This window comes from Cucumis melo, chromosome 1 (genome assembly GCF_025177605.1).
Source record: "Cucumis melo cultivar AY chromosome 1, USDA_Cmelo_AY_1.0, whole genome shotgun sequence".
In the NCBI taxonomy this organism is placed as follows: domain Eukaryota; kingdom Viridiplantae; phylum Streptophyta; class Magnoliopsida; order Cucurbitales; family Cucurbitaceae; genus Cucumis; species Cucumis melo.
In genome coordinates, this window is record NC_066857.1 from 16,231,614 (window position 1) to 16,303,702 (window position 72,089).

Below are 72,089 nucleotides of genomic sequence, written 5' to 3' on the forward strand. Positions count from 1 at the left end.
CAATACTCAGCTTCTAACCATGTACTAAAAAAAGTTTTAAAATGTTCAATGAAACAATTTATCTACACCTCATTACCTTCGTTACTTTCTCTAACTATTTCCTCTATTTTAATCTATCATATTTCTATTTTCTGTTTTCTTTTTCAGTACTTCATCTTCTTTCGTTCGACCATCTATGTAACTACCTCCTTCATTGTGTGTGTATATATATATATATATATATATATTATATATATATATATATATATATATATATATAAAAGAATAACCAACAAATCAAGAGACTCTACTTTTAACCTACATACATCTTTTAATAAAGTTATAATTAAATTAGTAGTAAAAAAAAGACTACCAAGCACAAGAAAAAGAAGGAAAACATGTTTACTCCTACGTTTGTAGATTCGTAGATTTTCCCTTTTCGAATTGAAATAAGAAAATTGTAATTCCAAGATATTTACGGAATATAACAAAAGTTTTAGATTTATCAATAATAAATATCGATAGACTACTTCTCTATCAATATATCGTAAAATCTAAAATTATTATTATATTTTATAAATAGTTTAATTCATTTTGTTAATATACGAAAATGTCCCTTCAAAATATACTAAAGTTTTTCTTCAATAATATAAAAGATGTAATTCTTATATAATTCATTCTAAACCCTTCAATTTATGGAACATATATTTTAATCATTACCTACTAATAAGGCAAATATGATTTAATAATTCAATCAAATATGTATGTACTCCTTCAAATTCAAATTTATTGTGTTTTTTAGTACAATTTGGAATCGGAAGATTCCAACCTGAAACTGTTTGTCCTCATATACAAGTATCAATTGATCTAAATTTTTCTTAGCTCATATATCATATTTCATATTTGTTGACCCATTCGTCATGGATAATTGCAAATATAAAAAATTAAATTCGAAGTATTAAAATCTACGGTAATATTTTAAAAAAATTATAAATATAACAAAATCTGTTAAAGTCGTTTGTTAATAATATAAAGGATACAAGTCTATCATATTGCAAATATTTTTTTTATTGATGGAATCCATAAATTTCGTTATACTTTACAATTTTTTTATAAAATTTGTTATATACTTTATTATTATTATTATTATTATTATTAGTATTATTATTACCCTTTCTACTTGTTAGCCCATAGTTTTAATGTAATTGTGGCGAAGTAATTGTTTATTTCTTGATCTTTTTAGCACTAATTTACGTATGTACTTATTTTTTAAACTATAATTTAGTCATTCTGATTTTCTAGAATCAGGAATTTTGAGTGTTGAACGAAAATATCCAGCTTTTCAGCCGCGTTCGTGTAATTTAAATATCCCTTAAACCTTCATGACCAGCTACTTCCCTTCTCTATTTAAACATTGCCGATTACCATTCTGATTCCCTCCAATTTCAATTGAAAAACCCTAACAAACATGATCGAAGGGAAGCAGGTCGTGTCCCCCAACGGAACTTTCCGTCGACTTTTCAGAGCTCGATGCCGGAAAAGTGCCAAAGCCAATTGTCTACTGGAAGCCATTGCCAAAGCAAGCAGAGAAGGAACTGGTTTTGTTTCTCATAGCGAAGAAAATGGAGTTGTACGGATAAAAATGGTGGTGAAGAAGACAGATTTAGCTCAAGTTCTCGAAGCTATGGGCGGCGGCGGCGGCGACGGAGGCGGAGGAGGAGGAGTTGCTGCGGCGTCGGTTTCCATTGAACAGCGGTTGGCGATTGTGAGGCGGAAGCAATTGCTCCGTGCGAAACTGGCGGCCGCGACTTGGAGTCCGGCGCTGCAAAGCATTCCTGAAGAGATCGATTCGTTCTGAAAAGTTGAAACTAATTTCGGTTTCTTTTATTTCTTTTCTTTTTTTTAATTTATTTAGTGTAAATTATTTTTCCCTTTCTCCTCTTAATTATTTTTTATCGATCCTTTTCTTTTGTGGAATTGGATTTGATTCCTTTTTTTAGAAGAAAATTTTTACTGTTTATTTCTTCGTGAAATAAATGTTTGAATGTATTGTGTGTAGCTAATTTGGGGAGAAAGGCATATCATGAAGCCTCTTGTTTTATAAGCTTTCACTCTTTTTATTAATTTGAATTTCAAATTTTCATAAGGCAAGAGTTTGTAATATCAATATTGAGATGCAATGTTCCATTTTTTACTTGTATTAATAATACAACTACAACAAAAAAAACAACCTTCTTATTTAATTCCTCGCATCTTCTACCTCTCTATCTATTTTATTTAATCCCTAGTCCCCTAAATTTAAGGCTCTCAAATTTAACGAATAATGAGTTTTGAAACTCAAAGCTAATAACTCGAGACAACTAAACAACTTTATTCATTCAATTTCTCACTTGGTACAATTACAAAGTGGTTGCGTGAAGAACTTAAAACATCTAAACTTAAACTTCAATGCCTTATACCAACTCTCATGGCCTGGTCCAAACACAATAACTTACCTTCACCACTCAACCTCCTTACTTGTTTACCTAAAAAAAGAGAAACTTAAAACATAACCCCAACGCTTAGCTAGTAAATGACATTTTTAAAGAAAACCTTTGAAGAATTCAAGTACATGCATAAATTTATTTTAAAAGAGCAATTTCGCAACGTCTCGTCATGCGCTAAATCATTAAACATCACATTAGTTTCTCTTTACTCCTTTCGTTAGGACATAAAATCATTCCTACACATAGACTATTGTGACGACTTGTATCGTCATCAACATCCCCTAGAAAATTACTGGTTCAATTCTAGTTGCTCAGGCAGTCAACTCAAATGCAAACATCTTTACGCATCCAACCACCTTCTCAAACGCCATGCGATCCTTTCAACGTATGGTTGCCTTGACTCTTACGTGTACATAATAGCTAGCTCATGACAGGAATGAAACTAATGGTTTACTCGCATACAACCATTTCATAAATGCATTATAAAATGAAATACTTTTAGCTTGGAAATATTTCAACTTATGAACTTTCTTTCAAGTTAATCATGCTTTTCTTGTAAACATAAACAAATGTATAATCATGCATTATACTCTACAGACATAACTTGACTTTGATAGAAAAACTTATGAAAACTTCATTCTTCTTTTTGAAAGGTCACTCACAAAGCCTAAGCTCTTCCTTCTCTTCTAATTCTCCTCTTATCACCACCTAAATTTTAAAAACTCATCCTCTCGCTTGATGTTCTTTTGACAGAGTTTCAACACTTAAGATTTTCTTATAACTTCCTTTGAACTCTTAAAGCCTATTTATACTAATCCTAATCGAATTAGTCATCTTAAAATTTTTCTTAGCTTGTCAACTCCTATCTAATACTAATTTCACGTGTAAGTTTAATATCTCCCTTAATCATTCTTAACTTTATTAACCCAACACGTAAAAAACTGACTAATCTTGATTAATGATTCACCACCCTTTCTTCGCCTGACTCTTCTTGCATAGCTCAATACTCTTACTAATAAATTCTTCTCTCGTCATCCTAACTTGACACAATGCCTAATTTTACTTTGCATACTTTCCTTCCTCACATCACCAAAACACATGTTTACCTCAAAACGCCAAACCCCTAAAATTCTTCAAAATGCTTGAGCTTCAAACTTAACATCTATAGCTCTACTACTCAACCTTTGTTCTCAAAACGCGAGTTTCACATTAACTTACAAAAATGTCTATGAATTTTGTAGTTTGTGTCAAAAATATCCCTAAAGTTTCAAAAGTTTCAAGAAAGCCCTTAAGCTTAAAAAAAATGGCTAAAAAAATATAGTTTTGTTTAAAAAAGGGTAATTAGAATGGATAGCAATTGTTAGAATAATTATTAACTATCTAGCAACATTTTAAAAAAATTGCAAATATAGCAAAATCTATCGGTGATAGATTTCTATCGTTGATAGACTCCTATGGTTTATCAGTGATAGACCAACATTTGCTATATGGTCTATCGGTGATAGACTCTTATCATTGATAGATTTTGACAAATTTTGCTATATTTGCAATTTTTTTAAAATGTTGCTATATACTTAATTATTTTGAATCTAACTGCTACATTTGCAACTATCCCTTTAAAAAATACCCCTAAACTATTGAAAAGTTTCATAAATACACTTTAGCTTAAAAAAAAGTTATTGATTCAAATTGTACACCAATTTTTTCACCCACCAAAAATTTATGTTAAGACTATAATTTTAAAATGGATTTGGCTATTAACACAAACTCATAGATTACATACAACCCATTTCAATAGTTATTGTTGTAATTAACATAAGTTAATTATCAAATAAAAATAATATTTGACTATTAACATACAATAATAATCCAATAGATCTATCCGTTTGAAATTTGCTTTTTATTTAACTAATTATTGTTTTAGTATATTTTAAGAAGAAATTTTTATTTTGAAATTTTGTGAGATATTATTGAATTTTATGTTTTAAACAAGGTTTGAAATATCGATGTTGATGAATATGTCAAAGTTTTAATTTTATAGAAATTCAATTTCGATGGATATTTATAGAAAAGTTATAAAAATGAATTGAAGTTAATAAATAAATATTTTATTATTTTCAAATAAGTAAACATGTCTATTATTTACGTTATATTTATAATAATATCATCTTGAGGTTTATTTCTTATGATTGATAGATTTTTCTTCCATGTACTGAAAATATAGTATGGTTTTCATAGCTTCCTTAATAATATAGTCTACTTTTTGTGGCTTGTCTTATATCTATGTTAATTGAGTTTTACCGTTTAACTTAATTCTTTTTTAGTGTTCAAATTTTGATGAGTTTTATTTCAATTTCTCATCCTTCTTAATTTAAATGCTAGTTTGTCTGCGAGTTCTTAAAAAAAATTCGGGGTTGAGTTGGATTGGGGGACATGTTTAATTCAATCCATACTTTTGGGTTGGTTGGATCGACAACCCGAATAAATTTTTCAACCCAACCCAACCCTATGTTAAATGGGTTGTCGACTTGTATTGTTTTCTTTTTCATTCCTAATGTTTGTAAAGTTTAAAATTGTTGTATATGTTCAACATTCATAAATTCAAAGTTTCAGACATACTTAAATTCAAACAATTACACAATCATGTGTATATGATCTAAACGATCACTTACCTATTTAAAAAGATGGTCAACGCAATCATTTAGTATGATCAACACGATCGTTTAAATTTGAATTCTTTTTTTCAATTATTTGAAAAGAACTATATGATCGTATCGATATGATCTAAAATTTAAATAATCATTTACTTAGTCAACACGATCGTTTAGCATGGTTAACACGATCATTTAGATTGAAGTATTTTCTTCATCGTTAAAAATAATTACACGATCATGTTGATACAATCTATATGATTATGTATTTTTTCTAATATATATATCAATTTGGGTTGAGTTAGGTTGAATCGAAATTTTCAACCTCAATCCGAAACCCAACCCAACCAAAGAAAATACTAAAATTTTCAATCAAACCTAACCTACATTTTAAACCAACTCAAACCAATCCATATAATATGGATTGAGTAGTTCGAATCATCGAGTTATTCTTACACCATACTCATTGTCAGTGGCGGATCTAGAAAATATATTGATGGGGCTATAAGAAAAATAAAGAGGGCGGACAATCAAAATAACCATTAAGCTAATAATAAATATTAATAATTAAGTAGTTTTTCTTATATATATTATATAAAGGCAATAAAGTTGAGAGGCAGCCCCCGAACCTATGCTAGATCGTCGGTGCTCATCGTTATTTATCCTATGCTATTCACTCATGTGGGAATGTTTTATGGTTATGGTCTATGAAGCACGGAGAGGGTTCATGTCTTACACCGACGCGCACTTGACACGTGTCAGACAATGAAAATATGTTATTTTTGACACGCTGAAGACACGTGGAAAGGGACACGCTGGCATTTTTAATATCATTAAAAAATAAAGACCTGCTTACCCCTTTCGATCAAACCCTAAGCACCCTTCACTCTCGTCTAGTCCTCTCCAATCTTCAACGTTCGGCCCCTCCCCGCCGATCGGACGACGCCGGCAACCGCCATCACCCTCTCCGATCAGACGACTTCGGCGACTGAAACTCCGATCAGACCAGCGGCGCTCGCCCTCCGTTTTGGTTACTTGCTGTCTTGGTTTAAAGGTTTCTCCCTTTCTTTTTTCTTTTTTGTGTTTCAATAATCAATGTTTGAGGAATGTTTCGACTGCTTTGACAGAATATATATATGTATATTTGCTTTTTTGTTTATAACTCCATATTAGTACGTAATCCCAACGGAGATGCTGAAATCTATATGAATTCTCTAACGTATCGCGGTGTCGTGTTGCGTGCCGGTGTTTGTGCTTCCTAGGTTATGGTTTATCTGAAATTTGTTGTTCTTAAAGTCTTTCAGATATGGACGTCGATCATTATGCTATTCTTGGGTTACCTTCGGGTGAGCAAGGTGCCAAGCTGACAGAGAAAGAGATATCTAAAGCGTACAGAGCAAAGGCTTTAGAATTGCACCCTGACAAGAGACCAGATGATCCAAATGCCCATGCCAATTTCCAAACGCTGAAGTCATCCTACGAGATTCTAAAGGATGAGAAGGCAAGGAAATTATTTGATGATCTTCTAAGAGTTAAGCGTGAGCAGCATCGCCGCCAATCTGAACGTGATTCTAAACGCCAGAAAATGATGACGGACCTTGAAGCAAGAGAACGATCTGCATTTGCCCCCGACCCTGCTGCAAAAGAGCTAGAAGAGGAAGAAAAAATTGCCAGAAAGCTAAAGGAAGAGATTGCAAGAATTCGAGCAATGCACGCAAAGAAAGGAGCACCTACAACATTTCCACCAAAGAAGGAGACTGGGGGAGTTGGAAAGAAGAGTGATGGTGATGCTGGACCTACAATGGACAAAGAGAGGATGCTTAAGGTTTCGTGGGAGAAGATTGGTGAGGATTACACTGCAGAGAAATTAAGAGAGATGTTTTCGAAGTTTGGTGAGGTTGAAGATGTTGTTATTAGGCATAACAAGAAGAAAAGTTCCGCAGTAATTGTAATGTCGAGTAAAGATGCTGCAGTTAGTGTTCCCATTAACTTCTTTTTCCTCATGTTTTCTCTGTTTAGCTTGCTTTTTCTAAAACTATAACGAGAACTATTATAGTAATCAGACTTGGGTTTTATGTTGTCTTTCAGGTTGCCTCTACTAGGGCTGTGCTTGGTGATCTATCTAACCCTTTGCTAGTTTTGCCTCTTCAACCGGTTTCTTCAGTTGAGATGCCCAGTGCTGAGAGATCACCGGAACATAATCGATTGGATAATTTGGTAGGAGCTGGTTACCAAGCATTTGAAGATTCCATTTTAAAGAAACTCCAAAAGGTATCTCTCCCTCTCTAAGTTCTTCTAACTTTTATTTTCTTGCTAGTAATGAGACTAAGGGTCATGATTGTTCCAACTGAAGATAAATAAAGAGGGGGAATGGTCATAACTGATCTAAGAATAAGTTCTTCAAAAGAAGGTATTAAAAGCGGTTAAGAAAAAAGTTTCGCCCAGCTCTCTGCTCTATTCTTCTTTTGAAGGATTTTCTTGCTCCTCTCTACCAAACAAACCATAAAAATAGTACTAATAGCATTCAAACACAGGGCAATACAGCTTTTCCTTGAAAATGAATTGCACAAAGTAGACTGTATGGGTGGAACTTGGAAGTAAGGAAAAAGGGAGAACGGTTGTGTAGAGACTTTAGAACAAGAACTCTAAAGACAAATTTCTCGTTACTTATCTACTCGCTTTTTGAAACTTATCTTATTTGTATCCAACCGAACAGACCATTGGTAGCCATAATAACATTCAGCAACAAGACAAATAACTTTCCTTTGAATCAAGAGCTACGAAGGAGACTAAATTGACTATTGGAGACATCACATGTTAATAACACCACAGAATACCTTTTTTTTTTTCAAAGGAAATGAGTCTCTTTATTCATATAATTGTAAATGAAAGAGACTAATGCTCTAAGGACATGAGGGTTATACAAAGAACGTCAAGCATAAAGCATAACTTGGATCAATAGACGCACTCGACATCTCAACTAGGTTGACACCCCCTTAGCGTCCTCATCATATCCTTCAAAACATAACATCGAAAATCGCTTGAGGCTTATATATTCAGACCTTTCAAATAGGGCGAAAAGACTAGATCACTAGCCTTACAAAGGAATCAACAACGAGCATACTGAGGGCCTAAGACAAAAGTGCAAAAGGGATTAAAATCAAAGCCAAAACAAAAATTAAGCTGGGAAGATAAAATCTCTCCAATTTGAGTAGTTTTATCTTAGAATACCTATAACTAACCAAACAAACCAAACGTAGACCTAATAGCATTCAACCATAAGACAAATATCTTTCCTTTTGAAATAAGAGCCAGGAAGGAGAGGCCATACTGACTATTAAAGACATCATATATTGATAACACCACTGAATACTTTCCACTAAGTATGAATGAAGGACACTCCAAAAATAGTCCTTCAGCATTCTCAATGTGTTCAAACAAAGGCTACCCAAGTTAGTCGGGGAGCACAGTATCATTACCTAGTTTAGGATCTCCTAACTCGTATTAATCAACTTGTAGAAAAAAGATAAAGGAGCTAATATTAAGCCACTCATCAAGTATATACGTAATCTTTTGACTTTTTTATTTAGTATACTTTCATTTTCAAAGAGCATAAAAATATTCTCCATTTATTGTAGTTTATTATCTCTATCATTTTTTACCCTTAAATTTCTTCTGTTAACTTAACAGGCTGGTGAGAAGCAAAAACAATAAGTTAGCGCTACAAGGATCAGTTGTACGTGTAGCACCATATGAATTGAGAACACCCTTGTCATGGATGTTGAGGTGAAAGAATAGTTTCTTGATGCTACTTTTCGGTTTGAATCAATTTCTATATAGTTTGAGGAATTATCTTCCCAACTTGTCACTGTTTTAACTGCAGACCTTTGAGAGGTACCTTCAGTTGTGGTTTATGCATGAGAATCATGGTCAAGATGAGAGCGATACCAAGTAAAGTTTTCTCATTAATAATCTGACTCTTGTTCATAATAGCAATTCAATTGAATAAATCTTGACAGAAAGAACTAACACTCAAGTTACGAGGATCGTTTATACTGCTGAAGTTTTGTTTGTAAGTGCTGTACTGTATCTTATTCCATTACTCTATTGAAGGTCGTTTATAGGCTGAATGATTCATACAAGTCAAAAGGTTTGAGTAGCTAGCTAGTTTTACTTCTTGTAGAAGTAATCCTTAGTAGCATTGTATAATTTCTCATCTGTACTTGTATCATCGAACATTTCTAACTCTTAACACTCTGTTCACTTGGTTTCCCCTCTATTTATTTTATGGCATTGTTGAGTTGATAGCTACATGATATTGTTTTCAATTGTTTTTTGCTTCTGGGAATGTAAAAAGTTACAGCAAGTCAAATAGCAAGCACTACGTTAGCATTCAGTGAAGCATTGCAGATCTTTACTGATACAAGTCATCGTTAATCTCGATCTGGTAACTAATAGTTATAGCACAATCTTATACTTTAGCATACATTACCTTGAGGTTCAAAATCGACATGCAGACACGAAGAGTTGGTGTTATAAGTTGCACTATAGTAGGGTCCAATTTCATATATTATGGCTAGCAAAGAGACATACCCTCAATTCCTCAGTGGCAGCTCTTACCATGATAGATTTTGGCATTGATCCCTCCACCAGCTAGAAGAGTGGATTTGGTTGTGATGTGTTTTGCTCCTGGTTTCAAGCTGGCAATTTATCCTCAAAGTGCTCGTTTTGCTGCTATTGGCATAATATTTGGCTGCTATTTCAGATATTAGTTTTTGAAGTCGTTGATTGTTACTGGCTGTTCTATAATTATTATGTTTTAGTTACTTCAGTTTTTATGTAATTCGGTTTCAATGGTAGGAAAAATCACAAGGTTTGAGTTTGAATTATGTATTTTTCTTCCAAATGAAGTCATTGAGTTCTTGAGACTGAGTCGCAGTGTTTCAAACTTCAGAACTGTTTAATTTTGGGTATGTTCAATTTCATTTGGATGATTGACATGGTGGAATTTGACTTGGGAGGATAATGTCATTATTAACACCACGAAGAATAGGTACAACATTCTCAGGAGCATAACTTAACTAGTATATGGGTAGAAATCCTGCATTAGGAGCAAGCTACTCAAATAAGAGATCTAAGAAGTAATCACACCTGACACCACTGGCCAATACCCTCTTAAGAAGGGATATTATCCTTGAACACTATCCTTGTTTATGATTGGTTTTCTTTGGTTCTTTTAACATATAAAATTATGAATCATTCTTTGGAAGTAATTGATGAGTCATATCTATTGAGCTCTCGCTTGTGCTATCAAAAACCATAGACCGAAATGCATGTGATATTTTATATCCTATTTTTGTTTGGTTTAGGGTTTATGAAAAATATTCAATGATCTGAATAAACTATAATATGTGGTCTAACGGCCCAGGAATTGAGTTGAAATATCATTTTATGAAGCTAGGTATTTAGGAAAGAAAACTCAATTGAAATATCATTTTATGAAGCTAGGTATTTAGGAAAGAAAACTCAACCATCATTACAAATAAGAAACTCAATAAATCCGTTCTTTGATTTGTTATCTGTAAATGGTGGTTCCAAAAACTTTTCCTTTTAAAAACTGGTCTCAAAATTCTTTAACATCATAAAATTTGTTCTATTTTATTGCAGTTTTCCAAAAATAATTTTCTAAAATATGTCAAACAACTGTAAATCATGGAACAATTAAAAAATTGATTTTAGGTTATATATTTAAGGTTTATATTTTACTAGAAGAACAAACACCAAAAACTAAGTGGATTATCTATATTACAAAAAAAAAAAAAAAAAAAAAAAAAACATGAACGCTTACTAGAATAAAGAAGCTTGTCCAAAAGTCGCTACAAATTTCTTTTCTAAGGAATGGCAAAACGCTTGGAAGAAAATAGGTTAGAGAAATGTGAGTGAAAGCTTGTTTCCCATTTTTTGAGTGAAATAGAAATGAAAAGAAGATTTTGTTGTAAGGATATTATGGATATTTTATATACTTATTTGTCCTAAAAATTAAATTATTGAGAAATAGTTTCAAAACTCTTTACGCTCCTAATTTTATCTTATTTTTGGATTTATCAAAAATAATTTCACTGATAAATAGGAAGATCTTGTCAACTGCTGTGCTCTTCCCAAGATCTTGGTTTTATTAAATCGGAGATCTGTTTCTAGTTCGCACTAGGATTCTAATTATAGATGTGCACGGGGTGGGATTGGACACCACCCCTCTCGTCCCTATTCCCACCTCCACCCCTCTATACCATTCCCCATCCCATAAATTTTCCCACGAAGAATGGAGGAGATTTTGTGGGGATCAGGTTCCCCGTAGGAGAATATTTACCATTTTGTTTTTGTTTTCTTCTTTTTGATAAACAAATATAAATAAATATAAATATAATAAATATATAATATATACATATACTATATATATAAATATATAAACATATACTTAAATAAATAAATAAATTTATTTCTTTCGGAATGGTGAATACATTCCTTACCTTGACCTTGAAATGTAAACGGAAAAATGTAAGCTCCATTCCTTTCATTTCTCGCTTATTTGGAGATTCTCCATCTCATTCAGAACTGGTTCTTGCAGGCCCTGATCTTGTGGGATAAATATACATCTCTATAGATCCATTTGGTTTATCTTTAGTTATGCAACCGCGAGGTTGAGACCTTCTTTAGATTGGTTTAAGGTAACAATATATCTCCCGCATTGTTCTCCAAGATATCCTCAGTCCATAGAGGATGGGGAAGATTACATATGTGGATGGTTATGTCTATCCAAACCACATGGTCTTTGCATTAAAAAAAATTAATCTCGTAATCTCCAAGGTTGAACAAATCAGTGTTGTCCCTGAGTTTTACAGGATCGTAGACGTGTAATAATGCTTTGTCATCAAGAAAAAGATCGATGGAATACCGTGTGGTCATGTTGATTTGAATATTTGAGCAAATGTCTGATCAAGAGTCCTGAGTTCTTTTTATCTGTACAACCACCATCGATTGCCAATCGAATTTGTGGAAGACTATGATTCGAGGCTTTGGGATAATGGGCTGAGTAGGGAGTGATTTTTTTTGGCTTGGGGTATTAATTGGGTTTTGTTTGGACGGTCCTTTTGTAGTTCATGGGTTTGTCTGTGCTTTTTGATGAAGCGGTTTGGTAATCAGAGATCAGTGAGAAGGAGAACCAGTCCCGTTTATGGTCATCTGAAGGTATGAAGGTTTTGGTTCGACGGCCTGTGTGATGGTAGAAGGGAGTTGAAAGAAGAGGCCATCCAATTTATTGCTCTCCGAGAGAGCTTTAGAATTTGAGAAGTTTTCCCTTGTTACGGTAAGAATCACCTTCTGTGGCATTGTCGAGTGAAGATTTTCCAATTAATGTGAATGGATCGAGTGAGGTACGAGGATGGCAGTGGGGGAACAGCGGAAGTCATGACGGAGATGGGTTATTGAGAGTTGATAGGTGGTGGTGTTGGGTTCGGGGTGGGGAGAGGGGAGGGGAGGGTAAGAGAGAGAAGAGAGAGTTCTCACTCATACTTTTTTGGCTTTTTTATGCCTGGGTAAAGAAGTTATACTGTCATTGATTAATGTCTTATCCATTAAGCTAGGATAATGACGGAATTTACAACATTTTTTAAATCATGGTTGAGAAAGTGAACCATCCATTTTTGTAATATATTCTCTCCAACTTGATCTTATTCTTACTAATTTTGACTTAATAATGCTACAATAGAAGGAAAGAACACAACAAGCAGGAGTATTCATAATAACATCAAACTGAACTCTTCAGGAATTCTCAAAACTGTTCAGAATACAAGATATGATATGACATCAACTTATATAAATAGACAAGAAAGAGGAATTGGAAAGGGCCTTTTTATAAGAACTTAGATGCCCCTAAAAGTTGTTGAGCATGCCCTAAAGTAGAACAGATGCCACAATCCAACAAATAATTAAACATTATACAAACATTGGAAGAGCTTGATGTTCTTTGCTAAAAGAATGTAGTTCCCATTCTGACTTCACCTGGAAAGAGGCTCAACTGTGAGAATGAGATGGACACAACTTTTTTTTCTTTTTGGGTCTTTTATTCTTCACTCTGAATTTATGCAATATGGAGAGAAGGGAAGGGAAGAAAACTGAAAGGGGGGAGAGACTGAAAATAACATTTCTCCAAGCTCATTATGATCTATCTACGCGGCCTCTTAAGGGTATATAAGAGCTTTGGTTCTTCAATTTGCAGATTCTCGGCTGTAAAACAGATCAAGAGTCTTTGCAGGTATACGGTGCAGAAGTTCACGAGGGAAAATACGAAGCAGTGTCCATGCCAGGTCAAGTGATTGGAAAATGTTTCGAGTATCGTAAGCTCCTTGAGTGACAAACTTCCTCTCAAATTTGTCCAAAAACTCCAAATAGAGCTGGTTTCAGAAAGTTGTTTTAGTTTGTTGTTATCAGAAAGGAATTTTTCAAGTAAAACAATTTGCATTGAAATTAAAGAAAGATATAATATAATATACCAGATCCTCAGAAGAGAGTGCTTCTTCTCCGACCACGGCTTTCATGGCCTGAACATCCTTCCCAATTGCATAATTTGCATAGAGCTGCAGGTTTGCGGGATCATAGATTTTTAAGACAAATAACTTCTATCGCTGGCTCAAAGATGGACCTGTAAAACTATAACAAAGAAAGCTCACCTGGTTGGATACATCAGCATGATCCCTACGGGTCATTCCCTCACCAATGGCACTCTGCAGTCAAAGAGGATGTTTTTTAGTACATTATGAATTAGTCTATGCTTCTATGCTTCTAAAATATCATCAAACAATACGGAAGAAAATTACCTTCATGAGACGAGACAATGAAGGGAGGACATTAATTGGTGGGTATATCTGGCCAAGCCAAGAAGATATTTATGAGATTCAGAGTCAGGAAGAATACTTGTAAGTAACAATTATCATTGATTATAAATTCATGAGAAAGTAACTTCATATCTCTGGCAACATGAAAACTATTAGTAAAAAGCTTTTCCAATTTTTCTTTGGGTAAACTAATTCATGGAGTGACAATTTAACAAAATGTCGCAGTAGGTCACAGTTCATATCCTAAAGAGCCATGGCCAAGCCACATAGAGAATAGATTATGATTGAAAATTTCCTCCACCATCCACCTTCACATGAAAAGGACCGGTTTTTTCTGCTTGCTAGGATATGTATGTTATTTTGTGGGATCTTTGGAGCGAGGGAATAACAGTGTTTAGAGGTTTCGGAGAGAGACTCCTAAAATGTTTGGTCCCTCATTAGATTACATGTTTCTCTTTGTGCTTCAACTTCAAAGAGCTTTTATAATTGTTCTATAGATTCTATTTTGTACAACCGGATCCCTTTCCTTTAGTAGTGTTTCATTTTTTGGGGGTTTTCTTTTTGCATGCGCTTGTACTTCACATATCTTCGCAATAAAAGTTGTTTTGATAAGAAAAGATATGTACAACTTTATTTTTCTGAGTTCAACAAAATGGCCGGTGGGAATCCAAATTTCTCACCTTTAAACAGAGCTACTCTCTTGGCATGGCTTGCATCAATTTTCTTCTTATTAAAATCTTAACTTGAATGTATTTATGATTTTTTCAAAAAAAAATCTTAGTGAAACACGAACATTTTACATTCCCATTTCAACTTTCATAAAATTGCTCAATTTCTTCTAAAAACCTAACGTCTTTCTGATTATAATAAATGTAAAATTGCATGCTCGCTATACACCTAAAAACACGATCATGACACATCTTACCTAGATAGCACCAATGATTACATCTAATGGTTGATATTATATATATATATATATATATATATATATATATATATATATTGCAATTAGTAAACAAGTTATATAATATAAATCTTAAGCACCACAAACTGACCTGTCTGTTGTAGAGCTGCCTGTCGATATAGATCTGTCCCTCAGTGATATAACCAGTAAGATCGGGAGTAGGATGTGTAATATCTAATCACCCACAAGAACCCCAAAAGAATTAATTAAAATGCTAAAGAAAAAGTTCATTTAATAAGACAATAAGCACAGATTGACGAGGCATTACCATCGTTAGGCATGGTGAGGATTGGGATTTGAGTGATGGATCCTTTACGTCCTTCAATACGTCCAGCTCGTTCATAGATTGTAGCAAGATCAGTATACATATAACCAGGGTATCCACGCCTTCCAGGCACTTCCTCTCGTGCAGCAGACACCTGCAAAAGAAGTCGGCCACCGGTTTCACATCATTATGTTCGTAGAGGAAGAAAGGGCAAGGAATTGGTTACTAGTGAGTTGGGTGAATAATCCAATGGGCAGGATGATAATCTTCCGTAGTTTTTGGTAATTAGATATTAGTTATGAAAGGAGTTGTTTTACAGTTATTAAGTGTTGTTTTACAGTTATTAAAAATTATGTGTTTAAATAAGAAGTTATTCTGTAAGGATGGGTAAGTGACCTTTCAGTTAGAAGTGTGCGTGTTTCTCTCACGTGGGAGGAAAAGTCTATGTAATACTTTAGTATTCTGTAATGAAGAGAGTTTATTTCAGTACCTATCAGGAACATCTTCCAAACTTGAATGTTGCCAACCACAATTATTAGGATTTTGAATGAATTCTGAAATTATTTTGGAATTCTGAAATTTTAATGATATTAACAGATTATATGCTCTTTAAATTAGTTTGAGAAGAAAAATAATAATTTAGTTAGTTAAGGTAATCAGTTTCTTCACTCTGTTAATTTAAGAAAGCTGCCACCAACTAAAAGAAATTTTTTAAGGGCAAAATCAATAGAACTACAAGTTTGGTCCTAGGTAAAAAAAAATCCAATCAAAATAAAGCCCTAAAAGATATGTTATCACCTAGTCCACATTTAGTTACATATGACAATAACAATAACTTTTTAGTGTCGAATACATCAAGCAAAGCCTTTATAAGCATATAAATGCATGATGCATCAATTCATTTACTATGAATTTTGTTTTACTATAAAATTGATATATGTTTATCAAAATAAATATTTTAATAAATGCGGCAAGGTGCCGTGTCTTGTCCAAGAATTTTAAATAATGGCATGTGGTTGTGTCCGTGTCGTACCTATATCCGTGCTTCTTAGGTTACAGGGAGTCAAGTAGAATAATGTTAAGAAACTGCAACTTAAAAGGTAAATGCATCATTGCATTACCTCACGAAGGGCATCAGCATAAGAACTCATATCTGTCAGTATGACAAGAACATGCTTCCCACATTCATATGCCAAATATTCAGCAGTAGTAAGAGCAATACGAGGAGTGATGATACGCTCAATTGTAGGATCATTAGCCTGTAAAAAGAAAATACAGCTCCAACATTTAAGAATAAATAATCACAACAAAGTATCATCAGTTGATGTGTAAAGAAAAATACCAGGTTCAGAAATAGGGTCACTCTCTCCATTGAACCATTTTCTTCAAAATCACGTTTGAAAAATTGAGCAGTCTCCATGTTAACACCCATAGCAGCAAAAACAATGGCAAAGTTGTCCTCTTCACCACCCTGTAAATCAAAATTTTAAGTTTAAAAAGATCTCTCTTCACTAAAACAAGCATCAAGATTCTTAAATCAATAAACCAAGGAACTGTCTTAAAACCAGTAATCGATTATCCAGTTCACATATATTCCAGCATTGTAGTAACTTGCATGGAATTGCAAATTTGGTTTGCAAAGCTAGGAGATTACATCCTTTATAATTTGATGGAAACTTCTTAGAACTTAAAGGTCAAATTCATTCTATTTTTAATCATTACAAAATTATTTTACACATTTATTTAAGGAAGTATAGTCTCTTCTCTGGAAAGTTTAAATAAAAAAAACTTTAGAGGACACATCTAGAATGCAATCCCATTTTCCAAACTGGCTTTTTCAGAAAGCAAAAAACACATGCCTGCAAAATTATACAACTGTAGCCCATACCTCAAGAAGATCGTTGGATTTCTCCAACCGTTTTACTAAGCCAGCTTGACGACATATCTGGGCAGCAATTTCATTGTGAGGAAGACCTGCAGCTGAGAAAAGTGGGATCTTTTGCCCTCTAGCAATGGAATTCATGACATCAATTGTTGAAATTCCAGTCTGTATCATTTCTTCAGGATAAGTTCTCTCACTAGGGTTTATAGAACTCCCTAAGGAAGAAGAACAGCACATAAGAAAAATAAAATATAACAAACTGGATTTACTGAAATGGAAAAAGAAGGAAAATGATTCTCTGGATTTCCAGCAACACACCAGAAATATCCAAGTATGCCTCAGGCAAGATAGGAGGACCATTATCAATGGGTTTTCCAGAACCATTAAAAATTCGCCCAAGCATGTCCAAGGAGACTGGAGTTTTCAAAACCTACAAATAAGATACAGACAGAAGTAATGAGCAATAAAATTAAGTGTAACAAGATTAAACTATAAAAAACCTCAATGAATTAAAAAAGAGATACACCCTAGAATTTCTTTATCAATTTCGATTTTCCAAGACCCGGTGGCTAGCAGCAGAATTTACACAAAAATAGATGTCCAAACAAAAGAAAAAAGATAATAGGTAATCATGGAGCTAGATGATAATTTGAAGTACTCTCTGGACATATGATTAAAAAGGAATAGACATGTTTTTAAGAAAAAACCTTGGACACAAGCTAGGCTGTTGGTCCATTTATGAGCTTCAGTGATTATAACCTAGCACTGTTTGTCTCCTTCTTGCAAAACTGTTTCTTATTTAATCCCTTTGCACAAGACTGACGGTTCACAGAGAAAAAGGAAAAGGAGAGAGAGAGAGAGAGAGAGAGAGAGAGAGAGAGAGAGAGAGAGAGAGAGAGAGAGAGAGAGAGATTTGCGCAAATTCATTTGACAAGATAAATTCCGTTAATTATTATATTTCATATAGGGTTTGTACCTCTCCGGTAAATTGCACGGTTGTATATTTGTTATCAATTCCAGATGTTCCTTCAAATACCTGGCAATGTAAAACAACATAGCCAAATAAGAATATAAGTAGATGAACTGCTTTCCATGAATAAACAACAAAAAGAAAGTGAGGTAGCACAATCTCTGTAGAAAGTAACCAAAAAACATCAAGTATCAATTAATCAAAACCAGTGTATAATCTAAAAACAAGCACCCAAACGAAGGAGAGCACATCATTCCCTCAACCTCAATCTTAGGAAGGATGTCAGAATGATAGTGAAACTGTAAATAAGACACAAAGGCTCTGAAGAAGATAACCTGAACAACAGCTTTCTCCCCATCCACTTCCAGGACTTGACCACGCCTGGTTGTTCCATCTCCTAGACGAATATTAACAATCTCCTGAAATTTAGGTCCCTGGCAATTTGAGAAAAGAAAAAGTCAGTCACTAGATCCTCTATAAACATACTTGAAAAACTAGAGAGAGGATCCATACCTTGACTTTGTCCAGAATAACCAAGGGACCAGCAACTCCAGAGACTGTTCTATATTCTGCAGCAAGAAAACCAATCAAAAATCATTTACACAGAACAAAGGTTCCAAGAACTTTGCAACTCAAGCTTATATTAATTTGATCAAAAGAAAAAAAAATGATAGCAAGAATAAGGCATTGAATTATAGATTTTGGTTGATGAATCATGATACTTGTGTAGAGCGTTAATTTGGAGATTGTAAGTGCCATTTATGTTCTTCAGTAGCTTTCTAGAGATTGTTGGGGTTTTATCCTTTCTGATTGAAAGTGAATTGCATTGGATATGAACTTTACGAACAATAACAACTATGATGGTTTTAAAATGTGAAAAAAGGATAAGGCATTGAAAAACCTACCCATTCCAATCTCCAGCGTTCCCTCCTCTGCATCATGATTGTTTTGTTCCACACCCATACTTAAATCACTAAAACACCAAGAACAAAGATAGCAAAACCCCAAAAGTTAATTGCAACAAATTAACAACAAAACTCAATTGAATGCATAGCTACACATATACTCAAATCACCTCCAATCACCAAAGAACAACAAGAACACAAAACTATCCTCGAAATCAAATGGCTACAATTCAAGACCACAGAAAAAAGCAAGTTCAGATCAAACAAGTGTAATCAACTCCTATAACCCTGAAGAGACAAATATAAGTACATATTGCTAAGGAAAACGAGAATCCGAGGCAATCAAAAGAAGATTAAGAACATTTGGGAATTGATCATGGATCTGAAAGAGAAGAGGAAGATTCAAACCTGTTGTTTTCGCTTCTCCTGATCTGAAAGAGGAACCGAAGGCGAGGAGAGATGTGGACAGCAGCGAAGAGATGCAAACTGGGATCTGACGGACTACAAATATTATTATTAATAATTGAACAAAAAAACTAAATTTCACTTCCTAATATTTCTTTTTTCCTTATTTCTTTTAACAGCTCGTCGTAACTCGTAGACACAGTAAATTAAAAATTACCTTAAAATCCAAAACAAAATTTTTAGTTATAATTAAAATTAGAATATCATAAACTATAAATATCAAAATCATATTTTAACCTGAAAAATATTAAAATTATTATTTTATTTTTTGGCTTTTGATTTTGTTAATAATTTAATTCTAATCCATATATTTCAAATAAAACTTAAATCCATTATTCAAAACTTATTTTATCGAAAATTTTCAAGAATAATAGCTTTTTTACTACAAGTATGCTTTTTGTAATTTCACAAAAGAATATAAAACTAAAATATAACAAATAAAATATACGGACCAAAATATAACAAAATTAAAAAAGTTATAATTTAACCAAAAATACTTAAAATCGTTTTTTAAGAAAAATACCTAACCTTGATAAACATTTTTCAAATCAACTGGTGAAGGAGAAATTCATTACAAATATTAGGCATTGATTTAATTTATGAAATAAGGATACGGTAATAAATGGTTAGAAGAAAAAAAAGGATATTATTATAAATAAAAATAGAAAGAATATTTGAGTTTTATTAAATGCAAAGTGAGGTTAGGTTAGTAAAGAAATGGAGGAAAATATTGGTAACTATAAATTATAAAGAGATTCTTGCGTAGCGTCTTTCTGAGGGGTAAAAAAATGTTCTTGTTACGTGGCGAATATTGATTGGTCCACGAGTAGCAATTTTGTTCATTAACTTTTTGGAGAGGGTAAAATGACAAATATACCCTAAGGGACCCGGTTCATGATCTGTATTGAAAGTTAAATCTTTATCCTAACATCGTGATCTGCATGGGTGCACGTTGGCGAAGGGCCAATTCGTGAATCTTTTTATTTTCTTTTTTCTTTTTTGGCTTCATATGTCCCCATTTGTTGGTATTTGGTTTGTAGATTCAAAGCTTCCATTTCTTTTTCTTTTCTTTTCTTTTCTTCTTTTTTCTTTTTTCTCATAGATTCGAACCCTTTGGTTTTTAGGTGATGTTTATATATTCAATATTGTAAGCCTAAATTTATAATTTTGGAAATTGATCAAGTGGGGGTTTTAAGAAAGTGCTTTGAGAAGTGTAAAGTTTAGGTCACTTTGGTGATCAATGTTGTCTAGCTGGAGTTCGGAACTTAAAAAAGAAGGTCGAAAGGTTGGAGTCAAATTCGATAGATCAACCAACTCATAAAAGATGGTGTTGATTGTTGAATGCTTTAGACAATTTCTGAAGGACAACGATTTCAGGTAGACGTTGAGGCATTGAAATGTTATTTATTTTAAAACCATTTGAAATCCTGCAAACTAACATTTATATAAAGAGCCTCTCTACTACTCATTTGAATATATATATATTTATATTTATATATACACTTCTCATGAAGTTCTCTACATCTTCTTTCTCTATGTTTTGTTTTCGAGCTAGAATATCAAAGAGTGTTTTGTATTCTGATCGGTTCTTGTGTAGCTCCAATTGATTTTTGGTTGTTTTATCTTGAAGACACTGATATATCAGAATTGTCTACATCCAAGTAGCGCAATAAAACATCTTAAAGAGAACGTGATACACAACTCAGTCTTTTCCTTAACAAGTTTCTGTTTTATAGAGTTAGGCCGCATGTTTTAGGCGTTCAACTCCCAAGCGGCAAAATCTAGGTGAAAAGGTCTAGGTGTGTCATTTTCAATGCGACAAGCACCGAGCAATGTAGTCTAGCCACCCAAATTACAAAGCGATTAAAGTATCAGGTGTTCAAGTTTATGTTCAAGCTTCATGGTCTTAGCGTCCAGATTCAGGCGCCTGATTCTAATCTTAACGCATTGTTTACGATACCAGTTATAATAAAATCTAAGTGCCTCCATCTTCGACTCATTCTCATTATATGATATACCTTTCAAAGCCATGTTGACTTTAGATCTACACCTTCTCTTCCAAACAAAAGGAAAATAAAATTATTAAAGCATGTGTTATTTTAGCAAACACTATTTTGAAAAGAATATTAATGCATGTGTTATTTTCAAAAAGTAAGCAAAAGGTTTCCTTTGTATAATTTATATTTGAATGGTCAAAACATGCCTTTTTCAAGCTTCAACTTGTGTTTTTTTAAGGGAAAAAAAGATATTGCATTGTTTATGAACAATATACAAAAGTTAATGAACTATTTTAATACTAATCTGAAATTTATATAAATTCTACTCCAAAAGCGAAGATATTCAAAGAAAAATTCTATTTAATCTGCCAATTGATCACCATGTTTAGGTTGCAAAAGCCTAATCGAAAAAAGTTTCATTAATGGTTATTGTACTAGCTAAACGGAACCCAATTGACCTATTATTCACAATATCATGTTTATGAAGAAAAAAAGAATCTTCCAAAAAAAATTATTATAAACGATAAAAGGATTAAAAATATTTACTAGATATAATGCAAATTTAGATCTATCAATAATTGATATTTATAGATTTATATTACCAAACTGAATTTGAATCTTAAACTTTTTTAAAATAAATCAATTTTAGACATAAAATTGATGCAATAATGGTTAAAAAGAAATATTAATTTAATTAAAGGTATAAATTGATTCACCAACAATGATTTAACATTTTAGTTAATTAAAATAGTTTTCGGGTTAAATTGATTTAAGATAGTTTACGGGTTAAATTGATTTTAGGATAAATAATTTGACCCTTAAACTTCTAGAATGGTATCAAAATTTTCTCTAAACTTTTAGATGAAAATCAAAATTGCAACAATAATTGCACCCCAATATTCCATAACTGTTGCTAATTGCAGGGCGGACGGAGAATCAAATCTAAGTAATAATAATAATCATTTCGCTAAACTCATCTTCACAAAATTTATTCAATAGTAAACTTTTGTTATTTTTTTTAAGAATTATAACTTCTGTTACTCTGGGAGTGTTCTTTTAAGGATAAATTTTGTTTGTTTGATCGAACGTATTAAATTTGTTTTATTGGATGTTTGGATTAGTTTAATTGAAAAAATAAGTTATTTTAAAAGAAAAATTTAAGTGTTTGGAAGTCCCTTATAATAATTTTTCTTAGGTGCGTTGGTATTTTGTCAAAAAGATTTTATGAGATTATCTTTTATTAATGAGTTATTTAATTCCAAAAAGATCAAATACCTTCCTTTATTTTAGAAATCTTATATTATATATTATCTTTTTGAGATTATTTTTAAGGAACACTACGGAATTTGTGAGTTCTGGTACGACTACGAACGAAGAAAGCTTTTGGAACTCTTAGTCAAATCTGCATTGCAGTAACTATGAGCGGAAGAAGGTAGTACGATAATCTATCTATGGTCTCAATGTGTTGATCTATGATGATTTAATGATAAGCAATGTGAAAGATGAAACCGTGATCAAAGAAGTCACCTTACACTCAGGAGAGTATGAAGACATCATCAAGAAGATGCACTCACATGTTCAGGGAAACCTAAAGTCTTAAGCTAATAAGCATGTTAAAATAGTCATATATTTGAGCAGAGATCACTTGCTGTATTAATGTATATTGACTAATGTGAATCGTAATAATATTACTCATTAGGGTTGTGCACAGTTTCCAGACGTAGGCGACATTTACCGAATTGATTTACCAAAGTTTTCAGTATTATTTTTTCTGCTGTCCCTTTAACTATTACAACAGTTAAAGAATTAACTAAAAGTTTATTTGATTATTTCATACTATTTTTCAAAGTATATTTTAAATAATTTTCATAAAAATGAGTTTAAATAAAAATAAATTTACTCAAACATATTTTTTTTTAAGTCAATCCAAACAGATAGATAATATTATTAATTCAACTTTTGCAAACTTGGGTTCAAAAGCTTGTAAAAAAGAGTAGTATAAATTCATCTGATGTATTCAAAAGATATTTAGTATAAATTTGAAAAACATTTCTCTATTTTTATATTTAATTCAGAAAAAAAAAAAGAAAAAGACGTTTTTATTAGATTCTTATTTAAAAATGGGGGTTTTAGTTCTTGAGGTGATTTTTGAGTTTTGGCGTTACATTTTTCTTTCTTTTAAAATTGATTTGATTTTGTGAAAGTTTTTCTTTTTTATTCAATTTCTTTCTCCAATCGAAGATTGCGATTTAACATCAAGGTCACGTCCACTTTTGTTATTTTTGTTTCTTTTTCTGAAGAAAAATATCCCATCTCTATTTATGTGTATATACACAAATCGTTAAAGTCAACACAATGAAAACTTGACTTCATAAAAGATAATTAACAATATAAAACTAATTTCATCAATCATACATACACAATAGTCAGCATAATAGAAACTTCCCTTCATAAAATTAATTAACAATAATTTCATCAACTTTTGAATAACGTTGCCTTTATTAATATTCAAATTTGTTTAACTTAGAGGTCAAAATTCGTTTTCTATATCGAAACACTATGTTTCAAGGTATATAATTAAACCTTGCATTGACATTATTCTTGACTAAGACTTTCTTAAACTATAATACAAATTTGTGCACTTTCATAATCCTTCTTATTCTAGATTTTTAAAATAATATATTTTCTCTCAATTTCTTCCAACCAATTTCTAACATTTTAACAAATTTGTGAGATAATTTTTTTGTTGTTACTGTTGTTTTATACTTAGACCAAAATTTAAGTTAATGCAAATAAAACTACTTCTAAAAGTACTAATAATATTTATTATGATTTTAGAGGCAACTTTAAGCAAAATTCAATTCAACTTTTAAGAACATCTTATAAACAATTTTATTGTTATAGGTTCGTTTTTTTACTTAAGTCTTTATATTTTCAAATCATTTATTTTTTATTTTTTTCGTTCATTTAATTTTAAAAGGTTGTCGATTTGGTCCTACATCATTTTGTGTTCAAATTCTAACTCAGAACAAAAGGATTGATTTAAAAATATATAGAAACCAAATCAAACATTTTAGAAAAAATATAAAAACTAAAAAGTTTAGAATCCACGATGAATAAAAACTAAAATTATAAGTACCAATATTGAGTTTAAACCCTCTCATTTAGAACAATAATCCTTCAAAAATTGGTTTAAGTATTTAAAAAAAGTGTAAAAAAGATAGTTTTAAACATTTAAAAAGTCGAATTCGAATGATAACTTGAGTCTATCAATCGAGCAAAACTACCTCCCAAACATAAGAAATCTAGAATATACGGATTCGTCTAACGTAAAAATTATAAGTTTGTGAAAATTATTTTAACAACTACAGTGTTTGTTTAAATATTTGGAAAAAAAAAAAGAAATCGAAAAATATTTACAAAGATAAGATAATTGTTTTGTACTAACTATTTCATGAGTTTTTATACATTTCAATATTTTTCTTTTTTTGCATTTTTAATACTTGTATGTATTTCATGAATAATAGTGTTATAAGAAAATGTCATATGATTTAATAATTACTAAAAAAATTCATAAAGATTTATAAATCATTGTTAAAATTGGATAAGATTTTAAAACTTATTATCCAAATGAAATAATGTAATTGAGAATTTTTAGACTCATTTAATTATTAGAATTTTAAAACTCAATACAATGTTTGACAAGAGCGTACTATAAGATTGGCGCATCCTCGTCGAACGATCCATGCTTCGTTCAGCTCACTCACACTTGTAAACTACGCACACATTCACTTTGATTCAATTCAAAGCCATGGCAGCCACTCTTTCCGTCCGTCCCAACCCTCTTTCCGGCGGCGCAGCCTTTCCTACACTGCCAGCTCACCGTCTCGTTTCTACCTTCCTCGGAAAGTTTACTCCATTGAAAGGCGTTAGCATTTCACAAGTCTTTCAAACGCCGGCGATGACGGCCACGCTGGTGCAAGCCGGCTCGAGAGCCGACGACTCTACGCCATTCGAGATGTCCGTGGACAACGCTCTCAAGGTTCTCGGAGTTTCTGATGCGGCCTCGTTCGATGATATTCTTCGTGCAAGGAATTCGATTCTGGCCGATTGCAAGGACGAAGAAGAAACTGTGGCACAGGTAGAAGGAGATTGATTTTTCATCTTCGTTTGGGCATTTTTGGTTAATTAGGGATGTAACTATTGCGTCCCCTTTGATTTGAGTATTGGCATTCAAAATTTCGAAGTCCGATTGATTTGGTAATCATTCATACGATCTTTTTGTTTTTGTTCTCTCTGTTCTTTTGGGTACATAATCTGATCACCATGGAGCTTGTGAATTCCTTGAGTGAGTAGAGCTTTCCTTTTGTTTTTTCTACACCATTCGGCTATTTTCACTTTAACTATTTGTACCTGTTTACTGTCAATTAATCTCTGACTCCGTCCACATGGTCCAATTTATGAAGCCCTGAACTTTTTTTCTAATCCCACTTTTGTTTCTTTTGCCTCGTTTTTAGGTCCTTGAAGGTTTATAAGTCTGAAAAATATTTTATTCATAAAATGTAGTTTGAATCAGCCTAAAGGGAAGTAGAGGGAACTGGTGAGGCTAAGATGAAGAGTTAAGAAAAGTTGCATGGCTCTACAATTAGATTCGAACATTGTATATGTTGGAATTCCTTGTCTTGCTGACTTAAGTTGTATTCTTATCTTAATCCGATATTATTCTATCTAATAATATAAAACTGCTCCATCTCTATCTCTATCCCCGTGAACGTTGCTAACACATAGTTAGTGAACCACGTAAACTTATGTGTCGATTCTCTATTATTTTAGGTTGTCTCTTTATCTTTAATGGTTGACTTCTTTAACGGTATTCAAATCCTTATTACTAGGCAGTATTTGGACAAAATACTGTACATGGCTTAGTAGATTTATTTGCAGTTCAGTTGTTATTATTAACGGCACTGGACATGAACTTATCAAAGTTTTTTATTTGGTTTTGTTACATGATTGAAATTCAATATATGTTTTTCGATATAATCTCAATCATCTGTGGTATAGTCTTTCAGTTCACTTGTGTATCTTGAACCTTGTCTCTCCATTGTTGGTCACTGCTTCTGTAATGTGATTTAGATTGAGGCTGCATATGACATGTTACTAATGCGAAGCTTGACTCAGCGGCGAGCGGGAAAAGTTGTGAGTAGCAGGATACTTTATGCTGATGTCAAACACATCAAGGAGTCAAAGACTCGCTTAATGCCTCAGTGGCTCCAATCTACACGGAAGAACACACAATTGTCTATTGAAACGCCAACTATTAGTGATTTTGGCATACAAGCAGTTGTATATGGAGCTTTGATGGTTTTAACTTATGTAAATGGAGCAGCCACATCTACTATGATGAAATATGATGGGGCTGATGTTCCTGGACTAATCTTAGCAAGTAGCTTTGGAGCTTCCTTGTACTTCATGACCAAAAGAAACGTGAAGCTTGGTAAGGAGTTCTGCTAATGACAATTCTTTATGCTTTTAGTTTTTACAAGATTGAAAACATCTAAAATTTCATGAATTTGGAGAACAATCAAGGAATTGCACCATTTTCTGCTTGCATTTCTATCGAGGTTTTCTGAAATAGAACTTCAGTTGTGTTCTTCACTTGATTTTAGAAAGGGAAACTTTGATGGTTGGAGGAACATGTTTTTCCCTCTAGTTGGGTGTTTTTTCTCCCTCCTATACTTCGAAATAATTTTATTCGTAATTTCAATCGATCTTAAATTTTATCCTCATTACTGCTTTATTGTTGGTTTTTTCTTTAAGAAAACCTTTTGTTTTCTATTAGCATTTTTACCATCAATTTTGAAAACATATTCAGATATTGCACTTTCTTACATAATAATTATTATAATTATCTAACCAATTTCATTGAAAAATAATTCTAAGGGACTAAATTTAAAATTTATTTAATGTACAAGAACTAAAATTGAACCATTGATAATATATGAACTAAAATTGAACGAACTTCAAAATATGAGGACTAAAATGGCATTTAAACTATATTCTTTTATGCTACAAGTGGTTATTTAAACTATTTTATGACATATATACAGGAATCTTGACCGAAATAAAATGATTTTGATTTCTTGTGCACAAAATTATGCCGAGATATACAGATCTCACACCTTGGAGCCATATAGATCGTGCAATGTTCATATGATAATATTTTCAATTAGCTCCGCTGTTGTGCTTTGCAGGAAAAGCATCCATCATAGTCATAGGTGGGCTTGTGGCAGGTGCAGTAGTTGGTTCAACAGTTGAGAATTGGTTGCAAGTAGGAATCGTTCCTTTCCTCGGCTTACAGTCTCCTTTCGCTGTGATAAGTGAATTTATTCTCTTCTCTCAATTTTTAGTCTCTCTTTACTTGAGTTAGGGATGACAGAGGCACTGGAATTAAAGCTAAAACTCTATAACAATGTAAATTCATTCACATGTTCATACATTAGGTTTTTGAGAATGTGTATCGTTGCATAACATGCATATTGTACAGAGGGATAACAGATGACTCTTGTAATTTACAACTTATACAATTCTTGACATAGTTATGAACAATTTACTGTCCAAGAAGTGTTTAGATGTCCATGTCAACTCTTTGTGAGTTCTTGAAACTTATAAAATCTACAGTTTAGTGCTGTGTTTATTTAGAAATTTGAGACATGAATAAAGAGATATCGATTCTGTTCAATGCTGATTTAGTTGTGTCTGCAATGCAAGATACGATTTTGAGCTGTAGATTGTGGATGTGAAAAGAATACAGGGCCAAGTATAAATATATAAAAGAATTTGATTCCACTTTGTGATCATAAGAATTTTATGGGACGAAGCGTCATGATGGAGATAGATTTAGGCCTACATCTTTGTTTTCTTCGCAGTTTCCAATTTTATAAATTTTCTTTTTACTACAAACACAGTGTGGGAGAATCGACAATTTGACCTCAAAATTGATGGTTTAAGTATTATTCTAGTTGAGTTATGTATATTTTTTTTCTTCTTGAGTTCCATTTGAGTTCGATGTCAATATTTCTCAAAATTAGTTTTGTTTTTTTTTAATGCAATTTAATCAACCATTTTGGTTTGTTTGTTAATGATTTGGTTTTAAAATAGTTGATAACCATTTTGGTTTGTTTGTTAATGATTTGGTTTTAAAATTCATACTTTGTTCACCCATTGTTTCTTTGATATTGTTTTTACTTTTATTCAACCAAACTTTTGAATTCTTAGAAAAAGTTTTCGAAAACTAAAACAACGGTGTTCAAAAACTTGTTTATGTTTTTTTTTAATAAAAAAATTACCAAAATAAAAGTTTTTTCTTAACAAAGACGAAAATTATTGTAAGGAAATAGGGGAAAGCAATTATAATTTTTTAAAAATCAAATGTTGATTAAATATAGCTTCCATATTCTTTGTTATTCATTATTTTATTTTGAAAGTTATACTTGTTTCCTCATTATGCTTTCGTCATCTTTTTAATTTTTTTTAAACTTACGGTTGGAAATCAAGTTTCTAGAAACTGTTTTCATTGTTTATTAAAATTTGGCACTTTCAAAAAGTGCTAATAGCGCAAAACAAAAAGACAAAATGATTATATTACAAATTAAAATAGGTAACATGCATTTAAATTATGTACCTGAACAATGCAAAGGATAGATTATAGGTTTATATAAATCTATTTATTATTTTACATGAAGAGATTTTGGAGTAAAATAAAGATTGAACTTTTTACTTTAAAGTATAGTAATATGTCTTATTTATGATTTATAGATACACAATATCAAGAGATTTTATAAGCCTTTAAAGTCGTGATAAAACAGATAACTCAGTTCAAACCAAAGCCAACAATCATACATTTAAAGCTGATGCGTGAGAGTATTAACAAGGGTGTATATTCATATTATCAGTAGGATTACTAGTAAGGGGTATGATAAAAGTCAAGTAAAGGATATTGGTCATAGATAATGAAAAGGAATTTTAGGAAGTAAATCATTCTTTTTATATCCACGAGTGTTCGGACCAACTTACGCATACCTCGATTAATTTCAAAGGACAACCTATTTGTACAACATTTATCAAGGAAACTCGTAGGAAATCAATTCCTAGATAGACGGCTACCATGTTTAGAAAGTAAATCATTTTAACAAGAATGTCAAGGGGCGAACTCGAGAGGAGGCCTTTTCAAAAGGCTATTATTATTAATTTAGTTTTTTAATTGAAATTGTAATATAGATAGTAGAGAATTGAAGACAGTTCCTATGGGTGAAACAAAGAGCCAGTGAAAACACCTTACAAAGGAATTAGAATTCTTTCTAGCCATCAAACCCGGTTAAGACATGATGCATTTACAAGACAAAGTTATTATTATACCTTTTCAAATTGAAGCTAGTTACAAAAGTTGGTTGCATTTTCTAAGTGGAAAAGGGCACAAGTTTAAGACATTGAGTGTAGAACTTACAGACCTGAAATTATACCAAAAGGAGGTGGAACAGGCAGAGTTACATCGAGTTTCGCATTACAAAGATTTAACCCACTAATAGATATCTGATTCTACCACCTTTCTTTTAAGTTTCACTCTTCTTTTAATCTAGAACAATGAGTTGGATGGGCCTACAACTCTTTCTTTCTACTGGAAACTACTTACTATTCACATAGGAGGGAGAGAATACAGCAAATGATCCATACCAATGCCTTCAATCAGGGGTTTCTGGGTTCTACACGGGCGTAGTGAGGGGGGATAAAGAGTTAGGAAGCCGGTTGAGTCCACCGCCTCGAAGTGAGACACTCATGCTCTTCGTGGAGCTAGCTTTGAAGAGCAGATTTGTATCAAGAAATACAACCACCACAGTGATGTCATCATGGAAATGGCGACGAACGCCACGGCCGATCTTCTTCAAATCTGAGTACCTCATTTCTCTTTTCTTTGCAGCTACTTGAAGTGCAGCTCTGACCAGTCTTCTTGCACTTCCCTGCAAAAGTAATAGCATATGTTAAAAAGTTTGGCCTATAGATTTGTTCAGCAAAAAGCATGTGCCTAAATAAGGAAGCATAAAAAGTCTTAAATCTTTAAAAGCAATTGGGTAAAATTAGGCAGAAGAGCGATAATGGACAAAATTATGAGTTAAAAAGTTCTAGAGGTTTTTATGGCTGAGAAACCATAAAATTCGTTCACCACAGTGAAATCATTTCAAAAATCAGTCCTGCGTCTCAGACGCAAAAGAAAATGGAAATAGGAGGTGAAAATCTATGAGCAATACACATTAAAATTCAGGATTGGTTCGTGCAAATTTATAGACAATAAAGATCAAATGGAAATTCTAGCCACCTTTGATGGAAAATAAAACTCCATCACATTCAAGATCCTTCAACCAATATTCCTTCAAATCACAAGGAACAAGATAAATTATCGAAAAGAAAAGCAATAGTGAAATTTCTTAAAGTTTGAACTTCTAATTCTGAGCATGAGTATGACAAAAAATAAGATAATATATATATTACTAGATGGAAAATGTGATGAACCGAGAAAAACTAGATATAGATCTCACACTTTGATTGTGGCTATGAACTATATCAACCGCTTCCTGATTGCTAAGGTGCTCCCACAAACCATCTGATGCAAATATAACAAATTGATCATCTGGTTTCAACTGGATCTCAGAAATGGCTGGTTCAGAGCTCAAAAATGGCGTTCTGAAAGGTTCCTGAACTCGAAACTTTGCATACAATGGTTCTCTATTGAACTCAGCTTTTTTCAAGTACACGTCGCCTATGGATCTGGAAATCTGTAATAGTAAAGCTTCAGAATATTAAAGTCTTATATTGAATTTAAACCATAGCCTGAACAAGAAAGCACTCTCCAGATAGGTCTAAGAATTATGAGAAGCATTAATAGTCAGATGAGCTCTCCTACTAGTGTATAGCATTCAATGATAAAAATAGCCAATTCATTTGTCTCTAAAGTTGATTTATAGTTCCAAACTACAACTGAAAGAAAAAGAAGAGAAGAAAGGACCCGTCTCTTTTGACATTCTAATTTATCCAACATGAAAGGAGGAAGTGCTATACTATTTTCTCCCATAACTGGCTGACAATGGAGAAGCTCATGCCTGATACCATTCAATGCAAATGACTATCAACTCTAAGACCTACCGGTTAACATTTAGTTTGAATCATACTTGAGCTATCAAAAAGCAGTTTGATCCAACGCATCAACCCTTAAGTTATTAACTTCTTGTTCATCAAAAGGATGCTCCATGTTTTTTTTTAACGTCAATACATCGGAACCATGAAATATGCAGTCCACATTTTGAGTCACTTCCATTTTCCCTTCAAAATTATTCCAAAAGAACTTTGGTTGCATTTCCAGGAGCAAGCACAATGTTTGGAGTTGAAGGTTAAGCTGCCGGGATCAGAAGGATACTAAATCTTTAAGAACCTAAAAGGATAACTTATGGAGGTCCCTTCTAACTAAACTACCATTGAAAATGTGAGGAAATTTTCAATGCCAAAGAATCAACGTGCACTCGTTCTTTTCATGCCATACAGGTCCAGGTATTCCATTCTCCTCAAAGAGTGGAGCAGGAAAAGTTACTTGAAGCAGCTCGTACAATGCTTAGGCGCATAGAAGATAAGAGCACGACAGAATACGAAAAGCAGATACAAAACCAATCAATCAATACTTACAACAGACCAGAAAAATGCAAATATCTGTACTAACTAACCTGTATTATGCCCTTTACTCGCCAAACATTATGCCTTAAAACCACAACTTGTGGGTCATCAGGGTGCAAAGACTGCAGCTCTAGCCGCACTGACTCATTAGAAACATTGTGCTCTGTTGATAACTGAATGGCTAGAACCTCGCCAGTTGCCTTCACTGCTCTACCCAAAATAGCACGTGAATCACCTAGATTTGCAACATAGAGAGTCCCATCACAAATTACACCAACTAGACAGCATGAACCCACAGCTGCTATTTGAGGATTTGTTGGCCATTGACTTCGAACTATTGAAAGAAAACCTTCTTCTGTCGCTTGAAACGCCTTGCGTATTACATCCGCAGACATTAAGTCTTGCTCAGAAGCAAATCCTACACACAAAAAAAAAAAAAAATGATCAATAAAACTTTCAAACATCAATGATGTATACCATCCACCCAAAAATCAATGACAAAGAAACATTCCTTTTATCACAATATGAAGTGGGTATTTTGATTCAGGAAACTAAAGGTGGAAAGTAGAATCTTCTATCCTAGTAAACATAATCCCAAGTGACTCCTGAATCTTCCAATTGTCTGTCAACTTTTATCTGAATCAATACTAATTACAACCAAGTTGCTCTTTTCAATAAGGAACTGTTACAGAATCATTGAAGTATATCTTGCAAACTCATCGCAAAACCATATCTTCAAGAAAACTCTTCATTTAAAAAGAAAACAGGAGAGAGAGAGAGAGAGAGAGAGATCAGTGAGAATTTTCACTAAAAAATCAGGGAATATACCTAAACGATCCACAAACTAGTTTCTTTCCCTTCTCTCCATGATCAAATAGGAATGAACAGAAAATATAAAGCTGCAATAAGAAAGTTCTGAGTTTTGAATTGGTGCAGAGAGTAGATGTCTCACTCTTGAGATGCTGGAAAAGATGATCACAGATATACCGAGAAGTCTCAGGGCCTCCATGGCCATCATACACACCAACAAATGTTCCTCTGGGGCCAGACTCTTGTAAGCTCAAACTGCCTGACTCAATCTGGCTTTGATCTTCAAGCAAATTGTTGGCCTGAATCACAGACATTGAAAAATCTCCATTCAAGTGTTGTCCACTATCTTTGTACCATAGCAACCCGTCTTGCCGCCCCCTGATTTCCCCCGCCCCATACCGATCGGAGCTCGACTGGAAACAGGCCCTCAAAAAGTTCATCAACTCCGATAACATCCCTCATCTCATCCAAAGAATCCTCCACATTTTTAAAGAAAAATACTCCCCCACAAAGTGATTATATGAAAACCAAAAATTTCCAATCACAGAAGGTTTTGTTTTCCCCCGTACCTTATTTTATATCCTTCTTCTTCCTCAGTCAAACACAAAGTAGATAATGTATCAATAAAACGTTACCGTACAAATGAACTGACTTCTCATTCTTTATTCCTCTGCTAATCATAACAAGCAGGATCAAGGAGATATTTTCCAAAAACCCCTCTATTTTTCTTATCCCAAATAGAAACCCCAGGAAAATTACTGGTTACAAACAATGAACAAAGAAAAAGAAAGAAACAAATAAATCAAAAGAGTCGAAATCGAAGATTTAAGAGGTTTCTGAAACAGAATAGTAGTCAAAGCCAAACCCACTTCCTCCACCAGATTTCTATACGGATTGGTCAGATAAAACACTTAAATCAATCTACAACCCAAGTCTACGGATTCACATTCAACAAATTAAACCCACAAACGATTCAAATCAGAAAAGAAAAAAAAACCCAAACCCAAACCCAAACCCCCAATTAACCCCAATCAACAGAATCAGTCAAAAGCTTAACCAAAAGGGTAGAAAAAGAACAGATGAACCAATAAATAGAAGTACAGTCAAGAAGAAAAAGAAGAAAAGTAAAGAGATCTGCAAAGAGGGACGAATTGCAGAGGTTATATAGAGGAAGATCTAGGTGGGTTCTAGTTTTGGTTGCTCCTCGATTAGATTTAAAGATGAAGATGAGGAAGAATAAGAAGATGGGTTTGACAGAAATGGAGGCGGAGGAGAGCCGGCGGTCCCCCGTTAAGGAGTGACAAGGGCTAACTTTTGAGGCCAGCGAAGCGAGGGGTCCCTAGCAAAACAGTCAGCAAACACAGACGCGTTTGAGATTAATATAGAGAGACGATTCATTCCCCTATGGCCTTTGAGAAAGTGTCATTTTTTTGTTTGACGTGTCTTTTACCGTCGTACTATTTAGATGCAAGTTCAAATTTTTGTTCTTTTCACACGCTCCAACCTACTTTCAAAATCTCAATTTTGATCTCCTTATTCTTGTACTTTGCATCAAATGTTTTATTTTTAGTTCTTCGATTTTAGAAAACTTATCATTCTGATTTTTCTAACCTTTACTTACTTTCCATAAATTAATTACGCGGATTTGATTATCTATGTTTATGTTGTTATGAGAGTCTATATTTAAACCACCACACGTATTGGAGATGAGTATTGAGTAAATCATCAACTATATTGTACTCGTCTTCTTTTTATTAATTTATAGCTTAGTATTTTTTAATTTACCTATATTTAGACTCTAAACTTACACTAATGTATCTAATTAGTTGTTGCGTTTTAAGGAGACCGTAATGGTCAATGCATAATCTAAACTTTCAAATAAATCTAGTATTTCCGCAACTTTTTTAAAAAATCATTAAATATAACGAATATGGGTACAAAATTAAAATTTCGCTTACTCGTTGACACAAAACTAAAAGTGTAAATGTTTCCTTAAATAATTTCTAATGATTTGGAATCTATTCAACACAAGATTAGATGAAGAGTTCATAAATCCTATTAAATAATTTTCAAAATTCAATAACTAGATATACATAAAGTTAAGAGTTCGTGAACCAAACATATAAACTAACCAATATATTAGAAAGGTGAAAAATATATTTTTGGTCTATATACTTTAAATCTAATTTTTATTTGATTTCAATGTTTTAAAATTTCAAATTTATAATCCTTAATATTAAATTTAATTTTTATTTTAGTTATTAAATTTCTAAATGTTACACATTTATCCATCGGATGTTGAGTTTTGTTTTCATCTAGGGAAGTACAAAGAATTACGCTTTAAATTGGATTTTTTTTTATCGAATAGTATTTTCAGTTCTTAGTAGTAAAGTATGAATTAATTCATTTTAGAAGGAAAAAAATCACAAACTCATTATTTCACTAATTTTCTGCGGTTATTTAATTATAAAGTTTAACCTTACACTGATTTAAAGTTGACATAAAAAAATCAAAGTGGAAGTTAAAACTCAAAACAACATAAAAATATAAAAAACTAACCTAAGAATGAAATGAAAATTGATGAAAAAGAAATGATAAATTGGGGAAAAGAGATTGGTGAAACAGATGGGGTTGTTTTGTGTTGGAGAGTGACTGTGAGATGTGGAACTTTCTTGGGGGTTCGAACTCACGTGTGAACCCATTCGATTGCGACAAAACCCACAGGCCGAATGGATAATTCTTCAACATCATTGTGAAAATATTTAATCTTATTTATGGCTCTGCCAAATTTCCAATTTTCCAATTTCTAATTTTCGTTCATATATTATAAATAGGTTTCTAATTTAATCATTTATAATAAAGATATTTTTAAATATAATAAAATAAATTAAAATATTTACGATGTAAAATTTTATCAAACATATTAATAAACTTTTATTACTATCTATCAATATGACTTATAGGAGTATATCAATGTCTATTAGTATTATAGAATCTAAAATTTTATTTTATTTTATAAATATTTTATTAAATTTACTATTTTATAAATATATATATATAATTTTATCTAAGTTAATTAGTTTAATAATAACAATAATTTTCATAAAAAGTATGAATTATGAATATATTTTAAAGAAACGATTTAAAAAATCTGCAAATAGGGAACTAAAACTTTTAAAATTGACCAATAATAAAACTAGAAAGGATTAAATTTAAGATTTAGCGAGAATATAAAATTAAATTAGGAAAAACTTTAAAATACAAAGAAAAATAAAGCAAAAATATCTTAGTGCCCTTAACTACACCAATCTTTTTGCAATCTTTCTGATTATTCAACTACTTCTTCTCATTATTCAACTACACTTTTTCACTTGTACCATTTTCTTAAAATGACTTTGAAATATATTAGAATTAGAATTATACATTTGCGTGTATTATTATCAAAACACGGAAAAATAAAAACAAATTGAGTTGTGTGGAGTTGAGTTTCATACCTTTTTTTTTTTTTTGTTGTTGGAAAATTTCGAAGATTTATAGTACATAAAATATTTGTTCTTTATTTGACATGTTATTAAATGATATCTTTATTTATTGCATGGACCCTATATTATTATCAAAAACTTTTTATTCAGCAAACAACAAATGGATGTAGTACATAAAATTTTTCGTACATCATATTATTGAAAATTTTCTTGAGTTGAAGACTGCAATTACTTTTAAAGGTAATTATAATTGGTAACAGTTTTAGGAATGATAATTAAGTATATATAACATTTTTTTTAAAAAAATTCAAATACAACATATTTTATCACCGATGGATTCTTATGATCTATCAATGATAAATCAGTATTGCAACATGATCTATCAATAATGGATTTTGACATATTTTGCCATATTTACAAAAAAAATTTAAAATGTTGTTATATATGTTAATATTTTGAATCTAATTACTTTATTTGCTGCAATCGGTTTATGATTAACTATATTAAACAGTTGAAAACCCTCTTGAGCTACTGTGAACACGTCAAAGTATAAAAATGATATATAACCACTCAATTACACGATAAAGTTTCCTAAAATCAAAGTACAAGAAATGTAGTTGAAATTTTTGAAAAAGTTTCAGTTTGTTGTGATATTGTGGAACACAACCAAAAAACAAATGTAGAGAGAATATATTATACATTAAACAATAAAATAAAGTAAAAATAACACAACAAATTATGAAATAAGGAAACTTTATTCAATATGTTTTCCACTTTGTCTCCAACTCTTTTTGATTCTCACCAATCCTCTTCAATATCACTTACATATACTATAATAATTCTTCTTAATTCTAGACACTATGCCAAAACAAAAAATCGAACATACACGACACAACACAGACATCCACGTACACACGTAACAATAAATACCTAAGTCAGTAAGAGAATTAAAAAATAAAAAAAGTAGAAAGTTCTTAATTATTAGTTCTCCTAGATTAAGATATATATCTCATATATAAAATTATAATAGTAATGCATTTACATAAAGAATGAGATTTAGTATATTTTTTCCCCTTAGGGTAAGGATAAAATTTTCTCAACTATACGTTGTGTTTATCTTTCTTTTTATCATATTTCCTCAAATCCATAAATTTACCCACAACACAACTCTAAAAGATTAGGTATTTTATTTATTTGTTTCACGTATTTATAATTACTCATGTTTATTTACGTACTTCTTCTAACTCTACTCAACTATATCATATACCACTCTAATCTAATATAAGTTCTCTATTAACACTCTACATACATTTACATGGGAGAGGATTTAGCCTTAGGATTATATATTGATTAGCTTTGCTTCTTATCAAAAAAGAGTGAGTTCTCTCATCTTTTATCCCTACTTATTTTTCATGTTGGCTTAACTTTATATAGTCTAATTTAGCTAGCTTAGTTAGACACTTTAATTTATCGATTTATATAAAATGTTAATTAATTAAAGTAATATCGAGTTTGCGTATGTTAGTTCATAGAAAATTTCTAATTCAACTCTAAAGAAGTTATTAATGTTAACTATAGCACTTATCTTGAACTATATAAAGGTTGATAAAATAAAAGGGTTTGACATATTAAGAAAGTAAAAACATCAACTTTGTAGATTTTTTTAATTTTTTTTTTGGAACTAATACATATACAAGCTAAGTAGAAGTTCTTAGTATCAAAAGTGTTTAAATAATTATTAGAAAGCATTTATTGATGTATTAAATTTATTTGAGTCAATTACTTGCAAAAATTGTTGTTCAAGAAGTAAATAAGACTTTAATCACAATTTATGAATAATTTTGACATTAGAATCTTCTAATATATAAGTTCAAGTGTTAAAGGAGTAGATCTCAATATTATCCACTTGCAATTAATTAATTAATCTTTTTTTTTTTTTTGAGAAGATGTAAATTAATGGGTAATTGATGGACCAAAAAAATTGTAATTAATCCTAATACAACTTATTTAAGTTTGAATCAATTCAACACCATATACTTTCACTTGAGTTGGATTTATAGTTTTCTTTAAAACTAATATACATTATTAAATATATACTAACTACCTTTAATGGATATATATCTTGAGACCGAACTCTTATTTACTTTAACCATCTCCCTTGAAATACTTTAGAAAAACAGATCTAATATACTTGATTTATAATCTATATATATCTATTGAAAATTATATTTGTCGTGTTAAAAAAATATACATTAAATATACTATTTATACTTCAGGGAAAAAAAACTAAAAAAAACAAAAAGAAAGTTTACTACATTTGATTTTGCCATAAAAAGTATAAATATTTATATTTTTTACAATTTTTTTTAATAAAACAAGAAAAATAAATAGAAAAATAAATTCTCTTGTTGCCTCCAAATAAAACTACTAAAATTGTGTTTAATACTTAAAACAAGTTCTTTTTTATTTATTATAATTAAGAGTAAGAGAATCGAATCATAAACCTGTAGCTAGGTATATCAATTGAGTAAGTTTGCGTCATGGAAAAAAGTTCGCTAGAGAAATCTTATAAGGCAAGCAAACAATCCTACAATTTCTAAATGTCTATTTTTTTTTCTTCCTTTTTACTATTTTACAAGCTTACAAAATTTTTACTATTTTTTCTTGAAAAATGAATGGGTGATACAATTCCAATGAAACACTATTCCAAGATATCATATATGATTGCTAAGAAAATAACGTACAACATTTGTTAACAATCAAAAGGTTTGTTATTTGTTAATTAAATCCTCACTTTAGTATTTTGTAAGGACATTTTTAAACAAAGTAAAGTAAACTAAACTAAAATATTTACGATATGTAGCAAAATTTTAGATTATTATTCTCTATCATTATAACATATTAATCTATCATTGATAGAATCTGAAATTTTGTTATATTTTGTTAAGTTTGCCATTTTTACAATCTTTTTTTATATTAGTCTAATCATACGATTGAATTTTTCTTTATAGATAGTCCTTGCATTTGACAGAAATATCTATTGAGCTCTTGAATTTAAGGGTGTAATTGGGCTAGGTCGGATTTGTATGATAAATTTGAATTCTCAAATTGATAAATCTCTAAAATATAAAATTTACACCCATTAAGTTTCGTAGACATATTAAAAAATGTTAACTAGAGTGTTATATTAATATTAGATATTAAATTTACTTTCGTTCTAATAAAACATATCTATCAATTACAAGATAAAAAATTTATAGTCCAATTACACAGTTTTTTTTTCTTAAACATCTTTTTTTAATATTATTTAGATTTCTTAGGATATAAAATAAAAAATATAGATCTATAAAACATTTGAGATGCCGATCAAAATTGTCTAAAAGTTTTATTAGTTACAATTTTCAGAAACTTAAAAGAACTTAAAACTTGTTACGCAATCCTTTGGATTATAATAAAGTTGAGACATTTATGTGGGAGACTTTGAAAATAAAAATAATTGAAGTATATATTGAAAATGGAATTAAGTTTTTCTAGCTTATTGTAAAAAAAAAAAACTATAATATTTAAACGAATTAAGCATTAATTTTAAGCTTGTTTTTAATTTTGGAATAATATAATAATATAGGTTTTGATAAGATAAAAGGTTTGACAATAAGTAGGAAAGTAAAGATTAACTTTCTAATAATATTTGTAATGCAAATTCTAATTATTCTTAATTACAAGAAAAGTTATTTAAATTTGAATAAGCTTCAAATATAATCATTATTTGTGCACATGTCTCATTTTCTTGCTTTCAATTTTTTTTTTCTTATGAATTTTGTATAATAAATAACACCATATTTGGTTTGTGAGCGTTTAAAAAGTTGACAATTTTTTTTCACTTAAAAAAGTTTGTGAGAAAGAATAAAAATCAAAATAATGCTTTCCAACAAAAAGGGTAAATGATATAATTCCAATTAAAAAGACTATCTAATTAAATATTGTACATAATATCGATATTGCGAACAATATTCAATCGATATGTATACTATGTGTAAACAACTAGTAAGAGGTTTTTGGTTTCTTTCCATTTTTTACTGCATTATATATATTGGTTCAACATTTATCCAAAAAAAGAATTAAATAGTTTAATATTTTATTTACCTTTTAAAAATTAAAATTATAAACAATATTGCATCTATGAATTTTTTTTTGGTTTCATTAACTACTTTTTTTAGAAAAATGTTTTCAAAATCGAAGCTACGTTTTGAGAGTAAAGAAAATAGGGTTGGTAGTCTTTTTATACTTTTATAATTTGGTTAATGAAATCAAAATGTATCATCGAAAAAATAAAATATGTAGTAAAAAAAAAAAAAAAGAAAAGAAAGAAAACAAGCACAATTTTTTAAAACAAAAAATTGGGGTCAAAATAATTGAACAAATTCGTGAATAAAGCAACCTTTAATTCTTTCTCTTTCTTTTAATTTTTAATGGCATATATGAGTTTAAGAAGCTCTATCAAAGAAAAAGGTGTTCTTCAAAGTATTTGAACCTCTCTAGTCTAAACCTTTCAATCATACACTTAAATTAAACCTTTCTCTACTAATAAAGTTATACATGTTCAAGTTGTGATCATAAGTCAGCCTTTGATATAATTAAATGAGCATATAAATTTGCAAGGTCTATTGGAAATCATGAAATCTTCAAACTTGGTGGTCGTCCTCATCTAAAATTATTGATATCATATGAATTTCTTTATGCTAAGTGCTATAGCTATAAAGGGTTTGGCACAGGACAAGATTAACTTTTAAGTTTGATATAACTTCTCGACCAATAAATTTTAATTTAATTTTTTGTACTTTTAAAATAAGGTTTTTCCAAAAATTGAAAATATTGGCGAACTATTTATACTCTATAGAAGAAAACTACTCAAAAACAAAATTTTATTGTATCATAGTGATTGTAGAAAAATAAATTTTGTCTTTGAGTGGTTTAGTTTTATGGAGTATAAATAGTTCGTCAATTTTTTCTAGTTCTTAAACATCTTTTATTGATATTCCCTCCTTCTTATAGTGAGTGTTGTTTTGTTTTTCGTGTATGAATGTAATCTAGATCTTTGATATGAATTAAATATCACAATCTAAATCACGTATTTTCTTTGTTACAACTGTTTGGGTTGAGTGGGTTACATAATGAACATATATTTTTTCATGTATAGTGTGATCTAGGACTCATACATATGAAAACTTCACGATATCTAACCGTAGAAATATGTTTGAATATAAAGAATTATGTCCACATTGCTTTGTTACAATCACTATTTAGATCCAAAGTGGTTACATAATGAAGTGTGTTTCTTTGGTGCATATATAATTGTGATTTAGACCCTAGTTGATAGGAAGCATTCACCATCCTAATGCAGGGACATATGTTTGAATGTGTTATGGTGTAGCGTTTTATAAATATACTTATAAAACATAAAAAGAAAATGTTATCTGTTAAACCAAATATGAATATTCGAAATACTAATAACATTATCAAATCTGCAACTTAATTTAGATTGAAGAGTAAATATTTAACGAAAAATTAAAGTTAAAAGCATAATTCTTAACGTTTAAAAACAAAGCTTAAAACTTAAAAGATTAAAACGCGAACTTAATATTGTATTAATATATACACCACACACACATATATAAATATATGTTATAAAATTGAAATTTGAATGGATACCGACAATTGTTTTAGTCCTAAAAGCACATGGAAAATGTGGGAGCGAAGGAAAAGAAATGAAAAGAAAGACAAGAGGTGGTGAAGAAAATATAAGAAGGGTACGTACGATCCACAAGGGGTCAATTGTCTTAAACCCACACTCGTATTTGGGTCTACATATTCATTCATCTCTGAAACCTTTCTCAGTCAAATTGCAACCAAAGAGATTTCGATCCTTTTTTTTTCTTCCAAAGGATTGATTTTGGTAATTCAGAAAGAAGAATGGGATCACAAACACACACTCTGATGAAACAACTCATCTATGGTCCCCTGTATCTTTGTCTTGGAGACGAAATTGGTGAAAATAATTAAAGAGAAACCCTAAAAATTTTAGGGTTTCTTTGATAAGTAATTTGAAAATTAGGGATTCTATCATATTTGTCTGTGCTATTTAATTTCATGTTTTCAAATATCTATTTTATAATACATTTTGGAAATGGATCTAAAATAATTAAACCAATATAATATATAATGGATTAAATAGATATCTTTAGTTGTTTAAAAATCATAAAATATTTGTTTTTTGAATTTTTTTGTTTTCTTATCATTTTTCCAAACATATTATTCAATAATGTAATCTATGGATATGTTTATAGAATTTTTTCATAAGATCAAGATCTCGATATTTTAAATCTTAGGTATCTTATATTTCAATTTTTAATAACTTTTTAATTTAGTTTTCATTTGGTATATTTACATTTTTATTACTAAATTTTTTGTAGTACTTACCTTGATTGTTGGCATTATCTTACTTTGATTTTTGGCATTATCTAATCTCAACTAATTAATTTTAAATAATTTTGAAGTGAAAATTTTAAAAATTAAGTATAATAGTGAGATTAGTAAAAAGTCGTTGATTATATTCTAAAATTAGTCAATCAACACATTAATATTAAACATAAAAAATGAATGTTAAGTAAAAAATCAAAGTTAAAAGGATTGATCTTAAAATCCTTAAACTCATAAAAGAGAATCAAACTCAAAAAATTAAAAGACAGAAAATGTAGTATTTTAAAACTTACAGACCTAATAAAAATCAAGCTCAGTAACTCGATATCAAAAGTTTAACAATTTTAGACTTATAAATTAAAGGAAAACTATCTTTAGATAAAAATAAAAATGTTTTTCTCTTTTTCTCTGATTCAATCTTTATATATTATAAAATACATATATTAATTTAGCACAAAAATTAAACGAGTTAGTTTATAACTTCAACTTTATATTTATCAACATGTTTATGTCTTCTAGTATAGTTATTGCGATTTAAAATTTAAAATTTTAATTACTAATACACTCAAAATATAAAAATTTATTCTTCTAATTTGGACTTAAATTTTAAACTTAAAATAAAAAAATGTTAAAGGTATTTATCTTATCTAATGCATATATTTACTAAGCTAATATATTTACTAAACTTAGCTTAGTCCAAAAACATAAAACAAAATTTAAATTTAAATATCGTATCAAGTAGACATTAAACTCTATGTTATTGTTCTTGTCATTGTCTCGAATAATACTTGAGCTTTTTGGACAATGAATTTTTTTGGCTCGATAGTTAAAAAAAATATATCGCTTTCATGTTTTAATTATTAACTATTCATGCTACAAATCTAACCATCAAAAAACTCATCAAATTTCACAATTCTACTTTTTATTCTAAACGTTATTTTTGATGAACAATAGTAAGATATGATAAGTAAAATTGTCACGTGTATTTTAAATTTTGATGACTTTGCAATTAGAGACAGGGCCAAAAAAGAAAAAAGTACCAAAAGGAAGTAAATAATTGTAGAAATAATTCCAGGTTGGTGGTTGTCCTTTTGAGCCTGTGAAGAATTGCTCACCCCTCGTACGAGGGGTTTTCCTATTTATAGAAGAAGTTGTGATTAGCTTATGTTGTAGCCACAAGCCTAGCAATCGATATGACCCATTGCTAGGGATTGTGCCAAAGTACCCCTCACATCCTGGAGCCTTCTCTATTCCATAGTTTGATAGGACCTTTAATTATCTTAGGGTCTTCCAATTCTTTAGACAGGTGGTTTTAATTGACCAATTCATGTAGTCAATACTGGACAAATTTTTGTGGGTAACTCACATCTCTTCCAACTTATCAAATCTTTCTACTATCAATCTAGAGAAAATAATAAAGTAAAGAACTTCGTTCTCCAATTCCATACCATTACTTGGTCTCTGAGTCACCCTAGGTTACATGATTATTGCACACAATTAATGGAATATTTGTTGGAAAAACTTTGAATATAATATAAATTGAATATAATAGCAAACCTATTACACTTCAATTAGAAACGAATATACTTAATTTTTAATATTTATACTCAAACTTAAGCTAGAGGATGAAGTAATAAGGCTTAGATATGAAAACAATCAAAGACATGAAAGAACATAAAAAGTTTTGTATACTCAAATCATGGTCGAGACACACTTCTGACAAGTATTATTGTCCTAGAGACAATTATTTACTCTTCACTGGCTTGCAAACAAACTACAATGATCGTCTCAACAAGATACAACAACTAACTGTAGCCTTGGAACTACTTACATCTAATAGAACTCTTGAATACTTGCTCTTAAATCAACATAAAAGCAAAGGAAAAAGAAATAAAGAAGAAAAATGGAAAGAACTCTTCAATTTTGGAATGGATGCTACAAAGGAAGAACAAGTCGTCTCAACAGGATACAACAAATGAAGGAACTCTTGGATATTTACTCTCAGCTCAATCGAAAATGTGTTATCTAACTCTGATTAATTTGAGATGTTCCCATATTTTATGTGGTTATTTCATTATTTTATAGGTTTCGAGCATCAAAGAAGTAGAATTGAATGTTAGAAAAAATTGAGATAAAACAAACCAATTTGAAGTCTTAACGAAGAAATTAAGCCAAAAGACCCAAAAATTACGAAACTACCACTAAAAGAGGTGTTGTCCTATAGCACTGCAATGCTGTTGCCCGAATATAAATCCGTAGCTTCGGTTTTTAGGCCATATCTTTTGATCCAGTGGCCGTTTTGGGCATATGACCACTTGATTTCTTTGTTTTCCGCCCTCTATCCATCTGCAACATTAGTTTTTAGGTTTTCTTTTTATCTCTGTAATTAAGTAAAACAGATGTGGATTGCTATTTTTTTCACCATTATGGGAAGGTAAGACCTTTGTTCTTTCTAGTTTTTGAGGATTTTGGAGGAACCCAATGTATTTTTTATATGTATTTTGATAATATGGTTGATATTTCTTGTCTATGTATTTTACTCTTGATTTGTTGATTATTATAAATTACATTTTTTTGTTATTAATTGATAACCAATGTCGATTGTGGTTCCGAGCTTTAGATGAATGTATAATTGGTGATGTATAATTGTATGTTAATCTCCAAGAAGCAATAGGTTAGATAGACTTGTGATTTGTGGTCGAAAACAAAGAGCATTATTCTATTGTCAAAGGAAAACCATGCATATTAAATTTGTAATTAGTCTTCTCCCGTTAGGAAATTTATCCTAGTGTAATTCCTAAAGAACAATACGGTTAGTTTAACTTAATTAGGATGCTTCTTATCTAATTAAATTGACCAATTGGATATTTAGAATAATTTGTTAGCTTTTCCAATCAATTGGACTAGACATAGGTAGGAAGTTAGAAATCATAAAATCGATAATTCGATGATCAAAATTACATTGAAAGATTCCATTCTTCTAAACTAGAACATTTCATTTGATTGTACTTCTATCTTTGTTTTTTTGTACACTTTATTCACTTGAATTTCAAACCAACGCTAAACCCCTCATTTATCACTTTAACTAAATAATTAACTTTGAAAAACTAATCTTTCTGCTTCCCTGCGGATCGATCGAGTCTTACCACTTGCACTACTTAGGTCATATTGTAACGACTCAACTCTTTATACTAAGTTTAGGTCATTACTAAAAGGAAACAATAACAAGAGTCACTTTCTTCAAAAGAGTAAAACTAAATTTTCATTTAAAAACAGAATACTAAAACACTGATACATAGAAGCGGAAGCAAAACTGAGTCCCTATATGGCGTGTCACGGATCATTCTCTATCACTTGCCAGCTTTCCTTACCTTTACCTTTGCCTAAAATATTAAACATAGAAAAAGTGAGTATAAACATATACTCAGTAAGGGACCTACTACTAGCCCTGCTAGGTGTCTATTAACTTCTCATTAGAGTCCTGTAGAATAGTACCCTTAAACTGGCACATTCTTGAACACGTGCAATCTGTAATTCCGTAGGAACATCCCTGGTCTTCGGTGAACCCAAAGGAACACCTAGGACAAACTGGTCTTTAGTGAACTAGGAGGAAACACTAAGACAATCGGGCTGTGAGTGACCCCGTCGAGTCACTCATATACATATCATCTCATACTGGACTAGTGATCCCATCGGACTATACAACCATAAAAAGGTGGTGATCCTGAGGGACACCTAGGTGGGTATGACTCTAAAAGACAAAGTTAACAGAACGCTCATCCATAGCATGTAGCATATCATAAACATCATAAACATGACATGAATATTAATCTTAACGTCCTTAATCATGTGACTAATATACCATGCATCATCATCAACGTAAATCAGTCATCAACATAAACATACTACCAGTCATAAACATAATCTCCAAAAAGCAATAGGTTAGATAGACTTGTGATTTGTGCTCGAAAACAAAGAGCATTATTCTATTGCCAAAGGAAAACCATGCATATTAAATTTGTAATTAGTCTTCTCTCGTTAGGAAATTTATCCAATGTAATTCCTAAAGAACAATGCGGTTAGTTTAACTTGATTAGGATGCTTCTCATCTAATTAAATTGACCAATTTGATATTTAGAATAATTTGTTAGCTTTTCCAATCAATTGGACTAGACATAGGTAAGAAGTTAAAAATCATACAATTGAGAATTCGATGATCAAAATTGAACGATTCCATTCTTCTAAACTAGAACATTTCATTTGATTGTACTTCTATCTTTGTTTTTTTTGTACACTTTGTTTACTTGAATTTCAAACCAACACTAAACCCCCCATTTATCACTTTAACTAAATAATTAACTTTGAAAAACTAATCTTTGTGCTTCCCTACGGATCGATTGAGTCTTACCACTTGCACTACTTAGGTAATATTGTAACGATCCAACTCTTTATACTAAGTTGAGATCATTACTAAAAAGAAACAATAACAATAGACACTTTCTTCAAAAGAGAAAGACTAAATTTTCATTTCTGAAACACTGATACATAGAAGCGGAAGCAAAACTAGATCATTCTCTGTCGCTCGCCAGCTTTCCTCTACCTTTACCTTTGCCTAAAATATTAAACATAGAAAAAGTAAGTATAAACATATACTCCTACTAGTCCCGCTAGGTGTCTGTTAACTTCTCATTAGAGTCCAGTAGAGTAATACCCCTAAACTAGCACATTCTTGAACACGTGCATCTGTAATCCCGTAGGAAAATCCCTGGTCTTCGGTGAACCCAGAGGAACACCTAGGACAAACTGGTCTTTAGTGGACTAGGAGGAAACACTAAGTCAATCGGGCTATAAGTGACCCCGTCGAGTCACTCATATACATATCATCTCATACTAAACTAGTGATCCCATCGGACTACACAGTCATAAAAAGGTGGTGATCCCAAGGAACACCCATGTGGGTACGACTCTAAAAGATAAAGTTAAACAAAACGTTCATTCATAGCATGTAGCATATCATAAACATCATAAACATGATATGAATATTAATCTTAACGTCCTTAATCATGTGATTAATATATCATGCATCATCATCAACGTAAATTAGTCATCAACATAAACATACTACCAGTCATAAACATAATATCAGTCATCAACATCAACACATTACGCATCAATGCATAATAGAAAATTACATGCAAGCTCTTAACTTCAGTTCGAAGGTCTAGTAGGAGAATCTCTTACCTGTAGATTTTAGCCAAACAAGGCACTCCCTGACAGTAAAAATTATCCAATTAATTTGATCCTAACCATAAAAGAAAAATTCAGTATCTTAATTAATAAAATTAGCAATTGGCTATCATCCAAAATTTCTTCCAAATTAATTAGTTTTATAAAAATTGGGGTTGAAGCCAATTCAACCTTGATTGGGAAAAATTCTAGATTTAAATCTTCAATAATTAGCCAATTGAACTTTTAAAGAAACATCCAAAATTAATTTAACAAATTATTAATTTAATTACCATGTTTTACCAAACTTAATCAAATGGAGGTTGAAAACTTTTCTGGAGTTGAAAACTTCTCTTATCCTTGATGGGAAAATTCAAAGGCGGTGACAGATGGTTATCTCAGTGAAAAACTGAAAAGCCTTCCTCTTTTTCTCATTCTTTTCAATTTAAGAATTTCAATGTTATTTATAAACCCAAATAATGACAATAATATTTATTATTATTATTTCGTTTTCCTTTTAGGACATATATATAATTCCAAAATATACATATATCTTTATTCCTATTATATTTCCTCAATAAATTCTTTAAATGCTCAAAATCTTAGGCATTTATAACTATAAATAATAATAATAAATAATACTTCTTTATTATTATTATTTTTCTCTCACCAAAAATCTATAATAAACATATATATTTATTTAAACCATCATTCTCTCTTCTAAATAAATATATATTTTCTCGTCCAATTAAATCAACCATCTCACTCCTCATAGATTATCTTCTTTTCCAAACAAATATAATTATACTTCATTATATAATTAACTTCATTTTTCTATATTAATTATTTACACAAAACCAAATAATTAATATCATATTCCACCAGAAATCCAAATAATTAATTAAATATATATATATATATACATATATATATATATATATATATACACTCAATTAAATCCAATTCCACCAAAACCAACTTTCACCTCCAAAATCTCAAATTAACTTAAATCCTCAATTCTTTTAATCAATCAAATCTTTTTCACTAAATCACTCGTAACTTCTAACATGAATTATTTTAACCCAACCATTAAATTTTGGCTCAAATCCTTAATATAACACCCAAATAATAACGATAATTAATAAAAACTTCTTAAAGATTTGGGATGTTACATTTTTCCTAATAATTATATTTCAATATATAATTATCAATTTTCTTTTTAAATAAATCTAATTTCTTCTCTTTCCTTATTTATCCAATTATAACAACTTCTCTCTAGAATCAATATTTATTTTTCTCCAAAACAATTAATTATCTTCCACAATAATTAATTATTATTTATCTTTCTCCAAAATAATTATATTTTTCCAAAATATAATTATTTTCCTTTTTCTCCCTTAATAAATATCTTTTCTGCAAGATACAATTATCTTTTCCTTTCACATAATAATTATATATATACATATATTTTCACGTATACATATAATTATCAAATCTACAACAAAATTTTCACTTTACAATTTAATTAAATAACATTCATAATTATTTAATTCAATTCAACTTCAACAACACTAAAAATCCACAACTTTACTAAATCCTCTTAACCTACCATTTAATCAAAATCTCAACAAACACCCCATGTCAAAACCTCTAATTAATTAAATATTCATCCAACAAATGTTTAATTAATTTCAATCCTCATAAAAATCAAATAATTCTCATTAAATGAATTCAAAATAACGCCCAATAAATTAAATCTAATTAAATAAAACTAAGATAATTAACTCCAAAATTATCTAAATTTTGAGGGTGTTACAAATACAGATAGCATCAACAGATTTAGTATAAATTTCATTTGATTGACCATTTAAAAGGCTACATCAAATTGGCCAAGTTATCGGGGAAGTCAATTAGTTTTTTAATTTCTAGTTAGTTTTTAGTTAAAGTATTCTTTTGCTTTGATTTGTTTTCTTTTTGTGTTAGTGTTCTAAGCATGATAGGATATCATAAACAGTGTTGGGGACAATATAGTGAAGTGTCTTTTTCTAATGACGAGGTTCATGATCTTCATTGTTAGGTTTTCGAGCTAACTTCTATCGTCAGGCAAATGGTGTTAGGGAGATCACAACAAAATACTACAAGTGTGTAGCATTTTCTCTTTCGTCAACCGTCATGAGCAAGCATCCCCAAGGTTGCATCAGAGCTTCGATGCCACAAGACTGCTCTATGGGAGAGTTTCTTAGTCAATGGGATTATGATTTCTATCGGCCTAGATGGGAGAAGTTCTTTGGCTATAGAAACCTAAGATGAGACCAGAGCCACCATGGTTCATACCCTTCGGCATCTAACGTGTCGATGCATGCTCCCTCTACCTACTTAAGTATGTCTTTAGAGGATTTGGTTATGGAGCTTTTTAACGACTCTTCTAAGCTTCAGCAAGAACCTCTCCATAAGTAGCAAAAAATAAGAAGAACAACATATCCAAAGCAAAGAAAAGTCGACAAAATAAAGCATGCAGACGAAACGTGGGAGATTGCTAGAGATTTGAAATGCAGACGAAAACGCTGATAAACATGTGAAAGAAGCAACAAGCTCAACAAGAAAATCACATATGAAATTACGAAAACGATCAACGACAAGCAAAAATAGCTCGACAACAAAGTGGAAACATGTAACGACACAACTCGTTACAATCAAATATATAATTAATCAAATTTTCTCAAATATAAACAATTAGATATTTTTCCAAAATATCTAATAAAATTTTTCTAATAAGTTCTAATTTCTACCAATCAGATATTTCAACACTTAAATAACACCCAAAAATTAAAAAAAAATTATACTTAAGATAATTACAAATAAATTATCTTAAATTTGGGACGTTACAAAACAGTTGAGGACGAGTGAAAAACGACCTAGCGAGATTTGAAGCGACAATGATGGCTAGGGGTTGAACCTACTCTTTGATACGATATTAACCTTGTGGGCTTTGAATTGATTGTCCCAAAATATTACAAATGAAAGAAGATACCGACGATAGAAAAGGAAGAGGAAAAATACAAATATACCCCTAATAATTTCATGTTAGAATAAAGTGTCAAACAGATAAATGGTGTTGTGCAAAATATACTACTACCTTCGAAGCAAAATTTGACTCAACTTCCATAGTAAATCACAATCTATTAAATAATTAACTAATGTAACAATATACCAAATTAATGCTACATTTAATAGATGAATACATTAACTGTTCTCTTACAAATTTAATTGAACAGTTATTTTATTTTGGTGTTTATATACAAAGCAAACCGAGGACAATATAAATATAACTTTTGGGTATCAATTATCTTGCACGTGCACATGCACATTTATATGCATATGAAGATGTTATGCCATAAATAAAAGATACACGTCATGCCACATTCAAGGCATCACACTCACACACACACATTTTTGGACTAAATATAAAATAACATCAATTTGATTTTAAAAAACCACCATCCCATGATCCCAAATAGAGGATTAAGAAAATGCTTTTAAATCATGCGCCGCCGTGAGATGAAAGCAGTCGCCGGCTGCCGGAGGCAGGGTTTTCTCGATTGTGGAGACAGCCACAGAATTTGCCCTTTTGACATAATGATTTGGGCATTGACTATTTAAAAGTTGAGGCAAAGAGTACTGTTTGATGGGTGGCAATTATGGGACGAGAAAAAGCATTTAGACCTCTAATTCTTCAATATACTAACCGTATACATCCTAATCAATATATATGATATTATATTTTCATGGATACAATAATAAATTAATGAGTCTAACCTTTCTATTGTGTGTGTGTGAAAAAATGAAAACGTTTTGTTCAAGAAATTACTTGTTTTTTGAGTTTCGTTCATGAGGTTAATATGTTATATATGGATGAAAACTAAACTTAATCGTTTAAATGTTTTAAAAAAAAACTTATACCAAATGTATTGTTGTTTCTGCGAAGATCTTACATGTGTTCGATGTATTATCATATGTGTCTCATGGGCCGAGTCCTAACCCTTTTCTTTATCGTTTTTTGAGTCAATCTACCTTAAAGAATTAGTGTGATGTTGAGTCTATATTTATTAATTAATTTAGAGTAATTGTGAAGTAAAATTTTGTATTGAACTTTAAAATTGATGAAAAATGATTAAATTTAATTAACTATAATTCATTTAATTATTTTAAATTTATTGACTCACCCTTAATATTGACGATGAAAATTAAGAATTTAATGAAAAATTGAAGTTAAAAATGTAAAATCTTAAAATTTGAGAATTAATTGAAACATAGTTCAAATCCTAAGGATAAAATTGTAACATTTTAATACTTTTCGGCTAAATTGAAACAAAAATCAAAACTCAGAGATTGATTGGGTAATACTTTGAAACATATGGACTAAATAGAAATTATACTTAAAACCTAATGATGATGGAAAAAAATATTTTTCCCTTGAAAGAGATTAATATTGATATATAGATGATATTTTCAAAAATCAATATAATAAAAAAATCAATTTAAGAGTTTAATCGACTTAACCATGAATAAAATTTATAAGAGATTTTAAATTGATATATTACTTTCTAATTAAGTATATATTTATACCCCCTAAATTAATTGATCACATAAGAAAGATGTGATAATATTAAACGGCTTTTTCAAGGGCTGAAAGCGTAAGAAACTTTGATGAAAAAAAAAATTAAAGAAGTGATGCTTCATGCTTGAATAATATTAATGCCTTATATATTACCTTGTTTATTGGTCCTTAATTTAAAATAAATAATTGGTGATGCGAAAATTTTAACTAATTCAATAAACAGATATTTCTTAAGATCGATTAGGTAGAAAATCCAACCTTTTGATTCGATAAATTTATTTTAATATTAGGATTCTAAAAACTAAATTTATTGAATTATAATATTTTAATTTCTTATTTTTGAATATCAAACTAATAAACATTGTTTGTATCTTAGCTTAAATTTGTTATATAATCTATTTTGTAAGTGGTTAAAAAGAAAATATGGTTTTGAGAACGTGAAAACATAGTTTATAGAACTTGTTTTGTATATTTTTGTTCCATAAGAAAGGATAAAAAGATTTGATATCAAAAGAAATGCATTATAATAGGTAGCATTTTTTAGAATAATTATCGTCTTTTATTTTAAAAAAAATGCAAATATAGCAAAGTCTATCAGCGATAGACTTCTATCGTTGATAAACTCTTAGGTTTATCAATGATAGACTAACATTTACTATATGGCCTATCAGTAATTATTAACTTGACTCTTAATGTATTATGTAGAATAGAATATATTGAACTTCAAAGTTTTTAAATGGTAGTATATAGTCAAATGGGTGGACAGTCCACCCCAAGCAAATAGAACTCCACGAATCTATATTGTTTGGTAAAATGTCACACCGTAGATACTCTCTTCCTCTTGTCCTAATTGCTTAAGAATGATGCGTGCCATGATGATAACTATGGAGTGAATGAATCTGTCCCACAATATTGAAATAATCAAAACTTTGAATCTTACGCACGCATAATTTGATTTTAGATACTAATACTTTCATTTTGTAATATAACCACGATATTAATTGTTTTTGTTGATCATTACGACATTTTTATACTTTTATTGATTCGACTTCAATATTTGAGATGAATCGATGTTTTCGATGTATCGTTTAAAACCAATAAAACATTGTAAAATAAGCTATAAAGTATTGGAAATACAAATATTATATAAATAATAAACATGTTAGATTTTTTTTAAAAATCCTAAAATATAATATTTATTTGACTATTTAAATATACATTTTTTTTTGTTTTTATTAATTTTCAATAAAATGTCTGTCTACATCAACATTTTGTTAATATTTTCATTAACATTTTTGTAAAATTAAGATATAAGAATTCTATATTTCGGTTAGTAATTGACATTCTAAACCCAAATATAAAACTTAAGAAAATGGACTCTCTTTGATCATATTTATGTTGCACAAATGCATGAAATTAGTTCTCGTCATAAAATCATTAAATAATACAGTTAACATATGAATCATAAAATTACCGAACTTATGAAATTTCATAAAAATTAACTCATCCATGGTCTACTATAGAATCATTACATATGTACTTTAGTTAATAATAATACAATTTAATATGGCATATGAGCATAAAATATTCACCAAATTGTTTCAAGAAAATATCAATGTTATGTAAGTTATATATATTTCAGTAGTCTCTTCTGGAAATTAATGGGTGTTTTAAAAAGTTGCGACGCCAACTCATATGTGAAAAGGAAATAGATCTTTCATCTAATAGTGTGATGTTAAAAAAAATTTGAAAATGTATAAAACTTGATATGAGATTTGCTATTGAAATGTATCAAGAAGGTCTACGACAATTGATAAGTTGGAATAATAACCAAGTCTCAATAATCGATCTTACTTAAGATGAACGGAATAAAATTAATCGATTGAATGATTTTTCAAAAGAGTATTAGCTTTATAAGACGAAAACTCAATCATACTATTTTGGATAATTTTTAAATTTTCTAAATTTATGGTAGCCACATCTATTATCTAAAATTACATATTGAAAAGATAAAATATTTAGAGGTTCCAAGTATTTGGTGCAAAATTCATTCTTTAGTGTCACATTCACCATCATTTTAAAGATAAATAAATTATATATATTGACTATTAGTTCTCTCATTTAGTCTATGTATTTCTTTTAAAAGAAAAAAAATCATTTCCTCCCTGTCATTCAATTTAGAAACCAAAGGTGGGGATTCGTGATATATGTTTCTTTAAGATAGCTCATCCCATCTTAAATATTCTACCTAATATTTCTTTTCTTTTTTCTCTAATAACGAGAATATATTTAAGAACAATTAAAATTGCGTTTGTCATTTTCAAAATTATATGATTTTAATAATTCAAAATTAACATCGATCGTAATATAAAATTATTTTTAAAAATAAAAAAAGATTTTGAGTGATTAAAACATATGTTTTAGAATAATTTTATATCTGACTAAATGATTTAAGACGTGTACTTATTTAATTGAAATATAACTCGATTAGCTAGTAAAGGCATTAATTAGATTCTCGAATCTCCAAATCTTCAGGTTTCGTCGATTAAAAAAATGAATATTTAACTATATTATTTCTACCTAGAAGAAGAAAATCAAATGGGGAATGTGAAAATCAAATGGGGAATGTGAGGGAGGTGGCAACTACACATATATATTAATGTATTTTAAGAGAGTATTTGGAGGCAAAGTCAAACGTGGTCGTGTTTGATTAATTGGTCTCACATTTCTTGGAAGATAAGAAAAGTTGAGGGTTTCATTAAAAATTGGGTGCAACTATTCAAAGTTGAAATTTGCATTTTCGTTATCTCTCTTTCTCTCTTGCAATTTAAATTGCACAAGAATTTTGCTACCATTTTGATGTCACATTTTTTTTTATGACCAATTCTTTCCTCAGAAGGTTGACTACTGTGTCTTCTCATGATTACAAATAAACAAAAAACAATTTAAAAGATGTTAAAAGCATCTTTTAGGGGTAGAGTAGGAGTGAGCATGATAAACTAAAAAACAAACCTATCGATCGAACCGACTCGGTCAAAGAACAAGAGAAGTTGGTATGTGTTGGTTTGAGAAAATTCCAAATCGAGAAATCTAAATTAAAAGAATATATATTCCAAAGAATTAAGTCAACCAACCAACTAAAACCAATCGACTTTTACTACCCAATGGTCAAGTCAGTACAAAGATTTACTAAACTGACCATTCTAGGTTTTGTTGGATTTTATGTCTTGAAACTCATGGTTTGTGAATGTTAAACTATTTTATTATTCGATAAACTCGTTGTTGAGGTACTGTTCATGAAATTGTTTTTGAATAAGAGATTTGTTCATCATATAAACTCAGAGTCCAGTAAACCAAGGTACTTTGACTATAATATGAGTACTTGAACTTTATGCATGTAGTGACATAAATATTGATAAGTTCGATTAGATAGTCTAAACAGTCTATAGTATAGGAATAGAGTTGGACAGCTTATTCTGAAGACAATATGGATGCAACCTAGTTTGTATTTAGTACAAGCGATATGATCCCAAATCTCTCTCATGTAGAGATATGCGCGTGGAGCGTCCTATGTAAAAGAGTTCGCATAGACTAAACCATGAAATAATGATCACTTTTACAATACAACATCATTTACTGTTTAAAGTTGAACTATTTTGACTTTGATTACTTAGGTAAATTATGACCTTAATCATGAGCTAACTATGAACTCTTGTTTACTTGGATTATCCTTAGATCTGTATAAACGAAGGTAGCTCACCAACAATAGACCTTCCATTTCATAGGGTAATTAAGACCAAGCGAATAGCTAAGGACATAAGGTGCAAGATAAAATTTGCTCTTACCCGCTTCTTGGGATAATAGATGGATTGTTTCTTAAGTGCTCACTTAAAGTCTTGAACAATGAAGCTCACCCATTGGCCTAAGAGAGACTCAGTTCAAAAAATGTAGACTTCAAAAGTTTTTGACATGGATATGACGTTTTCTAAATAAGATTTAATGATTGATTGAGTTAGAAATTTTCTTTGAGTGGTCAAATGTAGCGAAGAATCTTAGGTGAATCTCGGTAGCCTCCCCTAGAACAGACCTTGATCACAGACTTAGGCGAGTTGAATAAGTCTTTGATTGTGAATGAGTTTAATTCCTCCCTAGCTACGTACTTTAGTTCAACGATCAAAAGAGTTAGATCAAGCTTAGGTTAGTGGTAATGGCTTGACATTCTTTCTAAAAAGTTGGACGACTGCGATCTACTAGTTGATGCTCAAAATATTTAATTATATGGATGAAAAGAATATCTCAATTTATTTGGTGTTAAAATTTTGGGGTATTTTCAAAAATTGAAAAATTGGCACTCCACGAAACAAAACAACTAAATGACAAAATTAATTACACTTGATTTCTTACGAAGTATAAATATTTTGTCAAATGTTCTATGTTGTATAATTTTTCTAAAAATTTTAAAGTAAATACCAATTTATATCCCTAAACTTTGGTGGTTGTATCAATTTGAACTCTCTATTATATTTTATTTGGATAAACATCGCACAAGACTTATAATCTTATCAACAAGTATCTAAATTTTCATAAGAGAATCAATAGAGGCTTAGTTAAGATTCATTTGAAAATTGTTCGTTCAAACTATAATCTTCAACTTTGATAAATCAAATTTTTTAGAAGACTATACATGTAATAGAATTTATGTATCGATAACTTTTAAATGCAACTGTAACAAAGGTTCTAAATCACTTTTATAACTTATAAAGATTCATGAGTTTAGTAGGGAAAGAAACTAAATTAAATGTTTTCCCATAATATTTTTCAAACTGAATCCTAATTAATACACTTAAAGGACTCTTTGGATCAAGAGAATTAGGATGAGGATAAAATTGCTAAAAATTAATGATCCTTAGAAATAATAAGTCTAAGAATAAGATTAAGATTGCTGAAAGTTTATGTTTGTATTTAGTTGTGCATAAAAATATTATTAAGAAGGTATATGAGAATAAATTCTTTTTGTATTTCATATAAAACTAATCATAAAAATCTTTAGCACTCAAATAAAAATCTTAATTAAATTAGTAAATACTATTATTTGTAAAATAAGTAATTTGATAGAATAAATGTAATGAATGTATATAATTATGATGTATTAATAAATAAAGTAAATAGTAAATTCTCATTAATTAATGATCATTCTCATTTTAATCATTAAGTAACTACAAATATAATTAATTATTAATAGTTTTATTGCATAGCTTTCTTACCTCTTATTTAAAAATAAGTATAAATACATGTGTATAAATAAACTAATTTATTAAATTAAAATATCAAGTATACATTGAATTGTTTCAAAATATATATATACACACTGTAATTCAAATTTTCAACCACAAAATTAATTTTTCATGTAATTAAATTAAATTAATTAATTTTAGTAACATATAAAATAAAATAATTAAATAATGTATTAAAAGGAAAAAGAATATCGATAAAAAAGAAAACCCATAAATTTGGATAGGAATATAAATGATACATGAAAATTGAAAATAGCTTATGAAAATGTCTAGGCTACAAAACTCGTACCAAACTAGAGCATGGTTATCCCATATAAGTTTCCACCTCTATTTCCGCCCTAATTTTCTCAATCCCGTCCATAAAAAATCAATATTCAAATTGATATACTTGTGAAAGTTTAGAATTTTAATTGATACAATTATTTGTTTAAAGATTAAAACATAGAACACTCAAATATAACAAAAAAAATTGAATATAGCAAAAAAATAAATTGAAACTATTTACAAAACATAGCAAAATCTATCCAATAAAAATTTCCCTAATTTCAATGCAATCCCAAATTTAAAGTTAAAAGAGTATATAACTCAAGAATTTAGGGTTTAAATCAATAAAACTATTAGCTTGAAATCTAAATAGGTATAACCCAAAATTCAAGAATATAAAATGATACTTTTCCTTAAATTTATCCTAACCCATAAACTTAAACTTTAAGTTAACTTAAAATTTAACATAATAATAATGCATAAAATTTTGTAACCATTGTGATGTCATTTTCATCTCAATTAATATTACTTTTAACTAATACAGAATCTTTTGCAAATTTGTAAACCCATAGATGAGAATGAACATTTATATTGATACAATCAAATTTACTGTAACTCAATAAACTTAAGCTTTCGAATAAACTTAAGCTTGATAATCCTAGGATGTAACACTTGTTCAAATTCATGCTTTCACACTGAATGTTAGTATGTGCTTATAATAAGTGATTGTGTTCAAACAACAATTAGACCAAAAAAGCTAATTGGAGAGAATCCATACCTATACTTCCATTTTGAATATGGCTAAATGGGAGGAATAATCATCATCTCTTGTACTTGATCATTTGGTGGAAGGAAAACTTTGTTTACTAGGAAAAGAAAAATGATACTGGAGAAAACATATTGAGGAATAATGACATCTATAACTTGCAAATTCAATATTAAGGAAAAACTTACACCTGCGCAAGACAAGGACATTCTAAATCTAGTTTAACAAATCCTATTAGCAGCTCTAGCAGTTTTAGTATGTGCAAGGTGTTCAGATATTATGTGGTTCATGAGACTGGATACCATTTAGTTCAGTAGTAGATAAAAGAATGTGAGGCATTTGGAAGTGTGTTTTCCTAAAGGTTGAAGAAACCAAAAAGAAACAGCTCAAACCGACCGAAGCCCATGTCGGTTTGGGTTGAAGACGGTTTGTTTTGGGGACTAAAACGTCAATTGTCAGTTCGAGTCTTCAATTATTATGTATGATGGTTCCCGCCAAACTGCTTATACCACTAAAGCCTTAACTAAAAAGGAAGTGTATCATTGTTACTTATAATTGTATCCTAATTGTACGTATAGGGATGGTCGTAAGTACATGTATGTGAGAAACATGGAAAATGACATTCTCTACCTTCCTAGTTGGGCGATTTCAAAGAGTTTTGCATTACCTATTTCAGAATATCTCCAACTACATTGACATATCAAAAACTTTCCCTCTGAGCAATCATTTTAAAAATGGCAAAGAGAAGTTAAATTTCTGACCTACTGATAGACCAGTAGGAGAAGAGTACCAACATTTATTATGAGGTTCTTCTGAGAAGTAAAGTCAAAACATAGCTGAGCGCCGAGTCCACTGATGAGAGTGCTACGATCAACAGAGCAACGAGAACGAGAGCTAATGTGGCAGTCTTCAGCTGCACCAAATTGGATCGAAATTACAATAAAAGCCAAAGTTCAGAGATAATATTGTGAATTGGCACCGTGAATTAAAGTGATTTATCAAATATGAATCTTACAACTACAAGAAGACAATGCACATGTGCAATATTTAAAGTGTTTTATCAAATATGTATCTTACAACTACAAGAAGACAATGCACATGTGCAATATTTAACATACTAATCTTGCCTTCATACCGTGCTTTGGAAGCTAGGCCATTCAATGTACTTCAGTTGACTGGGCTGCTCAACCAGAAATATTAACAACGATCTCAATCCCCTGAAGTTCAAAACAAAACCATTCTAAAACAAGATGGTCCAACATTCATGGGACTTTTTTTGAATGAACAAAAAAAGTTAACCATCTGACACCATTATAGTGACTGGATAAAGCGCAGACATGGGGCACATTAGAATAAGCAGAACAGGGAAAATATACCTCCAGTAATACAACTAAGTGATTGTAGGACTAAAACCAGCTCTAATCTTCAACGTCCAACATTCATGATTAAGACGGGAGAAAGAGATGAGAAAGATTACCAAAAGGTTTCTTTAATTAGACTCAAGAAGAAAGGTTCTTGAGGCCATTCATCATTAAAGCTCGGTTGCTGATAATTTTGTCCCGATGCAGCATGGTTAAAGCCCATTCGCCCAGCATAGAGATGTTGTCCACTCCTTTTGGAAATCTAAAGTAACAAACAGAAATTGAAAGATCAAACAGCAAGAGCAATCAAATTTGAAGTTTCAAATGAGTAGAAAGTACCCTTGTGTGCAGTCTCTGAAAGAGACTGGATTTATTCAATCTTGTTGCGTTGTACCGTAAAACGTGGTATTTGGGCTGAGGAAGACAAATTATACCTAGAATGAAACAAGTTTCAATGAGGACCAAAATGATACTTGAGCAAAAGAGAAAATATATATATATATATATATATATATATTATGAGAAAAAGAAAGTGGATTTACCAATATGATGAGTCCCAAGTGTAGAAGTGATCACCATTTTAGAGCAAGAGTTCAACAACACCACTGCAACATGATACAAAAAATGCTTATTATCAACCCATTACAAAATCAATGTGAAACAGACAAACAAACATGCAGTTTATTATATGATTTGCCAGTTGCTCGAAACTCTATCAAACAGCTTCATTGTTACACTCTGAATAAGATAGATTATGATACTTGCACTACAAAAGTGTTTCAACAGCGTAACGGCCTGTATTTTTCAACAAAGCTATAACAAACAATAATGCAAAGACATAAACTTCACAGTATAACAATTTATATGATTCACAAAAACGATTTTTAAGATAATCTAACAAATCCTTAAAACAAAAGCATCAAGGCCAAACTTTACTTCTTTCAAAACTGTCACCTGATCCTTCATCCGAAAACATTTTGGAAAAACATAAATGAGTTGGAAAATACTTAACAAACAATTCAAATATCAAGCTTCAAAATTCATTTTCTTTCAAATTTTTGTACACGAAAATATAAATCCTTGCTAAACTTTTAGTGAAAACTTTGTTATAGACAATGCTTTCAAAACCAAAATCCTTCAATCAAATAAGCTTTTAAACTAAGTGTCTCGATCTAAAACTTTCATATAACTTTCATATAGTAGTTTCAATAAAAACCAAAACATTCGAATAAACTTGTGATACCTTTAAACAAACAAAACTTTCAGCCCTTAAAATAGCAAATATTTCAAGACTTTCAATACTTTCGATAACAGAATTTTCAATCAATCAATACTTTCGATTATCAGAGTGGAAAAGATGCATAACTGAGACATATGTGGTTACTCATTAGTACACCAGTCAGTCACTCATTCAATTAGAGAAGTCCATTGGCAATCGACCAAAACATTCAATTACTTATATATGAGGTCACATGAGTGCAACACACATGAATCTTCATTCCAAAGAAATGCCAAACCAGTTTCAATCAATCAATTTACTGTGAATAACCATTTCGCATCAATCTTGGCGTACCCAAATAACCATTTTGCATCAATCAAAAATCTTAAACAAGCATTTGAAACAAAGCATGTAGTTTCAATTAGCAATTTCAATTGAAAATTCATCAAATCTAACCATTCACACTTTCATAAGTGACTGAACTAAAACATACTTGCAATTTCAAAACGCTTCCACAAAAGTCGTTTCATTTAGCAAAAACCATTAGAAACAAACAAAACAATTTCGATCAATCCTCAAATCATACAAACGTACTTTCAAATGTTCACAACATACTTCCAACATTTTTGAAAACATAATTTTATTAATTTTATATTTTGAAAGGGATGCGGAAGCTCTTACCTGGATGGAAAACTTATTGTTCTCAATCCAAAATCCAAAACCTTGAACAAAGCATCAACAACATATAAGCCTAAACAATAGAAACAATGTATGGGTGTTAGAACTCTGCTATAAAACTTTAATCACTGCCAAGAGACACCGAGAGATTGCTCGTGTCTTCATGATGATTATTTTTACTCAAAATCCACCATAAACTTTAATCAACCACTTCAAATCCGTCCAATACTACAAACATATAGCTTCAGCGTGTTAAAGAATAATCTAACATACTTTCACTCGAGTCCAAAAGCGTTCAAAATATGTTAATCCTTAAAAGAACCTTAATCGAATACTTCGAAAGTAGTAAAAAAACGCTGCTGGTGCTGCATTCGCAAACTAAAGAGCGCTGAAGAAGAAGAGGCTCACCGTAAAAAAAAGAGTACACCCACGAAGCTAACGCAGTCACCTCGTTGGGTTTCGTGGGTACTGCCGTCAACACGAGCTGACAGGATATGAGGTTGTCGAAATCAAGAAGAATTTAGGGCCTTTGTAGTAGGAGACTCGCCGGCCGTCGCTCGTGGTACGTGGTTGCCGGCAAAGAGGTTTGCAACCGGGGTGGGCTTGGCAGCTGCAAAGGAGAGGGAGATGAAGAAATGAAAAGGCTTTTTTTTTTCCCTTTTTCTAATTTCTATAACCTTGTCCTTTTCACCGTCGAGAGAGGGAGGGTTTTTCGCTCTGTTTTCCGGTTGATTGGCCGTCGTCCGTTGAACGACCGTCGTCGAGAACGGCCTTCGGCAGTAGAGAGACAAACAGAGAGCGTGAGAGCTACGGACGAGGGTTTTTCGTTCTTCAGACTCCTTTCCCTTTTTCTCCCTCTTTTTGGGTTGGATTTTAACCTTTTTTTTTTTTTTTTTTTTTTTTAGAAAAACTTGTAGATAACAAATTTATGGATGGAAAAAAGAAAAATAACATAAATTATTTTTATTTACGACAGAACTATGCTAGAATAATTTTTCCATTCTTTTTGTCTGAAATTGTCCCCTCAACGGATGATAATTGTCTATATATAAATAGAGTGTATTTGTTAATATCAAAAAATCAAACAAAATATCATATATCTCGAATACAGCATTCACTTATGATAATTATTAATTAAATCAAAAAATTATTATATTGTCATTAGTTTCAACATCCCCTAAATAACGAAATCAAAAAATTAACGAATAATAACTTCAAATATTCAATTTTTTATTTTTAGATTCAAAATTGAATCCCAACCTAAAATCATGCGAAAGATCAATATCCATTAATTTCATCATTTTTTAAATTATTTACCAAAAAACATCATTTTATATTCAAAATTGATCTTTTGTATTTTTAGAATTATTTACGGAAAAATATACCTAAATTAATTAATTTTAGATTCAAAATAAAATCAGAATCGTGATAATCCAATATCCATTAATTTCACTATTTTTTATTTTTTAAATTTAAATTCAAAATTGACCTTTTTATTTTTTAAAATTATTTACGAAAAATATACATCAATTAATTCATTTTAGATTTAAGATCGAATCCCTTTCTAAAATCATGCCAATTCAATATGATTAATTTCAATATTTTTTATTTTTAAATTATTTACGAAAAAATATACATAAATTAATTAATTTTAGATTCAAAATTGAATCTCCCTCTAAAATCATGGCAAATATAATGCAATATCTGTTAATTTCATCATTTTTTATTTTTTTAAATTATTTACGAAAAAAAGACATAGGAAACTATTTACGTCCCCATTTTTTAAATATTTCAGGTTTGTCTTTCCATCTTTCTTTTCTTTGTCGCGATTTCTCTTCCTACTGTTATTTCGTCTCCTTGCTATCATATTGTCTTCCCCGTCTTCTACGATTTTGTCTTTATTCTTTTCTTTTTTCCTTTCTGCTATTTTTTTATGTCATTTAGGGCCCGTTTGGTAACGTTTCTATTCTCTGTTTCTTGTTTCTTGTTCTTTGTTCCCTGTTTCCCGTTTCTTCTTTTTTTAGAACAAGAAACAGTAATGCGTTTGATAACTGTTTCTATTTTTTGTTTCTTGAAAAAAAAAAAGAAACAGAAACAAAAAAAGTGTTCGATAACTGTTTCTTGTTTATTGATTTTCTTCTAGATTTATTTTTTATTTTTCACATCTACTTCAATTAAACATTAAACAAAAATATAGGTCTATCCATCAAACATAACAAATAAAATTATCAGAAGTTTATTCATTTAATACGAAGAAGTATCAATGCACGAATAAAAATAATAACATAAACATAAAATTATATTTATCCTTCAAATGTTACCAAATTTGATTGGCAATATATCTCTTACTCAGGCAATTTCTCTTTTTAATCCATCAATTTCTACAATCTCATCGTTATTTCGTGACATCTAGAATTTAATATTAATTTTAAAGTAAGTTATTATGTCTTCAATATTCAGAATTGAAAGAAACAAAACAAAATTTAACCTTTAACTCTTAACCTATGATGCTTTAGAGAAAAACCCACAACGAAAATCCAGATTTGTACAAAGAGAAAGATGAAAACTATGGATCCGACGAAGAGGAACAATCAGGCAAAAACTATTGATCCGACGAAGAGGAAGAGTTCGGGTTGTCGAGAAAGACGGTGAGAGGTGAAGAGGAAGACGGTGTGCAAAGAAAAACGATGAGTAAAAGAGGAAAGAGGATGATTATTTGGAGAAGACGATGGAGATAAAAGGAAAAGGAAACCAATAAAAATAATTGAAAAAAGAAAAATGAACCAATAAAAATAATTGAGAAAAAGGAAAATAAAAGAAATAAAAATAATTGAGAAAAATGAAAAGGAAACCAATAAAAATAATTGAGAAAAAGAAAAAAGCCAATAAAAATAATTGAGAAAAATGAAAGAAAAAAAAATAATTGAGAAAAAGGAAAAGGAAACAAATAGAAATAAATTGAGAAAAAGGAAACCAATAAAAGCAATTGAGAAACGGAACAGAAGAAACTACTTTTTTTTGTTCCCAATAATTCTTTATAAAATGAGAAACGTTTCTACTTTTTTGAGAATGAGAAACAAGGAACGTTATCAAACACTTCTGTTTCTTAAAAAATGGAAACAGAAACAAGAAACAGGAAACAAGAACGTTACCAAACGGGCCCTTCATCGTTTTTCGTCTTTTCCTCCTCGTTTTTTTGCTTTGATTTTTTTCAATCGTCTTTCTACTTTTCTTCTTTTTTTCGTTGCGATTTCTTTCCATCGTCTTTCGTCTTTTTTTTTTTATGTGTTTACATTTGGTAACCAAACCTAAACGACTGTGTATAAGACTGTGTACAACAAAATAGCAAAATCTAAAAGATCGTGTATAAAGAATTTTGAAAAAAAATCATTTAAATTGGAGTACGTTTAAAAGAGTAAACGATCGTGTAAAAAAAATAAAAGATGGTATATAAAAAATTTTCAAAAAAATCATTTGAATTGGAGTAGCCAAATGTAAACGATCATGTAAAAAAAGTAAACGATCATGTAAAAAAATCTAAACGATCGTGTGCCAAAAGAAGTAAAAAATCATGTACCAAATATTTTTAAAAAATCATTTAGATTTGGGTCCCCAAATCTAAATGATCTTGTAACAAAATTAAACGATGGAATTGAAAAGATAAATTGTAGTCATATCTAATCGATCGCGTATAAATTGTAGTCATATGTAAATGATCGCAGTATAAATTATATTCATATCTAAACGATCGTGTTATAGTCATATCTAAACGATCGCGTATACATTGAATCATATCTAAATGATCGTATATAAATTATAATCATATCTAAACAATCGTGTATCAAACAATAACCAAATCTAAACGATTGCAAATATATTATGTGCACGTTATTGACGGGGCATTTTTGGTATTTTACACGGTGAGCTTCTAGGCTTTTTTCGTTTGCTTCTAGGCTTTTTTCGTTTTTAGAATTGTTTATGGAGTGTAAATATTTTGCCGCTTTTTTATATTTCTGGAAAGACCTCATAAATTAAGTAATTTTAGATTCAAAATTGATATTTTTTATTTTTTAAAGTATTTTAGAAAATATACATAAATTAATTAATTTTAGATTCAAATTTAAATCCCTTCCTAAAATCATGCCAAAATAATGCAATATCCATTAATTTCACCATTTTCTATTTTTTAAACTATTCCTAAAACAGTGGATATCTTCTTAATACCCGACCGCTACATCAAACTAAAACTCGAAAGCTACAGAAAACGCATAGCAAAGTAAAAAGAAGGGAAATTCGTGGAAATAGCGAATATGAGAATAGAAAATAGAAAAATAGCAAACTGTTGTTTTTTTTATGATTTATGGCAAAACTAACTGCCATAAATATTTTTCAACTTTTTTTTGCCCGAAATTACCTCTCCACAGATGACAATTGTCCATATACAAATACAGTGTATTTGTTGAGATAAAAAAAATCAAACAAAATACAACATATCACGAATAAAATATATTTGTAAGCACACTCACTTATGATAATTATTAACTAAATCAAAAAATTATTATATTTTTTCAACAATCCCTAAACATATTCAATTAGTTTCAACATCCCCTAATTATAATGATAAAAATCAACAAATTAACGAAAAATAACTTCAAATATTCAATTTTTTATTTTTTAATTATAGATTCAAAATTGAATCCCTCCCTAAAATCATGTAAGAGATATTACAATAATTAATTAATAGGATAAAAATTAAGAAATTAACGTAAAAGAATTTCAAATTTTGCATTAATTTTGCATTCCTAACATTAGATTCCTAAGATTATGCCATATCGATGTATTTCTTAAAATAAAAAAATCAAACAAAATATCACATATCACGAATATTTGTACACAATAATTCTTAACTAAATAAAAAAATATTATATTGTTTGAACAATCCCTAAAGATATGTCATTAGTTTTAACCTCCCCTAATTATTAAGATACAAAATAAGTGTATTAGATTTTTAAGTTGAATTCCTAAAATTATGCCAAAGATAATGTACAATTCATTAATTTTAGATAATTTATTTCGTTGGGTGTTAAAGTTATTTAAGTTTGGAAAGGAAAAGAAAAAAGAAAAAAAAATATAAATTTTATAATATTATGATATAATATAATATAATATATAACACGAATTATATTATTATTATTATATTTTTTTTAAAACCCTAAATTCATCTTCTTCTTCTTCATCTCAACTGCAGCCCCCTCACCCTCATCTTCTTCTTCTTCTTCGAAATCACATAGCCGCCGCCACCCCTGCCTCTCTTCTCTCCACCGAGATCTCCGGTGACAATCTCCCTCTGTCAAAGCTGCCACTATCACCTTAGTTCTCCGTCAAGCTTCTATTCGTCGTTAGCCCAAGCCATCACATCCCGAGTCGTCACACCCCGAGCCACTCCCCTTTCCGTAGTCATCTCCTCTGTGTCGCGACGTCTGAATCTGAAGCGAGTGGATTGTGTCTGCTCCAACCGGTGTTTGTCCACAAAGCTTTTATCGTCGTTGTCTCCACAAACCTATTCGTCACCATCACGATCTCCCATTCACATGGAGCTTGTTGCACCATTCATCCTTCTCTGTAGCATGCTGTCGCACGAGAGCGTGCTCTCCTGCCATTGAAGAAGCCTCCATCCTCGAGCAGTCATATCCCAAGCGTGGGTGCATAGTTTGTATTAGTTATAGGGTATTTGTGGATTTTGTTACAAATGTATTTAGAAATCACATTTGTCAATTAGGTAGGGGCATTTAAGGCATTGTTCTCCCATTTATTATTTAAAAAAGTTTTGTTTCGCTATTTTGTCAATTTAAAAATAAAATTATCATTTATCCAAAGTAAATCTCTAATTTTGCTATTTTTCTTGTCAACCCTAAAAAGAAAAATAGATAAACATTATTGAATATATGGAGTAAACAACAACCATAAGTCACGCAAGATATGGTTCCTACCATAATTTTACTTCATATAAATTGTATGGAGTAAGAAATATAATGTTTGAATTTGTAAAATACAAATTGTACACCTTAATTTAATTAAGATTATTGCATTGAATCCTTAGAATCATGCCAACAATAATATTTGTTATATATCACACCATAAAATTACAAATTGGTTTTTAACTTAGTTTGAATCTCTAAAATTATGCCAAATATAATGCTTGAGTCCCTATATTTAGTTTGTATCTTATATGAAACAATAATTTAATATACATCTCTCGTATGCCACGAATGGCAATTGTTCATATACAAATATTTGTTAAAATAAAAAAAAAATCAAACAAAATATCTCTACAGTGTATTTATAAACAATAATTTTTAACTAAATAAAAAAATTATATTGTTCCAACAATCCCTAAAATTATGTCATTAGTTTCAACATCCACTAAGTATAAGGATACAAAATACAGTGTAATTTTAAATTCTTAAATTGAATTTCTAAAATTATGCCAAAGACAATGGATAATTCATTAATTTCACAATTTTTTATTTTTCAAATTATTTACAAAAAAATATACATAAATTAATTAATTTTAGATTCAAAATTGAATTTCTAAAATCATACCAAAGATAATAGATAGTCTATTAATTTCATAATTTTTATTTTTTAAATTATTTACGGAAAAAGCACACATAATACATCTAAGTTTAGACTCTTAATTTGAATTCCTAATGTCAAAATTTTGAGATAAAAATTTTCAACATTATTATCATAAGTTATTAAGATTTTATTTTGTTGGGTGTTAAAATTATTTAAGTTTGGAGAGGAAAAAAAAAAGATATAAATTTTATAATATTATAAAATAATATAATATAATATATTATAATATGAATTATATTATTATTATTATTATATCTTTTTTTAAACCCTAAATTCATCATCTTCTTCTTTATCTCTGCCGCAGCCCCCCCTCCACTCTCATCTTCTTCTTCTTTGAAATCACACGGCCGCCGCGCCCCTACCTCTCTTCTCTCCACCGATATCTTCGACGACAATCTCCCTCCGTCCGTCGAAGCCGCCACCGTCACCTTAGTTCTCCGTCAAGCTCCTGTTCGTCGTTTTAATGGAATATTCACTCATTTCAAACTTTTTGAGTCTGCATGTTTATTTATTATTTTATAATATGTTATATCTATATACATTATTTATTATTTTAAATTTTAGAATGTATACATCTATATTATGTCGAATTGAAATTTTAACTTTTGCTTTCAAAGTGAGCTATTTTGGTGGTTGTGTTTTAGAATGATTAATGACGTTGAATGTTTATATTTATAGAAATTCGAGCACATCATGTAATTTCAGAGCATTTAGACAAATCAAGTTTGATTTTGAGTTGCTCGAATCTTAATTGAGCATCCAAGGCTCTATATAGGTCAAAATAACAAAAATTGCTTTTAAAAACAATGTCTTGCGACACCATATGGTGCCTAAATACAGTGCAACAGAGCCTAGCTCTACAATACTACCCCAACATCCAATGACCCCACATGATTTCTGGGCAGCACACTACAACATGTTTGACACCCATAGCATCACCTTCAACGTATTCTATATATGTGTGTGTTCTTTTTCATTTAGGGGTTTTGTTAGAGAGTATACTGACATCGTTTAGGTTCTAATTAATCTTGGTTTTGGCTTTTTCATTAATGTGATAAATTACTCGTCAAAAAACATAGATTAATTTTTGTTGTTATCAAGACCACAATTTACAAAACCTAATGTAACAGTAATAATTAATTAATTAAGGGAAGTGAGAGACTTTACATTTAATTTATCCACATCCACGTCAATTATTAATTAAGCTTGTCTTAAAAAGGAGAAGTCAATTAAGAATATTATCATTTCTGTCCAATATATCATAAAAAATCAGATTCTACTTTGAGAATTATTCATTTTTCACTTTAAGCTTTTAATATACATTTACATATTAGTCTTATAAGTGTTACATATTCCAATTACCCTAAAATTTTATAGGAAAATATTGTGAATTTGGAATGTAAGAGATGGTAAATAATTTGGAGATAAGTTTTATACTACTCTTGGTTAACCACACTTATTAATACATTCTTCTTCCTCTATAAATCAAAAGTGGATGTGAATGTAAATAAATGGAAGCACCATAGTTTTTTGATTTCATATTGGCTTCTTGGCTCTCTGTTAGGACATTTTAAACCTGCTTAGTTTTTTGTACAAAATAATTGTAAGTATGTAGATCAAATATCTCATCTTTAGAATTGAATGAATAATTAATTGTAGCTTCTCGACTCATTTTATCCTTAGCTGAATAATTAACTGCAGCTTAACTAAAGAGATTTGATATATATATCTTACAACGAAATTACGTGAGCAAATCCTAGATCTATATAGTTTCTAGAATATAAAAAAGTAATTTATGCCTATTACGTTAGCAAGTTAATGGGAAATTTTGCTTAACGAGACATTTTCAAATATAGCATAATGATTCAAAATATAATTTAGTAATTCTAATACAACCAAACATAATGAAAATCAAATTTAAATATTTAAAATCATTTTTTTAGTTTTGGAACCAAACAAAAATTTTATTGCTTAAAAATCAATTATACCTATTTTTGTTTTCTAAGATTACTAGTCCAACTATCACTCCAATCACATTCTTTTCACTAAGAGTAACATCAGGTGGTCGGGGTCGATTTTCCGACCAAACCGCCCCGAACTAACCACAAGTCGACATGGAAGTTGGAAAACCGGCTTCAGCTGCTGTTTCCAACAAAACCGACTGGTCCAACAATCAGTCGGTCGGTCGGGTTTTTTTTTTCTTTCTTACTTTTCTTTTCTTTTCTATGTTTCTTGCTTTCTTTGATAAATGATTTTAAAACATAAGAATGACATTATTATGCTTTATTTTTCTTTTTAATTTCAATAGAAAAGTCTATGATATATATTTTATATTGTTTTAAAACCATATATTTATGTAAAAAATAAAATCTATTTCTATTTCTTTCAATATTTAGTTAATAATTTTTACACAAATCAATAAAATAAACAACATAAAAATAAGAATGTTAACATGCTACCAAAATGAAATAAAAAATACAATTATGAGTTACAAATACATCCAAGTTCAATTCACTTTACCACATTACTATTAAGAGTCACAAATAGTCAAATACAACCGAAGTATCAAACATAAACAAACACTATGATAGTCTAGTCCATAGAAATATTAAAAGTCTTGAATCAGAATTAGTTAGTAATCGCCTAGTCGGTAATTGACAACTTATCAAAATCTAGAAGGTCTTCAAGCTCATTTTCATTCTCCATAACCACCCAGAATCCTACATAATCAATATCAAGAATTTATTAAATAATTTAAAAATTCACTAAAGTTACACATTACAAATTTACAACTACAAAAGATATCATGTAAAGATTTGAATAATACCTTCTTAAAATTTTGAAGCCTCTTCCAATTCATGTTGAATTTGGAAATCTATTGGATCAGAATTTAGCCAATTTTGAGTACATATGAGAGCCTCCACTGTTTTAGGAGCCAATGAGCAGCCTGATGAGTCAACAACACGTCCTTCAATACTAAAAACCGACTCAGACGCTACAATAGAAACTGCAATAGCCAAAATAACTCTAGCCATACGACCAAGAACCTCAAATCGATTACTGTTCATCTTCCACCGCTGTAGT

The 72,089-nt window shown here is 30.4% G+C and overlaps 5 protein-coding genes and 1 long non-coding RNA gene across 13 annotated transcripts; 3 read left to right on the forward strand and 3 right to left on the reverse strand.

The window, feature by feature from the left end:
- The first annotated feature begins 5,962 nt into the window (after positions 1-5,962).
- On the forward strand, positions 5,963-9,427 carry LOC103490264 (uncharacterized). Of its 4 annotated transcripts, none has more exons than XR_007823686.1 (5): positions 5,963-6,170; positions 6,413-7,088; positions 7,205-7,387; positions 8,807-8,902; positions 9,000-9,427. XR_007823686.1 is itself a non-coding variant. In XM_051090238.1 (4 exons), exons 2-4 carry the CDS (start codon positions 6,423-6,425, stop codon positions 8,828-8,830), a joined length of 873 nt encoding a protein of 290 aa, XP_050946195.1. In that variant the 5' UTR covers positions 5,963-6,170; positions 6,413-6,422; the 3' UTR covers positions 8,831-9,427. The 4 variants fall into 4 exon arrangements, 2 of the variants coding, with proteins under 2 accessions (XP_050946195.1, XP_050946206.1); XR_007823687.1 differs by having other exon boundaries at positions 6,421-7,088; XM_051090238.1 differs by having other exon boundaries at positions 8,807-9,427.
- Positions 9,428-12,906: 3,479 nt separating this feature from the next.
- LOC103490265 (V-type proton ATPase subunit B 2) lies at positions 12,907-19,557 on the reverse strand. Of its 2 annotated transcripts, XM_017044998.2 has the most exons (16): positions 19,402-19,476; positions 19,164-19,216; positions 18,994-19,061; positions 18,602-18,657; positions 18,424-18,522; positions 18,095-18,154; positions 17,437-17,548; positions 17,125-17,333; positions 16,579-16,707; positions 16,358-16,495; positions 15,240-15,390; positions 15,063-15,145; positions 13,990-14,037; positions 13,843-13,896; positions 13,666-13,749; positions 12,907-13,566 (listed from the first exon to the last, which is right to left on the reverse strand). In XM_017044998.2, the coding sequence occupies exons 3-16, from the start codon at positions 19,049-19,051 to the stop codon at positions 13,381-13,383; spliced, it is 1,467 nt and encodes a 488-aa protein (XP_016900487.1). In that variant the 5' UTR covers positions 19,052-19,061; positions 19,164-19,216; positions 19,402-19,476; the 3' UTR covers positions 12,907-13,380. The 2 variants fall into 2 exon arrangements, with proteins under 2 accessions (XP_016900487.1, XP_008447926.1); XM_008449704.3 differs by lacking the exon at positions 19,164-19,216 and having other exon boundaries at positions 19,402-19,557.
- A 1,021-nt stretch (positions 19,558-20,578) lies between these two features.
- LOC127151020 (uncharacterized) lies at positions 20,579-21,444 on the forward strand. The gene is made up of 2 exons (XR_007823688.1): positions 20,579-20,835; positions 21,195-21,444. It is a non-coding gene; the product is annotated as an uncharacterized LOC127151020 (long non-coding RNA).
- Positions 21,445-25,148: 3,704 nt separating this feature from the next.
- LOC103490266 (protein CHAPERONE-LIKE PROTEIN OF POR1, chloroplastic-like) lies at positions 25,149-28,117 on the forward strand. 2 transcript variants are annotated; one of them, XM_008449706.3, is made up of 3 exons: positions 25,149-25,596; positions 26,589-26,949; positions 27,707-28,117. In XM_008449706.3, exons 1-3 carry the CDS (start codon positions 25,267-25,269, stop codon positions 27,880-27,882), a joined length of 867 nt encoding a protein of 288 aa, XP_008447928.1. In that variant the 5' UTR covers positions 25,149-25,266; the 3' UTR covers positions 27,883-28,117. The 2 variants fall into 2 exon arrangements, with proteins under 2 accessions (XP_008447928.1, XP_016900466.1); XM_017044977.2 differs by having other exon boundaries at positions 25,158-25,596; positions 26,634-26,949.
- Positions 28,118-29,844: 1,727 nt separating this feature from the next.
- Positions 29,845-34,458, reverse strand: LOC103490268 (probable protein phosphatase 2C 60). 2 transcript variants are annotated; one of them, XM_051090263.1, is made up of 5 exons: positions 33,124-34,387; positions 32,222-32,589; positions 31,046-31,282; positions 30,826-30,877; positions 29,845-30,469 (listed from the first exon to the last, which is right to left on the reverse strand). In XM_051090263.1, exons 1-5 carry the CDS (start codon positions 33,434-33,436, stop codon positions 30,357-30,359), a joined length of 1,083 nt encoding a protein of 360 aa, XP_050946220.1. In that variant the 5' UTR covers positions 33,437-34,387; the 3' UTR covers positions 29,845-30,356. The 2 variants fall into 2 exon arrangements, with proteins under 2 accessions (XP_050946220.1, XP_008447929.1); XM_008449707.3 differs by lacking the exon at positions 30,826-30,877 and having other exon boundaries at positions 33,124-34,458.
- A 25,169-nt stretch (positions 34,459-59,627) lies between these two features.
- LOC103490269 (uncharacterized) lies at positions 59,628-63,239 on the reverse strand. Of its 2 annotated transcripts, XM_008449710.3 has the most exons (7): positions 62,775-63,238; positions 62,370-62,439; positions 61,012-61,074; positions 60,809-60,903; positions 60,586-60,731; positions 60,244-60,325; positions 59,628-60,021 (listed from the first exon to the last, which is right to left on the reverse strand). In XM_008449710.3, the coding sequence occupies exons 3-7, from the start codon at positions 61,046-61,048 to the stop codon at positions 59,908-59,910; spliced, it is 474 nt and encodes a 157-aa protein (XP_008447932.1). In that variant the 5' UTR covers positions 61,049-61,074; positions 62,370-62,439; positions 62,775-63,238; the 3' UTR covers positions 59,628-59,907. The 2 variants fall into 2 exon arrangements, with proteins under 2 accessions (XP_008447932.1, XP_008447935.1); XM_008449713.3 differs by lacking the exon at positions 62,370-62,439 and having other exon boundaries at positions 62,775-63,239.
- Between the last annotated feature and the right edge of the window lie 8,850 nt (positions 63,240-72,089).

Coding starts and splice junctions, on each gene's coding strand:
- LOC103490264 (XM_051090238.1), top strand. CDS start 6,423: ATGGACGTCGATCATTATGCTATTCTTGGGTTACCTTCGGGTGAGCAA. Junction 7,089..7,204: donor TGTCGAGTAAAGATGCTGCA/GTTAGTGTTCCC, acceptor GTTGTCTTTCAG/GTTGCCTCTACTAGGGCTGT. Junction 7,388..8,806: donor TTTTAAAGAAACTCCAAAAG/GTATCTCTCCCT, acceptor TTAACTTAACAG/GCTGGTGAGAAGCAAAAACA.
- LOC103490265 (XM_008449704.3), bottom strand. CDS start 19,051: ATGGGTGTGGAACAAAACAATCATGATGCAGAGGAGGGAACGCTGGAG. Junction 18,523..18,601: donor TTATTCTGGACAAAGTCAAG/GTATGGATCCTC, acceptor TCAAATTGCCAG/GGACCTAAATTTCAGGAGAT. Junction 17,549..18,094: donor CCGTGCAATTTACCGGAGAG/GTACAAACCCTA, acceptor TCTTATTTGTAG/GTTTTGAAAACTCCAGTCTC.
- LOC103490266 (XM_008449706.3), top strand. CDS start 25,267: ATGGCAGCCACTCTTTCCGTCCGTCCCAACCCTCTTTCCGGCGGCGCA. Junction 25,597..26,588: donor AAGAAGAAACTGTGGCACAG/GTAGAAGGAGAT, acceptor AATGTGATTTAG/ATTGAGGCTGCATATGACAT. Junction 26,950..27,706: donor CAAAAGAAACGTGAAGCTTG/GTAAGGAGTTCT, acceptor TGTGCTTTGCAG/GAAAAGCATCCATCATAGTC.
- LOC103490268 (XM_008449707.3), bottom strand. CDS start 33,436: ATGTTATCGGAGTTGATGAACTTTTTGAGGGCCTGTTTCCAGTCGAGC. Junction 32,590..33,123: donor TCTTTTCCAGCATCTCAAGA/GTGAGACATCTA, acceptor TTTTGTGTGTAG/GATTTGCTTCTGAGCAAGAC. Junction 30,470..31,045: donor TTCATAGCCACAATCAAAGT/GTGAGATCTATA, acceptor TTACTTTTGCAG/GGAAGTGCAAGAAGACTGGT.
- LOC103490269 (XM_008449713.3), bottom strand. CDS start 61,048: ATGGTGATCACTTCTACACTTGGGACTCATCATATTG. Junction 60,904..61,011: donor ACTTGGGACTCATCATATTG/GTAAATCCACTT, acceptor GTTTCATTCTAG/GTATAATTTGTCTTCCTCAG. Junction 60,326..60,585: donor CTAATTAAAGAAACCTTTTG/GTAATCTTTCTC, acceptor TTTGAACTTCAG/GGGATTGAGATCGTTGTTAA.